The following is a 71928-nucleotide window of genomic DNA, read 5'->3' as shown; positions in this document are numbered from 1 at the left end:
GTCACGATTGAATGATAGAGTAGAGTGGGTCACTTACTTAGTGTACTCGCAGCGGACCGTGGTCAATCTTTCCTTTTGGACAAACACTAAGATAGTTATCCGATCACCCAAGTATGAGAATAGGACCTCAAGCCCTTCTAAATGTATTTTAACATATTTTTCAGTCATATTAATTTCGACATATTAAAAGATATTTTTAGTACTATCAAATGATGTTTACTATCTACATCAGACAACATAAAATAATTACAAAATATATTATTTTTAGAAAATAGAAAATATAGCCAATAAATTGAAACCAAACCCCCTCTTTTTTGTTTTTGGTATGGACAAAAAATACAAGGTATTATCGCTTTCATCGACTTCCCGAATTAGAACTAAACGTTACACATTTCCATTTTCATTCAATTTCAAGTTTATTATCATAATTTATATCGTAGGAATATAATAAAATTTTACCTTGGATTGGCTGTAAAATGAATGGTGGATATAATTACTATGTCTAATTTGTTTCATATCATGAGAAAGTTGATTCTAATTCAAAAAAAAATATATTAATTTAAAGTTAAAAGTTCTTTAAAAAATTAAAATTATTGGCTCAAAATAAATTATCTAGATAGATCAATATTTAGACATTAAATTAATTGAACACCCAATAACATGTGAATAAACTAAAGGTTCACTTAGAAAGATGGAATTGAAATCCGTGAATTTCAAGTTAAATCAAATCTGAAACTCACACGTTACTTATTTACAAATTAGTAATAGAAAGTAAAACGATATGACACCATTATTTGATCGATTTGAAATCTATTATAATTAACATGAATACTATATAAAATTTGTAAGAAGTAGATTTGAAGTTTATGATTTTACTTCTATAAACAACAAAAATACATTTGAAATGAATCAATCAATCTAAATATAACTTTAAGGAATAATTGTTTGTTGCTTAGTATTTATTTGACAATTGACTTGCTTTATAAAACAACAAGAAACTCACAAAATGTCTTTCCCAACTTATCATTGAATTGTGTTTGAATAATATGCTAAACCGCAATAGAAAAGTGACACATGTTCCGGTTTTCAACATAATTATCTGAGTATTAGTTTAAATGAAATGAACCAATTTCATTAGAAAGCTAATACATAGTACTACAATGTTCATGTTTTGAGCTTTGTCCAAATCCATGTGAAAATATAGGCAAAAACATTCCAAAGTATATCGTGTGCATTGAAGTTTCTGTATTGACACATTTTGGAAGAATGAGTATAACTTTCACGTCTGATATCCAAATTGAGTGAGGTTAGTGGCAAATGAAATCTAAGACATAGATCTACAACTTTCATGTTGACCACTTTTGCTAATTCGAAACCTAGCGTTCCGAACAAAACATGGCGCGCTAGAGCGTAACTTTATTTCTGCCCAAACGCGGCATTGTGGAAGCTTTTGGACAAAACGGGGCGCGCTAGGGCGATAATTCATTACCACCCCAGCGCGGCACGATAAAATTGTCGGGCAGAGCTCGACGAGCTAGGGCGCTATTTCTTTTTCGCCCCAGCGCGTACCTCCTCAGCTTCACATAATTTAAGGCTGATAAGGACGAATTTGTTTTACAAAATCTTTTGAAGCTCTGAAGGAAAAGTTGGAAATCGAATTCAATCATCCAAATCGACCTCGAAACTCGAAACAAATTATATATTCGGAATCCTCGCGTTGAGAGCGTTCTTTCGAGGTAAGTTTATTTTGGTTTTAGCACCTTTATTTATTGAATTGCTGAAATAACATGTATTTAAAATTAATTTCAATATATGCGATAGAATAACTGACGAAAAACTAATTTTCAAAGTCGGAATTGAATTATGTTACAATTTCAATTTGATATGAATTTTCAAAGTTTCAATAGACTTTGAAACCTTGAATTTTGATTGTAAATGAATGAACTTATTGAATGTAATGAATATTTTGATGATGTAGATTGATTATCTGTACTGAAATTTTAAAGCTACATTGAACTAGAAATGAAGAGTTGAGGTATGTTGCGACCGAGTAACATACAGCATGTATCTGTGTCATATGATATACTAGTTTTTCACCCGTGCGATGCACGGACAATTATTTTATCTAATTAATTATTAAAATTATTATGTATGATAATTTGTTTACTTTCTTTATAACGTGACGTTTATTATTTTCATATACATATAGATCTTAACAATGAAACACTGAATAAAATAGCCATTTTTGTATTTCGGCTGAAAATTAATATCACAATTGTATTAGACATTGAATAACATAATGTGTTTATAAATTATATTGTATTCACATTTAAATTTATGTATTATGTAGAAAACAATAACTGTAACAAAATAAAATGATAAACATGATACAAACTTTTAACGTGGTTTTAATTTCAATAAATAATTTAAATTAAAACAAATAAATTAAATGGATTATAAATCATACAATTAGAAAAAAAAAACAAATTACAAATTTTGAAAAACTTCCTTAAATACAACCGTTGTCGTTGAATTTTTCGGGTTGTTATCATTATCACATATCAAAATTTTTAGACCCTTAGAATTCGTAACTCTGGATACAACAACGTACAACTGACAATGACTAAAAACAGGGTTCTTCAAAAAAAGTCTTACATGAGACAATGATTGTCCCTAACTTTTGTTGATTGTCATTGCATGTGATACAATCAAAAAATTACTGTCTTCGTTGAAATTTAAAAGGAAGCCTTAGATCAAAAGGCGTCAATGACATTCTTGGAATAAGCACTTTATGACCTGAATTACTTCCAATAAGAATTTTTCCTTCCAAAACATGGTTTCCGAGTCCTGTCACGATCAATCTAATGTCATTGCATAATCTAAGAGAATGATCTATGTAGGAGATAAAGTACTTTATTTAATTAAAAGAAAGCATATCATTTGTAATATCACTTAACGTAGGTATTGATGTTGGAATCAGCATATTGACTGAACCATGAAAACTAAATTGTTGAGATACTCTGGCTCTCAAATCCATATTTTCTGTTTAAATATTTACAACAAAAAATAATTAAAATAAATAGAACTAATTCTAAAAGAAACATTTATAATGATAACTCACAAGATAAATGTATTAAAGTATTAAAAAAATAGTAATTGATATTTAATATAAATTTATTTAACAGATATTATTAACAATAGCCTACTATACAACTCCATAATCAATTTTGGCCTTGAAGTAATTTAACTAACAAAATTTGCCTGTTGAGCATGTCAAATTCCATACATATATTTTAATTCTAAATATGTTAATTAACAATTTTTCTTTGTTTATATTATTTTGCATGAATAAAAAAAATAAAAATGGTAGCTTATATTAAATTGACATACGATTATTTTTAAATCATCTATAATAATTCGGAAATTGTTAGTCTAAGATTAAAGTTAATATATTGAAGAGAAAAATGATTTTATACTATCATTGAAATAAATATATTAGATCTCAAAAATAAAATCAAATTAAAAATTAGTTCATCTAAAATATAGATGAAATTTTTTAATTATAATAACTTTACATATATATATATATGTGTGTGTGTCATTAATTTTAAATTAATAAAATGATTTCAACGGAGCACAATTTTTGAAACATGTTTCAAATTTTCAGAATTCATATTTAAATTTTGAATAATAATTTAAATTTAGTTTATAATTCTCAGAATGAAATTTAATTTCTGGATTTGAAATTTGAAATAATTTAATTTGGTTTGTAATTCCTAGGAGAAATTCAATTTTCAAGTAATTATACACACAGACATTAATATACTATTTTAATAATGAATTAAATATATTTAGACATTTATTATAATATATATTACCATATTTTTATTTTATTTCTTTTTTTACAATGTCATTTAGGCGGAAACTTACTAAATTTAGCAACAACTCTACTTTTATATATATATAGATGTTGGATTGATTTGATTGAAATTATGTGTCTATATGCCTTATTTGTTGAATTGATGTGGCATACATGACATTCATGATTGGATATCGATGTATAAAATAAGTATTTTGTTAATACACATAATTTATTCATACATTGATGCATGACATATATGCACGTTGAGCTATGATCTTTGGCTACCTTTATATCATTGGATTTGATTCTGGGATTTGTGAGCATGATACTATGTTTGACATTATGTGGCCCTTAAAACATAGTCATTTGTGACCCCTATGATTGATTGAGATTTGATGACGTTTTGCTGACGCTATCATACGATCATCCCTTATACTTGATTGATGCCTGTGTGTCAGCTCGAGCATTGCTTTGATAACAATTCGATTGGTTCTGATACATGCTCAGTGGATGAGCATTTGACCTGATATCTTCACGACATGCATGCATTACATATCATATATCATTGTGTAGATACATGTTGTATATATTATCGTTGTTCGATACAGAGCTTTTGCTCTCCCCCAAAGGGGGATGTTGTTGTCTTTGTGTTTGGACAATGGCAGGTACTCTAGGTTATCAAGAGACCGGAGAGGGTACTTTTGGAGTGATTCACAGCTGAGTTGAGGTTTAGTGGTATATCTCAGTGTATATATGTATCTATATACTGAGACATGTCCCGAGGATATGAGTCGTTGTATGTAGTTGATTTTGATTATGTGTGTGCATATTTTATGACGTGATATGTTTAAACGATACTTTGTTATATACTATTTTGAGTATTATAATTAAAGTTGACATATTTTTGGGTTCATTGTAAAGAAAATTTTCACTTGTTTTCAAATTAACAATGATCAAATTTCATTGTAATAACGATTCGGAGTTAAGGATCCCACAAGTATGATGATTGAAAAAATTCGTCTGCGGACACATTTAGCTATTCAGGATGATAACATGTGGTATATCGTCACTGATAGTCCAATCAAGATTTTGGAGGTATATACAGTCGTTGCTATAACCGAAGGTGCTTCACAGATGGTGGAAAAAGCACCGGTCGGAATGGACTGCAGATGACAAAAAGAAGGTCAACCTGAATAATGTGAACAAATATATCATTTATAACTTTATATAAAAATATGTAGCAAAATAAAAATTTGTTTTACAGCTAAAGAAATACGAGAGAAGCTAATTCAGCTATACAAGGACAATGATCAAACCAAGGAAAACAAGCTAACTGTTGTCATCCATAAATTTGACAATGTCAAGATGAAACTTGGGGAACATTTAAATGAGTTTGATGAACGGTTCAGTGGTATCATTATTGAGCTTATATCTCTTGGCAAGGAATATTCTAACCAATAAATTGTCTTGAAAGTCATAATAGCACTTCTCATAAAATGAGATGTAAATACAGCGACCATGAGAGAATATAAGGATTTGAACCAACTGTAATGAAATGATTTATTTGCTGATCTCGAGCCCTGTGAATTTGAGCTTGTGATTCGAACTGAAGAAAAAACATCCATCTCCCAACCAACCAATGCTTTGACTGCTACCGCTATTACTCTTCCAATTGAAGAGGTCGCAATTAAGAAGTTGGCTGAGCAATTAAACAATAAAGCTATTATCTATTTGTTAAAAAATTAGTAAATTCATGTGTAAAAATCAATCTAAATTTACTAAATTATATTATAAAAAGAACCATGCATAAGATAGTCAAACATCTTTTAATTGTAGCAATAATGACCACTTTATTGCAGAATGCAACATACCTAAGAAGGATGAAAAGAAACCGTTCGAGAAAAGAAGGTCGAAGGATGAAGTCAGTAAATTAATTTCATGCGGATGTTAGCAATGATAACTTTATATCATGGTTATGTAAGTGCGAGATGAATATTGCAGAGATGATGATGAAATATTAATTTTTATTTTGAAATATTAATTTTTTATTTCATTAAATATATGAGTATTTAAACACAAAATTCATATAGTTGAAAAAATTTAAAATTACACATAATTAAAATCTAAAAGCTTACACGTAATTTTTAAAACATAATTAATAAAATAACATAAATTTTAAATACACATAATTAAGTGGCGAGAAATTAAATGGGCTTCTAAGGCCCAATTGTATGATATTCCCTATCGCTTTTCAAGTAAACCTATTTTCTTTGGGGTTTTAAAGGCGTAGTGCATTCTCCGAGACGCTTACTCTGCCTCTGCGACCAGCTAGGGTTTTAGTTTCACGCTGTTTCTCTGCTCTACGAATCAAAATCGAAGATGAGGTATTTTTTTCTGGTTTCGCGTTATCTTACTTCCGATGAATTGTGGGAAAGTGGATACGCAATGAGGCTGAATTGGGAAATAAAATTGAGTTTTTTTTATTGGATTATTAGCTTTTTTTTTTTAGAAATTTTGATTCATGGATCGAAACTAATCGGAGGTGTATGAGCCTGAGTTAACGAGTAATAGTTACAATTTGTATAAATTTTAGTGTTTGTTACTGGCGCTGTAGGAATTTGCTGCCTGCTGGTGGTGTGTTTTGTGTACGAGCCTTGCCATGTGTAGAATCTGCATATACTTTGTTCTAGATATATTAAATTTATATTAACGGACGGGAACTGATTGCAGAATCAGGCTTGGTCTAGTTTAAAGAAACTCAAGAAGATCTAAAATATACAATCAGTTTATCACAACGAATGAACACGAGCATATTTATTTATGTATTTTTTTAAACTATTTTCTAGCTCCAGAATAGTTGTTGAATATTGAAGTGGTTTTGAGGTTGTTTCCCGCAATCATATAAAATTGGCTAGTAGTCTAAAAGACTCTAATACATGTATCTTGTAGCCGACATCCCGAAGTTAAGTGGGCTGAAAGGGAGGACAAGGTCTATCTGACAGTGCAGTTGGCGGATGCTAAAAATCCAAAGGTCAACCTTGACCCAGAAGGGGTTTTTACTTTTTCCGCATCTGCTGGGACTGACGATAATCTCTATGAACTCAAACTTGATCTTCTTGACAAAGTTAATGTAGAGGTGAGATAATATTTGCTCTTTGTATGTTGAGATCCTGATGGAACATATATGAATCAGTTCCACTTTTAACTGTTTTGCACTGATTGTACGTTGTATATTTTTTATGCATTTGAAGTATTTCTCTTGTATTGTACATTTTTACTATTGTTCTTGGCTTGCGAGCACTAAGACAAGAAAGAAGAACTCTTGTCCTTTGTCTGCAGTTAAATGCATTTTAGTAATTTTTAGTCAAGCACTCGGTTGTTCGAGTTGTAATCTACGGTTTCTTAAAAAAATATGTGTCATTTCCAAGGAAATACCAGCAAATTGGCATGATGTAACATTTATAATATTTTGTGAGATTCAAAACGTTCAGGAAACAATCTGTTAACAGACAGGTCTATAAATTGAATGCACTCATTAAAGTAGGTCTTAATTAGTCTCAAGTTGTAGCTTCATTTGTTTCTGTTTCTTGATAAATAGATCTCACCAAGGCCTTGAGCTTTTTTAATATTCCTCACCTGTTCCATTTTTCAGGAGAGCAAAATAAACATCGGGGTGAGAAGTATTTTCTGCGTTATAGAAAAAACAGAGGCAAAATGGTGGAATAAATTATTGCGTGGAGGTGAGAAGACGCCTCACTATGTGAAAGTAGATTGGGATAAATGGGTCGATGAAGATGATGATAGTGGTACGTTTCATGTTTTTTCGTATATTTTATTCATTTTTGACAACTTTCACTAGAGATTATTCAGACTCATAATTGATTAGGTGGGCCTGCGGATTTGGACATGGGTGGTATGGATTTCTCGGTAAGCTTTTCCCTGTTTTTTCTCCTGATTCTGGATATTTGCTGTTACGGTTGCATTTAACAATTCCTTTTCCTCAACATGTTATGCAGAAATTTGGAGACATGGGCGGCATGGGAGGCATGGGCAGCATGGGCGGCATGGGAGGCATGGGCGGCATGGGTGGCTTGGGCGGAATGGGTGGCATGGGCGGCTTGGGTGGCATGGGCGGCATCGGAGGCATGGGCGGCATGGGTGGCCTGGGAGACATGAGTGGCCTTGGAGATGATCCCGTTGGAGATGACTCTGAGGATAGCGATGACGAAGGTACTTTCGCATTTTCACTTGGTTCTATGCCTGAAAAAAGTGTTATGAAGTTCCTTTGCACCCTATTAAATTGGTTAGCCTTTAATTTGTAAATAGGTTCATCGCGGTGATACACGTGCCTGGTTTTTTTTGCATCCGCACACACAAGGCAGACGTTAACTATATCTAGTACGAGAATGTTGGTAAAGAAGATAAAATTACTCTCATCATTTTTCTGAATTACAAAAGATTTGGCTGCGAGTTCGCTTGACCGGTTAAAAATGTTACAGAGAGGGCTGGTTTCCAGCAGTGATGTTAAATTTGAGAGCACCATACCACAGGGCTCAATGGTTTTTGGAAACAGTAGTGTAGCTTTAAAATTTATGCACCTTTTGTCTTTATTATTTTATGTTTTTCTGGTTTTATAAACGCATGCACCCAAGATTCATTTGACAACCATGGGTCTATAATAGTTGGATTTATGTGTTTCAAGTGTAATAAATCTATTGTTATCATCCAATTTCTTGGCAGAGCAAATCAAAATGCCAGAAGGAAAGGCTCGTGACAAGACAGAGGGAGAAACAACCAAAGACAGCTGAATGTTTACCAGTCTAATGTCTGTAACGTAGAGAGCTTATGCCATCGGCTGGAGTTACTTTTTGGTGACAAAAGCGTGCTTTATATGGCGTAAAGTCTCTCTTTACTTGATTTTTTTATGCACCCTGACACTACATGTTTGTGCTTTGTACCATCTTGGCAGTACTATATTTATCCAATCATGGTGTTACAATTTCAGATAACTCAAGTTCATCCCCGAGTTCATATGTATTTGAAAATACAGAAGCATTGTCAATTCAAGAAACTGATTCTAATGAAAATGCATAAAACAGATTACATGGCTTGTAGTGCGAGCAAGAATGCAAGTGAAATGAATCCCATCTCCTAGCGAGTGAAATCATTACTTCCTTGTGCACCGTCTATGAGTACCTATTTTAACTGGTTGAAACGTAAAGGCGGCGGAGTTGCCCCTGATAAGTTTTCAGCTGTTAAACCATCCGATCCTACCGGTATTTCCCTATCCTTACGGTCGTGTGATGCTGTGTTGCGAAAAAAATTCCATTTTTCGGACCATGCTTTTAGACGTGGCGATTGAAATAGTATTTTAACGTCCAAAAATTTTGAGGATTTAATCAAAATTTAATAAATAAATAAAACTATGCAGTCTTAAAAAGAGTTGTACATAAATAATTTGCATACGTATTAATCTACTTAATTTTTAAAATATTTGTAATGAAATAAATAAAAATACTTTCAAATAATAATAATTTTAATAATTTAAATAAATAAATTTTATTCTCCTACAAATGAGGGACCTGGGAGAGCCGCCGACTCTCTCCTGTCATCAGGTCACCAACTTCCTTGACCTTCCGGCACTGGGCAGGCGTCAGCCTTCCTACATGGTCTTACGATTTTGCGGAGACCTGTGTTTTTGGTAAACAGTCGCCCGGGCATGGTCACTGCGACCTCTTTTGTGAGAAGGCACCCCTTCTCCCGAAGTTACGGGGCTATTTTGCCGAGTTTCTTAGAGAGAGTTGTCTCGCGCCCCTAGGTATTCTCTACCTACCCACATGTGTCGGTTTCGGGTACAGGTACCCTTTTGTTTAAATTTAAAAATTGAACACTACAAACTATAAAATATGTTTCTAAAATAATATAACTTAAATAAATAAGTAAATAAAACAATATATAATATAAAAATATTAAATAAAAATTAATAAATTCAAATTTGTCTATTAATTATAAAATTAAGGGAGAATATGTGTCACTAATTTAATAGAAATAAGTGTCGCAAAGTTAGGACTGTTGTGAAAAAGTAAAAGTTTACGGCAAAAAGTAAAAATCTCAAACTGTCAAAATTATCACACTACACACTTTATAATATTTTTCTCTCAACTCAATTGTAATTTTCTTCACAAATGAGAGATCTATTTATAGAAAATTTATACAAATAATCCAAAAATAAATTACATCCTTACCTTCATCATCACACACAAATTTCAATATTCAACACCTAATTTTACCTAATTTTCAACATTCAAATATTCAACATTCAATATTCAAATATTCAATATTAAAATATTAATTTTCAACACTCCCTCTTGTGATGATGATCATAATGATTGTTTTCATTACGTGTTTTTTATACTGCCTCGTTAAAAACCTTACTAGGAAAAACCCATTGGGATAAAAACCATAGTAAGGGAAAAAGAGTACAGTCACGTAAACTCCCCCTCTTGTTGACAGGAACAATTCTTCACAGATTTCGTAGATTGCGCATCCCAATATTATATATGTGCTTTCTAAATATTGTCGTAGGAAGTGCCTTTGTGAAGAGATCTGATGAGTTTTCACTTGATTGAATGTGACGAACATCAATACATTTATTCATCTCAAGCTCCTTGGTGAATGCGAAGAACTTAGGAGGAATATGTTTAGTTCTGTCGCTTTTTATGTATTCTTCTTTCATTTGAGCAACACATGCAACATTATCTTCATATAGTATCACAGGCTTCTCGTCGAATGATAATCCGCATGAGATTTGGATATGTTGGGTCATTGATTTTAACCACACACATTCACGGCTTGCTTCATGTAGTGCAATAATCTCGGCATGATTTGATGAAGTTGTTACAAGTGTTTGTTTCTGTGAACGCCAAGAAATTGCAGTGCCTCCACGAGTAAATACATATCCAGTTTGAGAACGTGCTTTGTGTGGATCAGATAAGTATCCAGCATCGGCATAACCAATTATACTTGGATTAGCATCTTTTGAATACAAAAGTCCCAAGTCTGTCGTTCCTCGTAGATAACGGAATATATGTTTAATTCCGTTCCAATGTCTCTTTGTTGGATATGTGCTAAATCTTGCCAATAAATTTACGGCAAAAGATATATCAGGCCTTGTACAATTTGTAAGATACTTAAGGGCACCAATAGCACTTAAATATGGTACTTCTGGACCAAGAATATCTTCATCATCTTCACATGGACGGAATGGATCTTTTTCTATGTTTAATGATCTAACAACTATTGGAGTACTTAGAGGATTTGATTTATCCATATTAAAACGTTTAAGGATCTTTTCTGTATAATTTGTCTGGTGAACAAATATTCCACATTCTTTTTGTTCTATTTGTAAACCCAGACAATATGTGATTTTTCCAAGATCCTTCATTTCAAATTCTTCCTTCAAGTATGAAACAACTTCTTGAATTTCCTTATTCGTTCCAATGATGTTTAAATTATCAACATATACAGAAATAATTACGCATCCGGATGTTATTTTCTTAATGAAAACACAAGAGCATATTGAATTATTTACATATCCCTTTTTCATTAAGTGATCACTTAGCCTATTATACCACATTCTGCCGGATTGCTTCAACCCATATAATGATCTTTGTAATTTCACAGAATAACATTCTCTGGGTTTTGAACTTTGTGCTTCATGAATCTTAAATTCTTCAGGGATTTTCATATATATATTACTATCGAGTGATCCATATAAGTAAGCTGTAACAACATCCATAAGACGCATTTCTAAATTTTCAGATATTGCCAAGCTAATCAAATACTGAAACGTAATTGCATCCATCACGGGAGAATACGTTTCTTCATAATCAATTCCAGGCCTTTGAGAAAAACCTTGTGCAACAAGTCGAGCTTTATATCTTACGATTTTATTTTTCTCATTTCGCTTTTGAATAAAAACCCCTTTGTATCCAACATGTTTTACACCTTCAGGTGTAAGGACTATAGGTCCAAAAACAACCTGGATGGCATCTTTCCATTTTATCCATTCCTGCCGATTTTTACATTCACCAAAAGATTTTGGTTCATGATCTTCATTATCATTTATTATGTCGATTGCCACATTATAAGAAAAAATATCATCAATTTCTTCTATATCTTTTCGGTTCCATATTTTTCCAGTATTAATATAATTGATAGAGATTTCATGATTCTCGCCAGTTTGTGGTTCTGACAGAATATTTTCATCATCATGTGTTTTTTCAGGAATAACATTCTCTATTTTGTGATCATTGTGTTTCTCTATGAATTTTGTTTTTCGAGGATTTTTATCCTTGGAACCGACTGGCCTTCCACGCTTCAGGCGTTTTACGGCATCATGACTTTGTTCAATTTGTTTCTTTGGAATTTCAATTCGAGCATGAGCATTTACAGCATATATATATGATTTAGTTACCCTTTTTGCATCTGTAAATGCATCTGGTATTTGATTTGCTATTCTTTGCAAGTGCACAATTTGCTGTACATCTTTTTCAAATTGTTGTGTTCTTGGATCCAGATGTAACAATGATGATACATACCATGTAATTTCTTTTTCGGTATGTTTCTTGTCTCCCCCTAACATTGGGAAGATTTCCTCATTAAAATGATAATCAGCAAAACGTGTTGTGAACACGTCGCCTGTCTGAGATTCAAGATATCGAATGATTGATGGACTATCATAACCGATATAAATTCCAATCTTTCTTTGAGGTCCCATTTTCTTTCGTTGCGGTGGTGCAATAGGCACATACACTATACATCCAAAAATTCTCAGATGAGAAATGTCTGGTTCTTTACCAAATGCAAGCTCCAATGGGGAGTATCAATGACATGCACTTGGTCTGATGCGAATTAATGCAGCAGCATGTAAATTTGCATGTCCCCATATAGAAATAGGGAGCTTTGTTTTCATAATCATTGTTCTAGCAATCATTTGCAGACGTTTAATCAATGATTAAGCCAATCCATTCTGTGTATGTACATGAGCAAAGTGATGATCAACAATGATTCCCATAAACATACAATAATCATTGAAGTCTGGGAAGTAAATTCATCAGCATTATCAAGTCTAATTTTCTTGATTGTATAATCGTGAAATTGATTCCTCAATTTTATTATTTGAGCAAGTAATCTTGCAAATGCAACATTTCGAGTTGACAATAAACATACATGTGACCATCTGCTGGAGGCATCAATCAATACCCTAAAGTATCTGAATGGTCCACATGGTGGAAGGATTGGTCCACAAATATCACCCTGAATACGTTCAAGAAACATTGATGATTCAGTTTGTATTTTGGCTGGTGATGGTCTTATAATAAGTTTTCCAAGAGAACATGCTTTACATTGAAACTTATTATTCTGAGAGATCTTCTGGTCTTTCAACGGATGACAATGTATATTTTTTATAATTCTTCGCATCATTGTTGAATCAGGATGTCCTAATCGATCATGCCAATTAGTTAATATTGAAGAATTATCAACTACCATGTTTGATTCAATGGAACTTATATGTGTATAATGCAATCCAGTAGGGAGCATTGGTAGTTTTTCAATCACATATTTCTTTCCTGATTTATATGTGGTAAGACACATATATTTCTCATTCCCTTCATTCATTGTTTGAGTATCATATCCATGGGAATATATATCATTAAAACTCAACAAATTTATTTTCGATTGTGGTGAATACAAAGCATCGTTGATAAAAAAATTTGTACCATTAGGTAACAAAAATTGTGCTTTACCACATCCTTTAATCAAGTCTACAGGACCTGATATTGTATTCACCATTGTTTTTGTTGGTTTTAGTTCCAAGAAGTATCTTTTATCTCGGAGGCTAGTGTGCGTTGTACCACTATCAGGTATGCAAACTTCAACTTGGTTCATTGCATTTTCCATATTTGAACTTCAAAAAAATATGCAATGAAATAAAATTACTAACAATACATTTATAAAAATAAAATACAATAAAATACATATTTAAAAATATAACACACTATAAAACATTATCATATGAATACAAGAAAAATAAATTATTGTACATTTATATTCCATCAGAATATTGTTCATTTTCAGAGAAATCATTAAGAAAATCTACAGCATCAATATTTTTCATTTCTATCCCATCAACATATTGATCATTTCCAGAGAAATCATTCAGAAAATCAGCAGCATCAAAATGAGTTGAATTACTCAAACGGTCACTGCGTTCAGTGAAGTTGGTCTCTTTTTCTTTCCCCTTCATCGATTCTTTATAGAGCTTGCAATGGTGCTCGGGGGCTCTACAAATACGAGACCAATGTCCTGGAGTGCCGCATCTGAAACAAGATCTTTCAAATCTTTTCGAGTGATTTTCATTAACATTCATGTTCTCTTGATGCCTTTTCAGTGGGTGGTTCGTGACGCCCTTTTGAGATGAGTTATAAAAATAACTATCTCGATTGTTTTCAAAACCACGGCCTCGACCACGACCATGACAAATTCCACGTCCACGTCCACGTCCACGACCACGACCACGACCTCGACCTCGACCAAAACCTTGTCTTTGAATTTGATTTTGGTTTCTAGGTTTAAATTCATTTTTACTTACAGCATTTACTTCTGGAAATGCTGTTGATCCAGTGGGTCGGGATTGATGATTTATCATTAATAGCTCGTTGTTCTTTTCCGCCACAAGAAGACAGGCGATGAGTTCAGAATATCTCGCAAATCCACGCACTCTATATTGTTGCTGTAGAGTTATATTTGATGTGTGAAACGTGGAAAATGTTTTTTCAAGCATTTCTGATTCTGTAACCTCATGTCCACAAAATTTTAATTGCGAGATTATTCGATACATCGCCGAATTGTAATAACTTACTTTCTTAAAATCTTGGAATCTCAACATATTACATTCATCACGGGCGGTCGGAAGTATAACTTTCCTTATATGTTCAAATCTTTCTTTTAATCCTTTCCACAAAGCCATGGGATCTTTTTCGATGAGATATTCACATTTCAAACCTTCATCAAGATGTCGGCGCAAAAATATTATAGCTTTTGCTTTTTCTTGTGATGAAGATATACCATTTTCTTTAATAGTCTCGCTTAGACCCAATGACTCAAGATGCATTTCTACATCGAGAGTCCATGGCATATAATTTTTCCCCGTAATGTCGAGTGCAATGAATTCGAGCTTTGCCAAGTTAGCCATGGTGGTACTAAAAAGAATTATGATGCATTTTATTAGTTAATGAATATTGCAATACAAAGTAATGGATAAATAACAAGTACAAGCATTCGTAAAAATAAAAAAATACACGAGGAGGATATTCTCCGATAAATACAAGACTCATGAGTATGATAACCAAAGTAATTAAAAATAACTTTGTGAAAGCCATCTTCTTTTTTCTTCAAAAATTTGATGAAGAATAATTTTAGAGAAGAATAGAAAGTTGGAGTGATTGAATGTGTTTNCTTTTAGAGCTTCGTGCTGATAACGTGTTGTGAAAAAGTAAAAATTTACGGTAAAAAGTAAAAACTCAAACTCTCAAAATTATCACACTACACACTTTATAATATTTTTCTCTCAACTCAATTGTAATTTTCTTCACAAATGAGAGATCTATTTATAGAAATTTTTTACAAATAATCCAAAAATAAATTACATCATTACCTTCATCATCACACACAAATTTCAATATTCAACACCTAATTTTACCTAATTTTCAACATTCAAATATTCAACATTCAATATTCAATATTAAAATATTAATTTTCGAGAATACTTGTCAAATTATGCTCAAATAAGTTTGACATGCATTAGTAATTAGTGACTTAGCTAAGTGTCAAGAAATGAGCCTTACATTTGTTGGGAAATAATGCCTCGTCCATTCCACTTCTTTGCTATACATAGGTTTCATTTCAAGCATATTATCAGATTAAATTGATCAAAATTCGTGAGTTATAGAAAAAATATATTGAGAAGAAAATAGTGAAAATATGAGAAAATAACAAACCATCTCCAAAAATTCCGAAAAATTTGCACAGCACTCCTCTTCCACACAGAAATCAAAGTGTATAAGTGGTATAACAAAATCATCCATCCAATTTGCCCAGAAAATCAAGATTCATGAAGAACAATTTTGGAAAAATTCCAGAAAATTTGTGCTTAGGTAACTACTTATAGTTTTAATTACTCTTTTTTCTTGAATGATATTCACTTCGGTATTTAAATAACAGGTGTTCAAATGTTTCCTAGTTCACAAATGTGCCGACCGATCATCCTGAAATAAGCCAAATAACAATCACCGTTTTTGAAAATCTGGGTAAAATCCATCATGAATTTCAAAATGTTTTCAATACATGAGTTTCACGTGCCACTTTGTTTGTCCGGATTTCGACAGCCGATCATTTCTAGGTTCATTCTCGGCTATTTTGGATAGTTTCATGATCTTACGACATTGTTTTAATTGTTATGAATTTTTAATGTTTTAACCAAAACTACATAGTACAAGTTTTGTACAAATTTTTTAAAAAAAATTCGAACACTTACTGTTTGTCCTAACCAATGTAAAATCATGCAAATTATATTTATGGGACATTATCTTGGATTAGGATTGAAACTGAGACGAAATTGTAATATACCAATGTGAGGTTTACTATTGATTTCTTCAATTATGACACTTTTCACATTCAACCTGAAATTTATCGTAAAGTTTTATAACAACTGATTTATATGTATATATTGCATCTTATCATGTATTTCTCATTTTATTGTCATATTGTACTTCATATTGAATCCATGGATTTATTGATGTCTGACTGGTTACTAATCAACTAATACTAATTAAATGACTGAATGAATAAATGACTAGAGTCAAGAACAAAGATCTATGTACTGGATTGCTAGTCCAATGGACAATAAGGCTTAGGGCCAAAAATGTGAATCCAATGAACAACGAGTCTAAAACTAGGTATATGGTTAATCTGAACAAAGTGACGGAATTGTGAATTCACCTTGGCTCGTGAATGATCGATTTTAAATAATCTTATTTGAATGAGTGGGAAAAAGTGTTATACTGAATGTTGGTGGGAACCACCTATTTAGCCCATGATATTCACTTCAGAGTCTTGAGCAGTCACTGCGTTTCAATTGGCAAATATTTCTATAACGATACGTTACTACCGATACATGTTATCTCATATTGAATTACTGCAATATTACAGTTTGGCTTGTTATAAATATATGAACTCAATTTTATTATCTCGATAACTCTCCAAAGACTTAACATATATATATTTTTATTTACTAGAAAAGTGCACGTGCGTTGCACGTGAGAACCTACACTGCTGAAAATATAGGTACGAAATTTTGATCATATTTAAATTAATNGCGAACGAGGTTTTTACCGAACCGAGCTGTGAGCAGCTCACGAGCGGCTTGGTTTGCTTACATCCCTATTTATGTACATATTTATCTAAACTAGAAAAGTGCACGTGCAACGCATTGCACGTGAGAACCTAAACTGCTGAAAATATAGGTACGAAATTTTGATCATATTTAAATTAATGAAACATGACTAATAGCATTTATCAATTGAAACAACCAATCCACAAAAAATAAAAAAATCATGACCATAGACGTTATATGAATCGGAGAAGTTATCTTATCCAGTTGACACACTTTTCAATATGCTTCTTGGTTGATTTTGACAACTCAACACCTCTTTGTCGTATTTTGTTATAATATGCATATAACCATTTTGGTATACTCAACAAGTATTTGATCGTTTTTAACATCTATTATGTTATTTACAATCCTCATCTGTGATCTGACATGCTCGTGGTTTGCTTTCTTATCACAACATTTTTTCGGTTTTCTACATTGTTTTTATCTGATAATCTTATTGTTTCGACTATTTGTTTTGTTGTTAAATGATTTTTCAGTTTTTGACAATCATCAACTATAACTCTTAAGAAAAAATGCTTTTAGTCGTGATAGAGTTTCACTTGTGACTAAAAGTATGCATAACCTATATATTCTTCAACAATATAATCAATTAATAGTGTTGCACCTTCTTCAAACATTGTGATATTTGTGATATCATTTTTATATATTTAGTATNAATAAATTATTAACAAATATGCATAACCTATATATTCTTCAACAACATAATCAATTAATAGTGTTGCACCTTCTTCAAACATTGTGATATTTGTGATATCATTTTTATATATTTAGTATCATTATTGTCAACATATAGCTATAAGGTTAATAAATTATTAACAAATATTTCTCAATCACAGTGATAAAAAATAATTGAAAATCTTTTCAAATGAATATATCTTAGAATTGTGTCATCGTTTAATTTGACACAATTTCGTCATTTTTTTTGAAAGCTTTAGAACAATGATTGCGTGCATCATGTCATGAGGATGATATAGTTTCAATCTANATTCCTCGTTTAATTTGAAACAATTCAAGAAAGTCATCTCGTTCGTCATTTTTTTGAAAGCTTTAGAACAATGATTGCGTGCATCATGTCATGAGGATGGCATAGTTTCAATCTAGTTTATTGAGTCTAGAACATAATATTATATTATTCATTTAAACTAAACAAATTTTCTTCTATTGAGTTTATATTTTGTTTTATAATATTTTATATCTTATGGAACGACATACAAAATTAATAATTGTATTTAAAAAATCTTGAGAAAAGACACAGATAACGTAATTAAGATATGCATATGAAATATCATTCAAATATATGTCAACATATTTGTCTTATTCAATATCTCATCTAATAATACAATTTTTTATATTTCATAAGCATTTTATGATAGTCAAAATTAATTTTATGAAATATTGTAGAATTCTATTTGAATTTCAATATTTGGCTAAGTGAATTTTTTGGCGAGGAGTTTTCTATGAGACACTTTGACTAAAAAAAGAGACAAAAAACAACTTTTTAGCCACCTCGAAATATATCGAGATAATATTGGAGTAAATAAAATGAAACTGACTCAATGTCTCAATAAAATGCATAAAATTGATCTATTGTGTCCACAACGCTTTAGAATTATTCTCATATCATTATAAATAGAATGAGAAATATGCACATTTTTTTCATGTATTTTTTTTCTGAATGAAGAATTTTTTTCTTTTTGAAAAACTATTTTATTTTTTAGAAATATTGACTTTTTATATGGCATCCATATATCGCAAATCATGAAGTAGCAACATAATCACTATATAACACTTAACGTACACATACAATTCTTCAATTTTTTCTTCATTGTGCTTCATTAAAATTTAAATCTGAATCATTCTTGATCTTAATATTTTGCTTTAAATACGATTTAATATCTATGTATATGTTTCATGTTGCTTAGTTAGACCTAATTTCAAATATCTTTAAAAAATGTGCTTGAATTATATCATACAGAAATTAGGACATAGCAATATGTAACATTATTTTTTATTTAACATGTCTTTTTTTCATCCACTATATTTGTCTTAACTTTTTTGTTCAAAATTTGACGCATTTCGTAGACTATATGTATGAAGAACCAATAAATTACATATTTCACACAAACCATCTTGTAAGAACGAGCGCTTGCCGCTTTACCAAAAGCTATAGCTGGTGGTGATGGTGCAACTCAAATCTTTTAAATTGCACTGCAGTTCAAGCACCACGGTTCGATCGATCTACCAAACATGGACAATTATTGCACCCAACACATCTATTATCCTATTCGTAGGACAGAAGACCCAAAATACGTGGCTTTGATTGATGTACTCTCATACTTATTTTCATATAAACAACAAGACACATCATATAATATCAGAAAAATCAATTATCGCCAACAATATTAATCAAAATGAATAAAAAAAATCACAACACAAACAACCTCGATAAGAGAAAAATGATAAGTTAAAGTTTAAAAATAATTTATTTAGTACAATAACACAGAAATGGAAGTGTATATGAGCAACAAAAAGCATAAATCACTCTCAAATTAAATTCTAACTCACATTATTCACAATTTGTATAATTTTTCCAATATTTTTTTCAAATAAAGAGAATACACCTTATTAACGTCATTATTTCATAGATATTCCACATATTTTTTAGGAAAATGAAAAACACACAAAGGAAAAAATGGTTCCTCGACATCATCATTAAAAAATCCTTTAATAAAACCATTAAGAAAAATAGTCGTAAAAATATAATATAAAGTCACACAATTTTTCTTAAACCAAAATAAAATATTAGACCATTGACAAAATATATCTAGCAACAACAAAGCATGCGTTAACTGGTGATATAATTAAAATTTAGAATCATGCATAATCATTGAATTAGAACAAAATCGCATGCCAAAAATCTATTGGATATTATATAGACACGAGTCTGGAAATATTGATTTATAGACACGAGTCTGGAAATACATTTGCCCGAATAAATAAAAAATATTATCTCTTGATATTCTGAGACATAAGGTAAACACAAAAAAAATATTTTGGCATTTTTAATATTTTCTAAGTCACTTCAAACTATATAATCTAAGCAAACAACGAACATGCATTATATGTTTAAAAATTAACAAAATATCTCAACAATAAAAAATTGAAAAATAACCAATTTTGTGGAATATGTGGTCTTTTTTTTATTTTCTTTCGGTGAACAAACAAATCACATATACAATCCAAACACAACATGATCAATACAAATGACATATAATAATAAAACATGTTAACTCTAGGCTAAAAAAACTCATCTCATTGCAAGAACACAAAATGATCAAATGGATAATATTATTTAGTAATATTTATTTCCCAGCACATATAACAAAAAATTGACTAAATAACTTAAAAACAGTGTTTGAAATCACTTACATACAAACATTTCTCTCAATCACGTATCTATATTTGACACATAAAGAGTCTTAAAATATCTCTATTCTAAATGGGAGAAAGAAGTTTTATATGACCTTAATATTTATTAATAATTTATTTTTATTCAATCCGACTCATTTCCCTTCGTCTTCCCATTATTACCCTAATGTTTGTAATATTAAAAAAAATTTTAATTTATAACATTAAGATAATGATTTTCTATTAATTTGATGTATAAATTAAAGCGATTAACTTTACTTTTAAAAGTAAAAACAAAAGTAAAATTAAAATAATAAATAACTTGATTGAGTTAAGTAATCTATCAATAATCTAATTAAAATAACGTAGAAGATAAATTAAAGAACCTTGTGACGATAAAATAGTAAATTTACATACAAAAGCCATATATTTATAATAGTAATAAATAAACTAACATAGAAAATAACTTAAAAAACCTCATGAACATGATAAATTATTAAAATTAAAATAGATGTTAATAATATTAGCAATTTTTTTAAATGTATAACATTATGGTAGGCATTTTTTATGAATTTGACGGAAATGTATAAAATTAAGTAATTAAATTAAATTTAAAAGTAAAATTAAAATAATAATTATCTTTATTGAGTTAAGTACACTATTAATGAACATATTAAACTAACAGAGAAAACGACTTAAAAACATCATGAACATAACAAATTGTAAAACAAATGCAATGATAAAATAGTAAGCTCACAAATGAAAGTCATATATTTATTTATGATAATAGGGATTTTCCATGAATTTGATGGAAATGTATAAAACATTTTCTCTCAATCACGTATTTCTTTTGATACATAAGTAGTCTAAAAATATCTATATTAAAATGGGAAAAAAATGTTTTACATGACCTTAATATTTATTAATAATTTAATTTTATTCAATCACATTCATCTCCATTTTTCTTCCCATTATTACCTCAATGTTTATAATATCAACAATTTATTTAAATTTATAACATTATGATAATGATTTTTTATGAATTTAATGTCAATGTAATTATTAAAGTGATTAATTTTAAATTTTAAATAAAAATAAAATTAATAAATAACTTGATTGAGTTAAGCTTATGATAGTGATTTTTTTATGATTTTGATGTCAATATATAAATTAAAGTAATTAAATTTAAAAGTAAAATTAAATTAAATTTGAAAGTAAAATCAAAATAATTATCTTGTTTGAGTTAAGTACATTATTAATGACTATATTAAACCAACATAGAAAATGACTTAAAAAAACTCATTAAAATGATAAATTGTAAAACAAATAAAAAGGTAAAATAGTAAGCTCACAATTCAAACTCATGTATTTATAATAGTATATATATTATGTCAATGTAAATATTAAAGTGATTAATTTTAAATTTTAAATAAAAATNAATTATAAATTTCAAATATAGGATTTCAGGACTTCAAATAGGATGAAAATTGAGAAAATTGAAATGTCAGATTAGAAAGACCGTGAACTTTCACTTGTATTTTATTCGAGTTCGTACTAATAGAATTTGGGTTTAAGTCGTAAAGTCGAGGATTGTACACGCTTCTGCTACTACAAGTAAGATATAATAATGATATTACGATTCAGGGGTTTACATGTGGTAATAGAACCTCTCATGTTTATCTTGGAATAATTGTGGACGATGTAATAAAATCTATAAGATATTATTTTTTGGGATTTTTATGGATATGACTTATAATGAAAGCCTCTAATATTTACCTTTATATCTACATCTTCTAGAAAATGAATAATAAGATAAGATAACTGATAGCCTTAGTTTTACCCCAAAATTAAGTATTGCGTGATCAACGAGTTTTGATTTAAGGCGAATATCAAACATCAAAAAGTGTTGGTACTACTATATGAAATCTCTTCTAAATTGATATTTGATTTATATCCTTTAAGAACTCATGTTTTAAAAGAAAAACAATTTAAATTTTTATTTCATAAGATGACATCGTGAAGAAATTGTTCACAAGCTAAGAACCAAGATGAATCATCGTCAATCACAAGACGAATTAACCCTTCCAACCGTGATGAAGACCATAGTTCGAAGGCAAGTGGAAACCAACAGATGAACAAAGTATTCCACCACATGAGCAAAATCAAAGAAATTTGTTTGGTGTATTTTCAGCAGTTCATGCAGTTTTATCGGCAACCAACAGTCAAGAACTTTGGCGAAAATAATCCAGGTCTTCAAAGATTTGAAGAAACAAGCGATCGAACTCTTGAAAGATTCCTTAGGTTCCACTCAATTTTATAGAAGATTTTCACTTGTTGATCTCGCTTAATAGATTTATTCCCAACCCATAACGTACAACAAGATGAAGAATGACTAATCAAAATTGAAAGAATTTCTCTGTCCTTGACTACTCGGAGGAAGAGAGGGTGAATTTTTTGGTATATCAATTCGAAGGGGAAGCACACAACTGGTGGAGAGTCGTTGATCACAATGGACTAAATTTATCCAGGATTTTTTGGGAAAATACATCATTCGGGTAATAGTCACACATGAGAATGCCAATTCATGGAATAGTTCAATGTTCTTTAATTGTAGTGCAATATGAAGCAGAATTTCATCGTTTAATTCGCTATGCTCCTCGTTACTCAGAAGATGAGGCAAGAAATACAAAGGAATTTTTCCAATGCCCCAACCTTGATATTCTTTGGGCAACCTTTATCTGTCGAACCCTCATATTATAGTTATGTTGTCAATCAAGCACTACGAGTGGAGGCGGAGATCAAACTGCTAGTCAGGAGAGAAGAAGGCAAAATAAACTACAAGATCCCTAACTCCGTTGAAACCAATAGTCGGAAAAGAAGTCATTAAAAATAAACCCAACTGGAATCGCATGAAGAACCCTCAAGAAAAAAGTTTCAAGAAAACAGAGACGTCAACTAACATGAGAAATACAGATATTGTGGTAACCCCAACCACAACGAGGAAAGATGCTGGATGAAGCATGAAAAATGTGTGATCTGTGGAAGTGATCACATTGGATTCAAGATTTTTCGATTAAGAAAGACAAAACACAATCTGCACCAAAACCCAAAATTCTAGCCAGAGCATACATATGTCAAATAAGCTTGACATATGTTAATAATTGGGGACTTAGCTAGATGTCAAGAAATGAATCTTACACTTGCTGAGAGATAATGACTTACTCACTTCACTTCTTTGCTATAAAAAGATCTCATTCAAAATATATTATTAGATTAAATTGATCAAAATTGATGAGTTTTAGAGAAAAAAAATATTGAGGAACAAAAATAGTGAAAATGGTGTGGAAACTGGAAAAAATAGCAAATCATCTCCAAAAAATTTGAGAAATTTACACAACACTCCTCTTGTACCCATAACAAACTATAAATGTGATGTAACAAAATCATCCATCGAATTTTATCAAAAATTCAAGATTCGTGAAGAACAATTTTGAAAAAATTTCAGAATGTTTGTTCTCAGATAGCTACTTTGAGCATAAATTACATCTTATTCTTGAACGATTTTCACTTCAATTTTTGCATAAATAGTGTTCAAAATATTTTTTAGTTTACAAATATGTCGGCCGATCATCTTCACAATCGTCAGAAAAATTGTTTTGTATGGCTGAACTAAGCCAATCCATCATGAATTTCAAAATGTTTTTAATACAAAATTTGTAGTGAAGGCCAAAAAAATTTCGACCACGCATGGTGGCTAAAGCTTCTCCACGTGCCGGCACGGTGTTGCGTGATTTTCACACGTCACTCCATCGTCTGGATTTCAACAACTCCGATCATTTCTACATTCCCAGAAATTTTGGAAAGTTTCATGATTTACGACATGTATTTTAATTATTATGAATTTTTTAAGTTTTAACCAAAACTACCCAGCATAAGTTTTGTACAAAAAAGATTTTTAAGATTCCAACACTTATACTTGTCGTAACCAGTGTCAAATCACTTAAATTATATTTATCGAAAATTATCTTAGATTGAGATTGAAATCGAAATGAAAAAGTAAGATATCAAGGAGAAGTGTACTACTGATTTCTTCAATTATGACTCTTTTGATATTCAACCTGAAATTCGACATGAATTTACCGTAAAGTTTCATAATTATCGATGTATTTATCATTTTATTGGTCATACTGTATTTCCTATTGAATTTCTGGATCTATTAATTTTTTATTGGTAACTGATCTACTATGAATGACTGAATAAACGAACGAACGAACGAACGAACGAATGACTACAACACTGAACAATCGTCTATATACCGAATTGCCAGTCCACTGGACAACGCGGCTTCGACCTGGAAATATGAATCCAATGAACAACATGCTTAAAACCTAGTATATGGTTCATATGAATTGACTTCGATTCGGAAACGTGAGTTCATCTTGACTCGTAAATGATCGATTTACGGAATCTTATTTGAATAAGTGGGGAAAAGTGCTACACCGAATGTTAGTGGGAGTCACCTCTTTAGCCCGTGATATTCACTTCACAGTCCTGAACAGTCACTGCATTTCATTTGAGAAGATATTTCTATAACGATACATTACTACTGATATATATCATCTAATATTAAATTATTGCAATGAGATATTACTGTCTGACTTATTATAAATATAAAAACCCAATTTTATTTTCCTACGAAGTCTCCAAAGATTTAATATGTATTTTCTTCTATTTATTGTAAATTCTAGATACATGATTTCATGACTTCAAATAGTATAGAAATTGAGAAAATGGATATGTCAGCTTAGCAAGACCGCAAATTTACGCTTGTGTTTTATTCGAGATCGTACTGACAGATTTGGGTTATAAGTTGTAAAGTCAAAGATTGTACACGCTTTCGCTAATGCAAATAAGATAACGATGATATTATGATTTGAGGTCCACAATATCAATAAGGCTTAACATATGATACCTTTTAGAAACACAGGAAGTTTATACAAAAGCACGTGATTTTAAGCGCAACACAATGTTGAAAACCCAAGCAAATTATACACATTAAAATCTCATTCAAACCAAATTATTTAGAAAAATCTTTCAATTATATGACCATTGTGTTGAAAGTAGATTATATGAAATGTACGATAAATTCAAATTTCAATTGATTTTTATTGTGTTTATTGCCATGATTAGTGAAGGGATCGGATTAACAATACTTATCACTTGTTCAATTCAAAATAAGCTTGTTTTATAACCTCATGACAAATGACCCAAAAAAAAAAAAACACAATTTTCATGAAACCTATAAACAATGGTAGATTATGGTAAACCTATAAACACCACAAAGCATGGTACCTATGAAGAAAGAGACTCGAAGGCCGGAACTTCGTCAATTCGTCTATTTACAGTTCTTAAGTCAACCAAGTGTCGCATTGTTGGTCTTCCATGCGGACAATTCCAAGGAGATCTGAGGTCTGCCAAATGTCTTAATATCTGTAATGATCAGAAAACGAAATGAAATTCGCCATCCAATGATTCCAACTCTTCATTGTTCAAAGATCACAGATCAAAAAATGGGTTTAAGACGGCAAAAGATAAAAGATTGATTTTCTTTATAACTCAGATACATCAACATTCTTAAGTACCTTCTGCATCTCACTCCTTCCAAGAGAATCTCCAATCATAACAGATGATCTGCACGCACGTGACGCTAGCATTGCACGTACTTTAGGTGGACAAACTGAATCGGTAGAGTCTTCTCTATAACTGCCAATCATGGAGTATTCTCCATGATTATCGGATAGAATAGATATAAGCTCCTTGACATCTGTGAAACTACCAAAGTACAGGTTATCTTGTTTTAACAGAATAAACCACCATGCTTGCTGCTCTCTGCATGCAAAAAAGAATTTTGGTGATATTATAAATTTACACGGCAAACTTTATTATATTACCTGCAACCCCAAAAGTTATGTTTTTACTGAAAGGAACTGCTTTTAGTTTAAAGCGGTTTCCCGGACGAGCGTGCATGTCCTCCTCCAATAAAAAGCCATTTTTCCTGAAAGTCAAGCACAACAAAACACACATCAATTTTTACTAAGTTGGAAGAAACTGTATCCAGCAAGAAAGTAAGGTTATCAGGAAAATAAATCATGAATGTGGGATGTGATTGATACTAGTTCACACGAAATGAATAAAACCAAACACATCTGTGTCATTATGTTTTGTTTTTTTGAAAAAAAATTCATCAATAGCTCAAAAAGAAATATTCTATGATCCAAATCACATAAACAATAATAATTATATCCATCATAATTCATAAGAATACAAAAAAAGGGTTAACATTGATTAGAGATCAACACCGATGACAAACAATATTAAACGAATATAGAAAATTTCAGTTCTGCACAAAGCCCTGGGTCAATTGCATAGCTGTCGAAAGCGCTCGCTTCGGTCGCTTAAGCGCAAATCAACTCGAGGCGAACTCCAAAGCACAGAAGGTCGGTGAAGCAATCACTTCTGTCACTTCACTTTGATGCGCAAGGTGCTTAGTTGTGCGCTTAATAGAAGTCGCACATGCCTTTTTTTAAGCTTTTGTTCCGTGATACGTGCGCTTCGCTTTGCGCTTTTAGCCCCAGACAATTTGTCCTTTTTTTGGTCCGCGCGCTTTTGACAACTATGGTCAATTGTCAATGAGGTTGCTTAATGAACCACAAACTCAAGCTAAAGGCAAAAATTTATGCAATAGCCACATGTTAAAAGCATTCAGATGCAGAAGAATACAAATGTTAAACAATGAAAGAGTAAGAGGATGCTCCAATAAAACTTGCACCTGAAAGTATCCATGTGCATGGAGATGACTATCTCTTCCTCTGGAGATAACTCCACGTGCAATGGCCTAAATAAAAGATAATCGTATTAGAAAAAATAATAACACCTTTTCTTTCTACTGCCAGGGTTAGAGAGTCTTATACATAGATAGACTATGCTTGCTACCAAGCCAAATGTCTTACCGAAGTAAAGGTTGCTGGTTCAATATGGTTGTTAGTGACAAACGCTCATAATTGTACTTCTCATCTGCAGCATGCTGATGAAAAATTTCTTAAGCACAGAATATGATTGTTTGAGAAAAGAACTAAATATGCAAGAAGTAAACCATACGATAACCACATTTATTTTAAATCCTTCGCTGAAAAGAGGTATATCACCTGGTCTACAATAAAGAGGTCCTGATCCAACTTGCCAATAATGAATCCAAGGTTAAATTGTCCAATGATCTGCGTGAAAGAAAAGGATGAGCAAGTGATGGAAGAACAAAAGTTTTCATAATGTGGCATGACATAATCATGAAGTACAGCTAGCGTGCCGTGATAATTGACTTTGCCTTGTAACAAGTAGCTTTGACATACTTTGCCCATGTTACGTTGTAAAAAGGTAGTACACCGCATTTTTAGTAATACATACACACCAAACTAAACGAAAAAACCCTACTTGTGCAGTTACTCATGAAATAAACTCTCTCGTTAATGTCTTCAAGACCCTAGCCAAAAACAAATTTGTTTCGAGACCAGTCCCTAAACTACTGTGAAGTAGTAGGTAACTTCGGAAGAATAAATGGAATTTACACAAGCATCAGAGGGGCTACAGCATTGAACAAGTTTTTTACAAAAACCTTATAAAAAAACAGGGCATTAGAACCTTCATATGATTAAAGTCTTCTTTCTTAAATAGTCTATCCAACTCCCTGGTAGCAGCAGCTAGAGCCTTAGCCTTCCCCTCCTCATTTGCAAATTGTGAAAGATCCAATGTTGCTGCAGCAAAACCCCTGTACATAACAAAGTTACCGATCATCAAATAATATAAGTACTAAAATTTCTTTCATTTCTTTTAACAGGATTGACTTGCTCGGTACCCTTTCAAATTCATTCTTCCAGATGAATGGTTTAAGGACCGCAGTCTTGACAGCCTTTGTTTACTCCTTGACATCAAATCTTTAACACTAAATTGCAAGGTAAAACCAATGTTTATACCAGAAGAAACCACTGGGGAGTCTTTACCCAAAGAATGTGATGGCAGATCAACATGTGTAAGTTGTGAATTAGTGCTTTTCAAAGCACCAGGAACACCGGCATCTGAGGACGCTCTCTCTTCAATTATTTGCTCCGGTAAGTCAATTGCCTAGACAAAAAATTTCATGTGATTTAGGTATATATATGTGCGCATGTGTGTCCAATAAATTTTGAACGATATATTTATCCTAGCCACGAACAACCAAATGCAAGGGCCTTTATCAGTAGCATACACAAAAATCTATACCTCTCTTGTTCCGCTTTGCTCTTTGTTTGATGAACATAATGAAACATTTGTCTCTGCATCAACAAAGAAACTACTGATTCTCGGAGTTTTTGCTGGTTGAGGTTCACTGCATGTATTATTTTTATAATCATCATACTTTGTGGAATTGACTGGAGTTCTCGGTGATGAAGAATGATTCACTGAGCTATTGTCCCTGAATCTATCAAGAGGTCCACTTCTAAGAAGCGGAACTTCAGACAATGCAGTACCCATGTTTTCTAGTTTTCTCTTATTTACTGTAACAAAATTACTGAGTGATTTCTGGGAGATGTTCGATTGCCGAAGTGAATTATCAGTGCCACCTTTAAGGATCGGCCTTGACTGGAGGGGAGCATCCATAAGTTGGCTTTTCCTATCCCCATGAACTCTGAGCACAAATTGTTTTTTCATTAAATGAACATCAGCAACGAGCTCCTCAGCAGAAGAATCTCTACGGTCCCCTTTAACTGTTGTGAAAGCCGCGCTGCCATTTGTGCATTGTTTATCATCATTTTCCTCTCGAACCACGTTATCATCTGGAAACAATTGCTTTATGGGCATCTCAGTGCTCTCATGTAGAGAATCAACCTTGGAGCCAAGATTCTCCTCATTAAGTTTCTCTACTGTGTTAACTGTATAAGTAACTTGATTTGATGAATAAATCTTCTCCAGAGTCTCCCTTAAGGACTGCAAAATTGTGCTTTCATTGGAGAAATATATTTTCCTTTTATCTGGCGTCACATTCACGTCATATGCCTTAGTTGGAATGGAAAAATCCAAGATTGCAACAGGATATTGTCGGGAATTTGCACCTCTATACAACTCATTCACAAGCTTGCCAACTTTGGGCACGTCAACTGGACGACCATTGGCAAAAAAGAATTGCCGATCTCCTATGTGACGTCCGCTTCCATATCCAGACTTTGAAACAAATCCTTCAACCATACAATCATCTGTGATGCTAACTCTCACAGGTTCTAAACAAGAAAAGGTGCTCATACCAAACACAGTGATGATATTGTCTTTAAGGGATCCACCGCCCTGTGTTTGCAGCACTACAGACCTAGCATTTTTACCAGTTGTGTTGGTGCAAATTAATCTTACTCCTTTTGCAACGAGCGCATAGGCCTAAAAATCAAAACAATCCATGAGAAGGTTTGTTAGGGAAAGTGGGAACATGCTTTCATGATAAAGCCACAAAATGAATGGAATATTGTCTTATCATTCCAAAAAAGAGTCAAGAGTGTCTTAATTATTGAAATTGCAAGTTCACCATTCCCTTTATGGAAGATTAGAACAAAAGTTAAATCAACCATATATGTTACAAAACTATATTCAATTTTTCCAATGATTCTTCTTGTTCATGAAGAAAAATGTGCACGGGTTTTATCGGCCAAAGTAAAAATTGGAAAGTTTGAAATACAGAATTCTTCGGCAAAAGTGAACTCCAAATGATTTGGTCTTTCTAAAATGAAACATTCAATACAGAAGAGACGAATAATGTATGGTGACCTTGAACTCCCTCTCATCCTAAACTCAACATTTTATCACGTCTTTAGTTACTACTGCAAGGCAAATCAATATCTGAAAGAACTCCAAAACACAATAAACCAAAAAGTATTCGAAATCAGAAACTCACATTCAATAAACCAATCAACTTTCCATATTCTTTACGAATATTTCGCTGGAATTCTTTGCTCCTGACTGGTAAATAGGAAAACAATTTCTTGACAGTGACAGTAGTTCCGACCTGACGAGCAGTCTTCCTCTCGGCGGTCAGAAGACCTGATCTATTGTAAGTCAAGTGCGTCGCCACGACCTCACCACTAGAACGTGTCTCTATAGTCAAGTCCCCCAACGCGCACAGCGAACTCAAAGCCTCCCCTCGAAACCCAAAAGTAGTCAGAGACTCAAGGTCTTGAAAACCATTTAGCTTTGACGTATGATGCTTCAAAGCCAATACCTATACAACAAAATCGAGAAACTCGATATCAAGCATTCAGATACAATAATATGCCAGCAAGAGATATTTTTTCAATACAAACACAAGAGAGGAAGCACGAATACTTGACACACATACTCAAATGGCAGTGTTGCAAAACAAGTAAGGAAGCGCGCGAACAACCCGAAGAATCAAATCACACTTCAAGTAAAATCAGATGAAATGAATTAAGGATGATCGGTAGGAAAAATATACCCTGAAATTCTTGGGAGAAATGCCGGAGCCATTGTCAATGACTTGGAAAGACTCCAGACCGTACTCCTTCAGAGCGACCTCGATACTCGTAGCACCGGCATCGAGGCTGTTTTCGACGAGCTCCTTCACCGCAGAAGAGAGGTCCAAAATCACCTGGCCCGCGCAGATTCGGTGAACAACGCCTTTGTTGAGCGGCCTGATGGACGGAGGCTCGGATGCTTCAGAACCTCCAACTTCCATCGGCATTATCGAAATAATTATACAGAGACAGAGGCGAGTATATTTCCTGCCCAACCGTTCCTGGAGCTCGGGAACAGGCCAAACCAAAACCTAGGCGGTGACTCTTGAATTCAGAACTGATAAACATTCTTTAGATATATATTAAAAGTCTCGCAGCTCCGTCGACGACGGTGTCGTGGTGTAGTTGGTTATCACGTCAGTCTAACACACTGAAGGTCTCCGGTTCAAGTCCGGGCAACGCCACTTTTTTTGGCAAATTTCGGATTTCCCTCAAATTTTTAGGAGAGCCGATTATAAAAAATGTAATCTAATCTAATTAAGATGTCAAAATCAGACCGATCCACTAACTCGACATAATTCAACTTGAAAAAATTAGGTTTGGGTTTAGAGTTTTCGTTTTCGGGTCAGATCGGGTTAGACCCTATAGCTGACCCAAAAAATTGATCGGGCTGGGTTGAGTTCGGTTTGATTAGAAAATTTTAATTTTTTTTTAAAAAAATATAATTAATAAATATTGCCTACATTTTTATATATTGTATGTATGAAAAAATATTTATTATATATTTATATCATAAATTTTCATAATTTAATATTTATTTTGAATATTTTTTATTTTCTAAACAATTGTTTATTTGATTTAACAAATATATTTTATTTTTCTACAATTAGACTTTCAAATTTAAATCATATATATGAAAGAGATATTGTTATCATGTGTTTAAATTAAAATATTAATTTTATTTAAAAAAATGTTTTAAAAAAATCGAAATAAAGTTAATCGGGTTGATCGAGTTGATTCGGGTTTGAGTTCGAGTCAAGTGTTTTCGGGTTGACTGGGGTTCGAGTTGAACAATTTTTGAATAGTATTTACTATTGCTCAACCCGACCCGACAGAATTGACACCCCTAAATCTAATTCCTAAAACGCAGTGGGATCTTCGTCAGTTCTAATCTCCTAGAATTTTGTTGTCAAACTTTAAATATTTTTTGGAACGTATGAAGCATAACAAAGAAGCGCACGAAACATAAAAAGTAGCACAAGAATTCTCAAAACTTCGTTTTAAGTCTTCAAAATTTAGACATTTACAAAAGCTACTAATTTTCCCAAAGGAAAAGAAAATGGTTGGCAATTAGATATACAAAGTCTTTCTCTACATAAAGTAGCTAAGTGATTGCTTCTTTCTTGATCCGCCTTCTCCATACTGGTCATTCCACTGTAGGAGCTCGTTCATGTTTTGTGACTCGGTCGAAACACTTGCATGTACCTGCATTTTGATGACAAAATACCAACGTAGTTTTCAGTTCCTCGTACGGGTTTATGAGATATACTACATTCTTGTTCAGAAGGACATGGATTTATTAATGATGACATCTAGTGTAGGTTGAACAACACCAATTGCATTTGGTAAAGCAGTGTGGTCCATAACGAGTAACTTTAGATGACGCCCCGACATTCCCTGGTTCTCGTGAATATACCTGATCATGTGCAACTTTAAAATCATCCATACTCAGAGGACGGATATCCGAGCTGCTACGCAATGCTGGCAATGGCCTGTTCTCTGCTTGAGCCAGCGCTTTCTCCTACGTTATTTCATATCATTTTGTCACATTAGATAGAACATGAAACCCAAATATTGGTATAGCCCTGAAAGCTTCATCAGGACAGAGCACAAACCTTCTTCTCCTTCTCCAAAATTTCTCTAATGGGGCGATGTGCAGTCATTACACAGAGATTCTGGGAAAAAAATACGAAAATTAAGGAAGTTGTTAAGTAATACATAGAATAGCAGTCGTCGATAAAATTGTAGGTTTAAATAAAATTCCCGAAGTTCGGTGATATACAGTGGTGCGCCAACCTTTAAATCACTTCCCGAATACCCTTCTGTCATTTTAGCAACTGCTTCCATATCAAATTTTGGTTCCAAATCTTCCTTGGCTAATATCACCTTTAAAATTTTTTCTCGGTTCCTAGAGTCTGGCAAGTTGACCATCAGCCTGCACAAGATGTAAACAAATTAAGTGAAAGTCGGTTTCCCTTTGCCTGAATACATCAAAAACTTATTTCTTTATGGTTTGGTAAATCACTAAAGAGATTTCAGTGGTCGAGCAGCAAAAGGACCTCCGAGGGAGCCTCCTAATTACAGCCTCGTCAAGATCGAAAGGTCTATTTGTGGCGGCAAGCACTAATACTCGTGCCTTGTCCTTCGTGCGTAAACCATCCCAGTTCACCATAAATTCGTTCTTCATCTTGCGCATCGCTTCATGCTCTCCAGAATTTTCGCGCCTGCCTAGCATGCTGTCAACCTATGGCAACATAATCAAGTAAGAAGTACGAAAAAGCTGAGGAGAAAAATAAAATAAACATCGGTGAATTATACCAACCTCATCCACAAAAATAACACTAGGGGAAATTTTGCTAGCTAACGTGAAGACTGCTTTCACATATTTCTCTGCTTCACCAAACCACTATTTACAAAAATAGAACATGTTGATCATCAAAACAAAAAAGAAAAACGGGCAAGAAAGATTACAACTCAAGAACAAACAATATTGTACTTTCGACGTGATGCTTGACATCGATATGTTGATGAAGTTTGCACCAGCTTCAGTTGCAACAGCTTTCGCTAGCATTGTTTTACCAGTGCCAGGTGGTCCAAATAGCAATATTCCCTTGCATGGCTGCGAAAGCAATAGTTGAGGATTGACTAAACTTCTAAAGATGCACTATAAGTACAATTCAATTACTTTTGTCAACTGTCCTTTGCTGAACAATTCTGGCCTTTGAAGTGGCAACATCACCAATTCCTTCAAAGTCTCTTTCACATTTTCTAACGCCCCGATGTCATCAAAAGTAACACCAATATCACCAGGTGGGATAACCTCACTGAGGATTCTCTTCTCAAATTCATTTTCAGTAACCACATCCTGAAAAAAAAGCAGTCATTCACCTTCCCAGGTTGTATGAAACAATTGGAAACCATCAAATTAATAATTTTATATGAGTAAGTTATAGAGGGGCAGCAATGTTCACCTTAAGAGATTTTTTCAAACTCTCGTTTTCATTTGGAAGACCCAGCAGAATGTTGAGTCCATAACTGATACTGCAATATAAAGCAAAAAAGCAAAATAAATAAGAGCCTAAACCCAAACCAGCTAGTCATTTTCCTTTCTTACAACTCCAGTTATTCTGATTTTCAGTTGTAATCAAGTGTGAAATTCTTGTAAAAAAATTCACCTCTCACTTGAAATGACAAGTTTTGACTCTTTGAGAGAAACCTTAGAATAATGCATTAAGTGATAACATAGAGCCCAGCCAATTATTTTCTCAACACCTATCAACACCAAGTCAATAGTGTTAAAAGAAGAATTTAAGTACATGGCGTCTCTAATTTGAAGTTATAAGTTGTGTGATATCAACTGACTTTCAATAGTCAAAGCTTGGTCTTTGATGCTCAAAGTTTCCAAATCAGGGCATAGGAGACCAACTCGACTTATAACCTGAATTCATACAAGAAAATGAATAAGAGACTCAATGTGTAATGTGAACATAGATAACAAGTTTAATCATAGCTTAAAATCATATGGTAAATAATTCGGTCATACAACATAAAACTGGAGTGAGAATTTACAATGTTTTATAATTAAAATTATCAATCCACATTTAACAAAAGAGTAGCGTTATCACCACCACCCAATTGTTGCGCTATAGATGACAAAATAGAATAACATAACATGCTAAAAAATTATAAAATTCACATCAAAGTGCAAACATATCACAGCAAATTGTTAATCAAACAAAATTATAAACTAATGTCATGTTGCTCTATACAAAAAATAAACACATGGATCACTCCATGGGTTCTTGCCGCATTTTAGACTCTTGTGTAAATGAAGTAACGGGAGTAGCCAAGAAAAAGGGGAAGTAGACAGAGGTGACTCACGGAGCGAATGCTAACAATATTTGACTGTGATTTCATTGTTTCAATGTCTCGATCCAACTGCATTTTCCAGTCTGATAGTACTGTTTCATCCTGTCAAAGTTTAACAACTTCCACAGCCTGCTTAGAATTTGAACAATAGACTCACATATTAAATAGAAACCAACATTTGATTACCTGAGGAATCTGTATGGTCACTTTGTTAGGGAAAAGACGGTTGAGCTGCTTCGCTGTTTTTGGAGTTTCTTTACTTCTATCGTTAAGTCTACCAAAATTATCCTTGAAAAATAAAATAAAATAAAATTTAAACTACATCAAGGACAACAACTCATTCAGTTTCATGTGCAATCTAGGATAAGTGAATCAGACGACGAAAACATGCATGGCCAAATATCATCTTCTCAACTTTGTATCTCTGATTGGTTGTTAAATAAACTTAAATACACATTTAAACAGGATGGAAGTAAACATTTTCTATTTGACTTACCCGAAAGGTAAAGTCGAGCAACGCAGTTTGGTTGCTTCCACATTTTGTGAATAGCAATCCACCAGGATGGGACTGGAGCACATGGTAGGTTGTTTAATGTTAATTCTACAGACGAATGGCTAATAAAAACGTCAAATAACACTTAACTTACATTCTCCTTTCTGTTGTCTGTCAGAGTATGAGAAGCTATTACCACAAGATTTTCTGGTAAATTTTCGAGTTTGGTTTTCAGCGATGCATAGGCTGCAGAACTTCCCACCACAGACTTTTCAATGTCTTTTACAAACAAAATTAACGGAGAACTTTTACTTTCCAGAGAAGCGACCTGTAAAATTTCAACAATTATTCGTATTTTTCCCTTCAACAGAGAAGTAGAGCCAAGAATGTCTTTTATAGAGTTGCAAAATAAAACTATAAGCAAAATGTTTACCTCGAAGAGTTCATTTATGGCAAACTTATCAAAATCCTCAATGGAGCTATCAAGGCATAATAGGTCGGCTGCATTGAAAAAAACCCCACAAAAACAGGATTGATGATATGTTCAAGGGTATAAAATGAAAGATCAGAAACAAAAAAGCAAACAATTACCGGCACAAAGATAACCGTGATCTTCTTCACAAAGGCCCCCAAGATTAGTACCATCTGGGATTGTTTTATCGAATCTAACCCCAATTTTCGAAGTATTTTCCGTAGAGGGAAGTACAACCTTGCCTCTGTAACCATAAATTGGACCCCTGCACAGAACATGTGTTATACCAGATGCACATAAGAACACAAGCGTGTCAATTAGTGCAATACCATATTCTGTTCAGGGCATCGAAAAAGTTGTGTAAGTATCAAATATCATGCTCATCAAATTACTAAAACTGCATGTTCTAAAAATCAAGAGGTATGACAAGTGAAACTGTAAGGTCCAAAATGCGATAACGAATCCAACTGCATGTAAATCTAGGAAAAATGGAAAATGACTAATTGAATTGTTTTAATTGCATTAATTAAATGCGATAGACATGTTTACATGTTTAAAATAAAGTTTTATATTAGAATGCATAAACTGTGTTTTAAGGGTTATTCGAGACGCGATCGAGGAACGGAGAATGAGGACCATAAAGGGAAAATATTTTTATTACACGATTATTTTTAATTATTTAATATATAATATATTTTAAATGAGAATTTTGAAAATAAGGCTTTTTGAGATGTTTTTACGCGCCGAGTCGTATTTTAAACCGGTAATCAATTTTTGACGAAAATAAGGACTTTTTGGGAACTCGGCTAATATTTTCGAAAACTTTTCTAAACGAAATATTTTACCTACACTATAATGGGCCTATTATAATAAGGTTATTAGACCTAGCTTTCTACCCAATTATTTATATCAAAAGATAGAGTTTCCTAAACCCAAAATACTTCAACCACATGTTTAAAACACTAGAAACCTAGGACTTTTCTCCTCCATCAGCACACCCACACACACACGTTTTTTTTAAAGGACCATTCACGAGAATTTGAAGGGAAACTTCAGCAAAGTCTTCTCTCCCTTCTCTCCGCCAACGTTCTTCGAGTCAAGGATTGTTTTTCGTGCGTGAAATACGCAAAGGCACGCCTTAATCTTCCTTCACTCATCGTTTGTACCATATTATGTGTATTTAATATGATTGCATGAAAAATATAATACACCTTTTATTTTCGTTTTTGAGACATATACATGATAAAACTTTGATTTTTATGCTTTTAAATTCATGTTTATGATGCACAAAAGGGCTGTCATGACAGGGTTATGGGAAGGGACGTTTTTCAACATGTTTAAGAATCCATCGAGGCTTGGCTAAGGGCTGGACAAGAAGGGTAAGAAGGTGAACGAAAATTGGGTTGTAGAGGAAACTAGGGTTTCGTTTTTGGTCCTTGAAAGGTGCGGCTACTAACGGCTGTTGGGTCACATCCAGAGGTCCCTAGGAGCTCGAGTCATGGTCCTAGATAGGTTCAGGGAAGGCTGGTGCGAAGGCTAGGGCTGAAGCGTGAGAGGGGGAGTCGCGCAAGCCATGTAGGGCTCGGGTTTGGGGGCTGTGGGTGCTAGGCTCTCTAAGCTCGGTCCAGCAGCTTGTTAGTGGCTCGGTCATGGCCCTAGGATGGCTGGTTAGGGGCTGGTCACGTTGGTTAAGGGCTTGAGTTGAGGGACATGTCGTTTAGTCGAGCTAGTGTTTGGTTCGATTTAGTGCAGAATTTTCCAGCAAGGTTCTAGGCATCTTTAAGCTAAATGGTTTGATTTGGGTTGCATAGGGTATGGTTAAGTGTTAATAAGCTATGGTTCAAGTTTGGTAAAGTTTGGTTAAGTTTCGAGTCAATTCGGGTTAAAATCAAGACGTAGGTTCAAGTTTTAAAAAGAATTGGGAAATTATTCGAGGAGCTTAAGTTTACGTCTAAGAAATTTTTATGGGTGTATTTCAAGATATTATATTAAATTTGGATGGATTTGGGTCGTCATTTTAAGGTCTTAGGGTAAATTGGGAAAGTTAGGATTTCAGGTGCAAAACGGTCATTTTACACCTCAAAAATGTTAGACGTCCTGGCAGTGTCCTGAATGTTGTAATGAATGTTAAAAAGGTTTATTTTGAAAGATTATGAAATTTTATGATGGAAAACGATAAATGCTAAAAGATGTGTTGTATGCTTGGTTTAAAAGAAATTGATATTATTGCNTGTACCATATTATGTGTATTTAATATGATTGCATGAAAAATATAATACACCTTTTATTTTCGTTTTTGAGACATATACATGATAAAACTTTGATTTTTATGCTTTTAAATTCATGTTTATGATGCACAAAAGGGCTGTCATGACAGGGTTATGGGAAGGGACGTTTTTCAACATGTTTAAGAATCCATCGAGGCTTGGCTAAGGGCTGGACAAGAAGGGTAAGAAGGTGAACGAAAATTGGGTTGTAGAGGAAACTAGGGTTTCGTTTTTGGTCCTTGAAAGGTGCGGCTACTAACGGCTGTTGGGTCACATCCAGAGGTCCCTAGGAGCTCGAGTCATGGTCCTAGATAGGTTCAGGGAAGGCTGGTGCGAAGGCTAGGGCTGAAGCGTGAGAGGGGGAGTCGCGCAAGCCATGTAGGGCTCGGGTTTGGGGGCTGTGGGTGCTAGGCTCTCTAAGCTCGGTCCAGCAGCTTGTTAGTGGCTCGGTCATGGCCCTAGGATGGCTGGTTAGGGGCTGGTCACGTTGGTTAAGGGCTTGAGTTGAGGGACATGTCGTTTAGTCGAGCTAGTGTTTGGTTCGATTTAGTGCAGAATTTTCCAGCAAGGTTCTAGGCATCTTTAAGCTAAATGGTTTGATTTGGGTTGCATAGGGTATGGTTAAGTGTTAATAAGCTATGGTTCAAGTTTGGTAAAGTTTGGTTAAGTTTCGAGTCAATTCGGGTTAAAATCAAGACGTAGGTTCAAGTTTTAAAAAGAATTGGGAAATTATTCGAGGAGCTTAAGTTTACGTCTAAGAAATTTTTATGGGTGTATTTCAAGATATTATATTAAATTTGGATGGATTTGGGTCGTCATTTTAAGGTCTTAGGGTAAATTGGGAAAGTTAGGATTTCAGGTGCAAAACGGTCATTTTACACCTCAAAAATGTTAGACGTCCTGGCAGTGTCCTGAATGTTGTAATGAATGTTAAAAAGGTTTATTTTGAAAGATTATGAAATTTTATGATGGAAAACGATAAATGCTAAAAGATGTGTTGTATGCTTGGTTTAAAAGAAATTGATATTATTGCATGTATTTTTATAAAGTGATGGAAACGAGGAAAAATGTTTGGAAGGAAGTGATTTAATTGTGACGGTAAGGAAATGGGGATTCGTGAGAGACGAAGCCTCACGAAGCACCAGTGGAACCCATTTATGGGACAAAGCCCCGTAGGAACCCAACGACCGAATTTTCATCGAAATGATATGATGATATGTAAGATCGAGGGTCAGTTGACGGGTGAGAGTGTCGCTGATATCTCCGTCAACTATAGGCCAAGGCACATAACGGAAAAGTGGTTAATGTTGTCTCGCCGCCTGGTACCATGGTTACATCTGAGATTGATCAATTGACCGAATGATAAAGGGATGGTCACATTTAATGACCGGAATTCACCTTAAAGAGAATGTATATGTATATGTTTATGATGAAAGGAAAAAAAGTTTTAATGTTATGCATATTCATGAAAAGCTATTTTATTAAATATATTTTCACTGTTGTTTGTGAATGTATATGTATTACTTGTTATTATGGTTAAGGTTTGCTGAGTCAATAGAGTTACTAGGTGTGAATGATGCAGGTGAGAATAATCTTGATGAGGATGGAGGACTCGATGGTTGAACTAGCTGAACTGATAGTGCACATAACCTGAAGACCTTTGCTAGTTTTCCGCATTTGTATGCTTTTAAAGATTTTATGACATTTATGACTTTTGATGTTTTTGAGAGGTTTTGAGAGGATTTAAGAGTTTCTGCTATTTTGAAAAATGCTAGTTTTAGGTTTCGTTTGACGGTTTACGATTTTATGTTTTGCATTGCGTTCTTTTGGATTTTCAAATAATATGTTGGTTGGGTTATTTTAAATGATGCAAAGGATTTATATATATGTAAGTATATTCGGCAAAAGTATTTTAGAAAAGAAAGGAAAAAAATTTCTAGTACATATTAAAGAAAAAAGAGAAGTAACGTTTCAGAAACACTGAGAAGAAACATCAAATAACCTCCACCTTTTCACCAGCACTCATCACAGACAGGTGCAACTGATAATGAGATCACCTGGAGGGTTTTAATGAAGAAAATTCCGGATCACGCACACACATTGCAGAAAATGAGAATTTTCAACTTCTAGAATTCAGAAAGCCAATGTCCATTGATATTTATGGCCAATTTTGTCAGTGAACATAACATAAACTTAAAAATAGAGATGATATCACTTCAAATTTGTCACATTATGGCTTAGTTTTAGAATGTAGCTTATTTACCTCACTGAAGACCCTGACAATAACGAACCCACATATTTCACCCGATCACCTGCAAACAAAATAAAGCAATTGATCAAACAGAATATGGTTTCCAACTCACACTCTAACAAACCAACAATAAAGGCTTTGAACGAGATACCTTTCTTAAAAACATAGTTTTTCGATGAAGCCGTATATGCTGCTTGCTTAGGTGGAGCCTGGGAGCTTATAATAGAACCACCAGTATTATCTCTCTCTACACTTGATGCTGGTTTCTTTAACCGTAGTGATGTCCGTCTGGCATATACACGTGCTCTCTCAGGCTTTGAACTTTCCTTTATATAATCAGTCACCCCTGTAGTTGGTACCTGAATAAAATTTATTGTTGTAAATGAATATAAACAGAAAAATTTTACAACAAAAAATGATGAACTGCTTGATCAAGGAAACAGACAGATATACACATTTGCGAATAAGAATGGTGGAGGCTTACCCCAGGCAGTATAATGGAATCAACTACTAGGAGCTTCGCACCAAAATATTGAGCAAGAGCCTTAATCAAGGTTTCCTGATATATTTCAGAACCTGAAAGAAAATCAGACACAATCAAGAAGGAAAAAGAAAATATCAATAATATAACAGAAAATGCAGGGCTATACCTGCAGGACCAGATAATAAAATTCTTGGACACACTGTCGGAAGATCGGCAGCAAATTTTGCAAATTCGCTACACTTTAAATGTATGTATGTCGATCCAATGAGGGCATTCTTCGTGGCTTCACTGTCAAAAGTTATACAAATTGCTAAAACTCACACAACAAAGAAGTAAAAACCAAATACGGTAAAAGGAATAATGATAGTCCACGAGGGGGCACTAACCACACATTCAAATTACAGTAACAGTAAGTCAGAAATTTTCACGTTCAAACCTTTGAGTCAATAGACCGTTTCGTATATAGAATTAAACAATTCATGTTACACATAGCCATAAATATTGAATATAAACTCTTCTCAATCAAACAACTGGTCTCACTTAGACTTTACAAGCCATTTTTGAAGAAGAAAGCAAGGTTTATATAAATAGATGCATTTGTTCACATACTTCAACAGCCAGCACGTTAACAGAAGCCTCAGCCTTTCAACGAGTATTGAAGTTAATATCACGTATTTAATATGCCTCCATAACTATAAATTTGATTGGTTCCATCGGTAAGGGGAAGTGCAGAGATGAAGGACGGGATAAAGATAACAAGACATTGACAAATAATTTGATTGATTTACCTCAGGTAATATGGAAAGTTTTCAAATGAAATGCCACATTTTTTGCAATCAAGTAGTCCTTGTTGTAAGCCATCTTTAAATGCTTGGCGCCTTGATGATATTGAAATAGGAGGGTCAGTACCCTTCTGTCGATCTATAAATTTCCTATGCTCATTGAGGATTTTAGATATGCTGCTACTTATGTCATACTTAGAAACTGTTGAACCAGCGAGAACCTGCATAATTGGTCTAAAGTCATTGTTTTCAATAGCAATCTCCCCACTCCGTGTGTCACGATTTAAACTTCCATTGACAACATCAGGAGATGGAACACTTGTCCTCTCACGAACTGATAGCAAAGGACCATATTTTCGGTCAGAGGTGTCCTTCATTAGGGTATCCTCTAAACAATTATCCTCCTTCATTACGGTATCCTCCAAACGATTCTCCGACACCTCGCAAGCCAAAGGCAATGTTGGCGATTCAGAATCTTGTTGTACACCTTCGCTGTTATGGAATGGAGGAACAAGAGAAAGTTCTTCCCGAAGATTAGACAGTGATGCAAGTGTTGACGCAAAAACCACTGCAGAAGCATCTTTTGATCTTGCCTCAGTTTGTAATCCTTTTATTGGCTTGCCATGGGATTCTAGCATGCTTACTGAAGGCAGCAGACTCGTTGCAGAACTAGTGTCATTGGAAAGTTGCTGAAAAATCTGATACTAAGTCAAGGAAAACTGTTGCTGATACAAGTTGAGGAAGCAGTGACCGGTGTAAGGTTAAAAAAATACACAAAAAATTCTATCTATTAAGAAATACTGCAACTCGGAAATTATATCTTGGCAAAAGGATACATAAGAATGCTCCCCAGTCGAGCTAAAAACCACCTCATCACCTCCATTGAGGTAAATGGTGGAATCCTTAGAATAATTTTTTCCATTGACTTTGACAGAACCACTCTTTCCAGTAATTTCAAGTAAAGTAACTGATATTCCTCCCTAGGGATCAACAATAATTGATGTCGCAATAGGCATCAAATCAATAAAAATCTGAACAGGGACAAATATTTTCAAATACAAAAACCAAGGTAACCAGGGAAGCAGGTATTCAATGACCTGATGACAAAACTTGCACTTTTAAAAATTAACACAAAATTTTGGGGTTGTTTTTTTTACTGAGGGATGACTGCCAAATCTTCCTATTGTCACACCCCTGAAGGTAACTACAAGAAAATAAATAACGCTTACCTCTGTCTCAATTTGTTTCAGACAACACAAGGATTTACAAACTTCTGCATCACGCACCCACAAGTCAAATTGATTACCTTGGCCAACAGTGAAAGTGGGCCTCTGCATAACAACATGCGGAATCTGGATTGTATTTTGCAGTAAAAGGTCAGTATGAAATTTTATCAAAATAAAGAATGAGAAATATCATGAAATTGATTGAATAAGCATAAGCCTACCTGTGAGCACTGTGAAATAAGTTTTCCCCATGCAACTCCAGCATTAGATTTCATTTGACTTTTCTTCCTCCCATTCTCTACCGGCACAATGGAATTTACTTTCTCTACATCAATCACAGAATTACCTACATTCACAGCACACAATTCGCAACTGAAAAATTCAATAATTCACCAAAAAATCATCGAGTAAACTCGAGAATTAGGAAAACTTCATGAAAGAACTCAATAATTTACCAAAAAAAAACATCAAGAACACCCAAGGATTTGAGTCATAAAAAACAGAACAAGAAAAAATGAATCCACATGCAACTCAAAGATCACACCTAAGCAAAGAAACTAAAGTCTCACTTTCAACTGCCACTTCCGGAGGTTTCTCCACCCCCACAGCTTCTAATTTCTCTAGGCAGCCACCTCCGGAAAGCTCATCCAATCCACCATCATTTCTAACAAATTCATTTCCCGCCGCCGCCAGACCCACCGCTTCCTCCGCAGACACCGAATCATTCTTAGATAAAGAAGACGCATCGGACAACTGTGCGCACAAAAACCCGACAGAAATTTAAAACCACAGAAACCCGAAACGCGAAAAAAAAAGAAGCCGATTGAAAAAAATCAAACCTTGGGTCGTTTCCCGACAGGCAAAGAAGATGGCGGAGAAGAAAGTGAAAGATGGCGCTTAGAAGAAGAGCTCCGCCTCGTTTCCACCATTGCTGATCTAATCTTCAGAAAAACACCTAAAGATTTAATTTTTTCTGAGACAAAATAATCATAAACAAACTGTATATGTAGATACGAATGGTTATCTGTTTGGTTTTTGTGTGTATATGTACATTATGCTGATGTAATGGGATTCAGAAAGAGAAGTAGAAACAGAGAACAGCTATATATATATATATACACATATATATATATATATATATAATGAAATAACACAAAGCTTTGACCTCTTGGTTTGAAGAGCTTTTTTTAATAAAAAAATCATTTTCGATGGCTTGAATTATATAATACATAAATTCCGTCAAATATATATAAATATATTTATTTATTTATTTATTTAAAATTTCATTGGTCTCAAAAAAAAATTTTATTATGCATAACATATATATGGAAAAATAATATAATATTTAAAAAAATAAAATCGGACGTGAATAAACCTTTTTTGGGCTTAGTTTGGAAGTTGAGAGAAAAATAATGGAAAGAGAAAAGGAAAAAAGAAATTGATAAAAGAAATTTTGTAATTTTTCCTTCCTTTTATACCCACATTTGGAAGGAAATTTGTTTCTTCTAAATCCATAATAAATTTTCCTTTCTTTTTCTTCTATTTGAATCTCCCAAACGTAAAATTTCAAATTTCATTTCCTTTCCCTTCTTTTACTTCCAAACTAAGTCATAGATTTTTTTAAATACTCAATTGAGAGAGACATTTGTCATGATTGAATATCAAACTCGAGGTCAATGTATGATCTCAAAGTGTTAGAAAAGAAACTATTTCACATATAATGTTGTCGAAATATGTTCTTATAAATGGAATTTGTTCTTTGTGCAGATTGAGTTATGCTACTACTATTTGCGATTTGGATGTGGATGTGTGTGATTCGATAGGGTAAAGAACCAGTGCAGTGTTGGGGTCGTGGTTCTTGATTCTCAGGGGTTCGTCTTAGGGGATAAAGTCGATTTGATTAGATATTCAGGCTCGGTAAAAAGAGCGGAATTAGCAACGGTTCAGTTTGGGATGGATATTTGCATGCGATTTGATTTCAAAAATGTGTGTATCTTCATATCTATTTTTCTATAGATTGAATTTCCATTTCTAATTTTTTTTTTTTCAATTTGATTTAGTTTAAATTATTTGGTAATTGGATTATAATTTCGGATTCATAAACTGGAAATCTCATTTAAAAAAACAAAATAAGGTTATTGTATAGTCAGAGCGAAGGAGGAAACTTTGTTACACATTCGGGACACTATGGTTTCCTCCTTGAAAATATGATGTTAAAATTAAAAAAAAAACCTCGCATTAACATAATACTTTCCAAATTAGACATTTTAGATCTGACATTTATATATGATTTTTTTAGTACTAACACATGTATAACAAATTTTGATATTAATGACACGTCTTTTCGGATGAAAATTTGGTACACAACCTTGAAAATATGATATTTGAGTACTAAATACTTCAAATCTGATAGTAATATATGATTTCAGGATGCCCAAACATGTATAAAAATTTTTGATATTAATGATATATGTTTTTTCGAATAAAAAATTGTACAAAATATTACAAATGTGGTACTAACATATGACATTTGGTATAAACTCATTACAACTGATTACTTGTTTTGAAATAGCTGCATTCATTATGATCAAAGTCTAAGCCTGATCTATCACTAGCTTGCTTTTTTACTTTCATGCATCTCTCTAAGTGAAACAGAAGAGATGTTGACCAAATTAGTTAACCTTTAATTTTCAATCATTATTACTTGGAATTCAGATCACATGTTATCATTTTCAGTCGCAAGCATAATAACTTTTCTTAATATTGTCTAGCTCATAGAGCTATTCACATATTGAGATGCTAGACTAATCTTTCACACATTTTTTTCTGCTTTGACTTCCTCAAATGTTTGCAAAAGTCTTTTGTAATTCATTACTAGCTCATCCAGTACAGAGAGTCAGAGATTATATCAGCTCGTGTAAATTCACTAGAGGTAAAATCAAATACATCATCAAAGTTGGATTCCAGATATTTATCAACCATCAGACACTTGACTGGCTCTTCATCACTATCATTGGATGCATCATCTGAGCTGGTGGTCTTTGAGTTTGTATCAATCCGCTTGCTCTTGCTTTTTTTATGCTATCAGCACATTCTGTTTTTTCTTCCTTCTGAATGATTTCTTCTCATATTTGGTTCTTCTCTTGTCAGATGTTTTCTTCTCGTCCTTCTTTGGTCTAGTGCAATCAGCAATGAAGTGGCATGTTCTGCCACAATTAAAACAACCTTGATCAGAAAAGTTTGACTCTTTTTGGTAATTGTTCTTTTTATGAAAAGTTTGAATGTTAGAGTGATTCTTCCTCATGAATTTCCCAAACTTTTTTACAAATAATTACATGATGTCATTGCTCAAATGTTCTGCTGACTTGGGTGGAAATTCTTCTGTTGTAACAAGGATTTTTGTAACTAGTGGAACATATGATTCTTCTTCATTTCTAGTTCCAGCTCGAACTCATGGGCTTTCAGGTCAGTGAATATATCATGCAACTCGAGCTTGTTCAAGTACTTGGACTCCCCTCAAGGATATGACCTTGATGTCTCATTCTCTTAGTAAGAATCTTCTTACTTTAAGTGCAATCTCCCTGTTACTGTATTCTTTTCCAAGGCCTGTTTGCTTGATCACTATGTTGGTGAACCTTTCATCGAACCAATTCATTGGCTCACTCGGTTTCATATTGATGTTATCGAACTTTTGAATGACTATCATCAATTTGTTCTCTTTCGTCTGATCATTTTCTTCACAAAGTTGGGTAAGTTTTTCCCAAATTCTTCAGCAAATGAACATGTTTTAATTTTACCGAACATATTTATATCTAAAATCTTATAAATGATATCTTTTACAATGTTGTCCAGATTTACTTTCTTCTTGTCATTGGCAGTCCGTTCCATCCTTGGTTTCCCTATCATTTGAGGACAATTGTCTGTTACAACCATGATTGTGTTTGTTTTCATAATCTTCATCGGTCCATCCGAGATGAGATAACACATGTCATCATCTTGGGCTGATAAATGTGTTTGCTGCATTCGAATCTTCCAACCATCATATTCTTCTTCGGAAAATATATGAAATTTGTTAAAAAAATCATCAATATATCAGATACTAAGAGATCATAATAAACTGCTCTGATATCACTTGTTAGGATCAAAGATAACAGTTTAGAGGGGATGAATTAACTGTTATACAAAGTGTGTCAAATAATGCTAAACTTAAGTTGTGTTAACAACTCAAGTCAATAGTCCAATCAGACTTAGTAATTTAAGTTACTAAAATTAATTTCTAAGTGCTGAAACAATTCAAATTACTTGGTGAATATGAAATATATAAATGCAATAACTCAGTTTACGCTAGTTCACTTACCAGCACATATAATAGGGGTGTCAAAATTCAACACGACCCAACACGAAAAAAATCAGGTTCGGGTTGGGGTTTTTTGGGTTCGGGTTAGTGCCAGGTTAGACGAGTTTCGGGTTGGGTTAGGTCATGGGCTGACCCGAAAACTTTTTTTTTGAAAATATTACCTATATTTTTATCATTTAATATTTATTTTGTATATTTTTTATATTAACTATACGATAAATTTTCATCATTTAATATTTATTTTGTATATTTTTTATTTTTTAACAATTGTTTATTTGATTTATTAAATATACTTTTAATTTTCTATAATTAAACTTTCAAATTTAAATCGAAAATTTTGTTATTATGTGTTTAAATTAAATTATTATTATTATTTTTTCGAATTTTTTTTATTAATTTTTTTGAAAAAATAAATAAAATTCGGGTTAGGCGGGATAGACGGGTTGAGTCGGGTTAGACGAGTTCGTGTTCGGGTTGAGGGTTTTCAGGTTCGGGTTGGAAAAAAAAAGATTCGCGGGTTGACCTGAAACCCAACCCACCCGAACCGATTGACACCCATAACATATAACAATCTCAACAGTACAAGTAAGTAAGTTAGGAGAAAATATTTTTTTATGGAAGTTCGAAAGCTAAGCTTCTACGTTTCAAGAAGGATTTCACTAGAAGATTTGATCAGTTCAACAACTTGTACAATCTCACTTCAGTTTGGTTCAACAACCTTAATGATCTGAAAGCCTGAAACCCCTATCACTCTTTACTTCTGCTTGATCTGTTCAAAAACATGCATCTGACAAATATTTATAATTGATTCTCACAACATAACAAGACTTGTGTATAAAAGATAAGTGAGAGTCCAAAGTTCACAATATTGATCCTTAATCGATCAAATGAAAATTTTTAACACGTGTGCAAAAATAACTTAAAGATGAATATTTTGATAGATGTTGTATGATTTCAATGTTTGACAAATATTGATAAAATAGCAGCGGTTGCGAGAGAGGTCTTCAATCTTGATGCATTCTTTATTTATAGTTGTCGGTCCTCAACGTTAATAAATATATATGATACTCAAATGTATTGGGTAGCCGATAATTATGCAGATATTGCCACATGTCCTTATCGTATTTCTGAATATAGTAATGATCAATTCAAATTTCTTGGACACTAGCTGAAAGGTTTAATACACAGATCTCTTCTATTTTGTCCTTGCTAACAACTTTATTATAAACTCGGATATAATATATTTTCTTCAGATAATGTTGAAATATTGGTCTTTGAGTTGATCTATTCTGCTCGAACAACTTGGTTCAAGTAATGCTAATGAAGAAACTCTATCAAAACGAAATAGTTAAGTAGCTCCATTTTTCTATTCAATAAATCAACGTAGGTTGATCTGCACGCTTGTAGTCTTGATCAGTTTAGTTTAATGATCTTGATTAATATAAGCTTATGTTAGATCAGTTTAGTTTACGATCACCAAAACTTACATATAATTTTATCTTAACAAATACTTATTACACTTTTTTGTGCGCTCAAATTTTATATACTAGTATCCGATCTAAAAGAGTTTATACTAAAATATCATATATTAGTATCATATATTTAATGTTTTGTGCCAATTTTCATCCGAAAAAATGTGTCATTAATATCAAAATTTGTTATACATCTTTGAATACTCAAAATCATTTATTAGTATCATATCAGAAACATTTAATATTCAAATATCATATATTAATACCATATTTTTATGGTTTTGTACAAAATTTTCACATGAATGTCATTAATATCAAATTTTTTTATACATGTTTAGGTACTCAAAAATCATTTATTAATATAATAACTAAAATATTTAATTATGAGAAATCATATATTTGTTTCAGATTTTCAATGTTTTGTATCGAATTTCATCTAAAAACAAACGTGGGCTCAAGAAATGCTGAAAACCTTTTTCCTTTAGTCAGGAACTGCGGAAAAAAAAATCTGTCTGACCGAAACTGAACGCAAATTTGACTATTGTGATTGAGAATTTATTTATCATTTGTTATTTTTATTACACGAAAAAATAGAAAATATATATATATATATATATATATATATTTTTTTTTAAAAAAAATGACAGAAAAACAATCTCAAACAATACGCAGCGCCTGTGTGAGGCAGCCAAACTCTGTTTTGCCCTCTCAAAAACCCAAAAACACCAAAACCTTATCACAACTCAATTCTTTGCTTCACAGCTCCTCTCCTCTTTTTTATCCGTATATCCTTCAAAATTCTTATCTTTTAATCCACCCACCTTTCAAATTCTTCGTTTTTTTTGTTGTTTTTTCGGCACTCCATGGACTCGAAAGAAGGAAATTCGAATCCCACCTCGGAGGTTGCATCAGGTTCTTCTGTGTCTCCATCTCCTTATAGTACTCAAAATGAGAATTTACAGAAAACGAATGATGCTAACGATGATAATTATGTTAAAAGTAAGAATATTGGTGGTAGTAGCGTTTTTTATGACGAGGAAGAGGGGGGTTATGTGAGTGGGAAAGAGGAGTTTGAAGCGGGGTTGGAGAATCCGGGTTTGGATGGTCCAGATGGGGCAGCGAATGAGGGAGAGCTTATTGGGGAGGGGAATTTTGATGGCCCCCCCTTTGTGGATGCTTCGGGGGTATCTGATGAAAAGGTTGAAACTTTACCTGTTTCGGGGGTTTTGGTGGGTGCAGATGATGTCGAAAATGTTAATAAGGCTGCGGAGGGGAAGGATGTAGCTTTGGTTCAAGATTCTGGATCTGTTTCTGCTGCAGCTGATATCGTTAATGGCGCTGAGCTTAAGGGGGTTGTGGGTTCTGCAGGGATGGGTGAAATAAAGAGCGGGGGTGTGGTTCAGGATGACAATTCAGTGGAGGAGTCTGAAGAGAGAGGCAAGATAGGGAATTTGAGTACTAAAGATGCAGTTATTTTACCAGAGAATGAGGAGGTTGCTGTTGGTCTGATGGATGAATCGAATGTGGCTGGTCCTGGTGATGTGAAATTCACATCAGTAGGGGATTCTGTTGTTGATACAATTCAGGTTGATGCTGCAGGTCCCGGAGTCGCTGTAGTTGGAGAGACGGAAGAAAATGGAGATGCAAAAACCAAAGAAATTGAAGCTGGGGCATGTGTTGGTCCAACTGAAGAATCAAAAGTGGTTGGTCATGGTGATGTGAAACTGACATCTGACGGGGATTCTGTTGGTGATACAATTCAGGTTGATGCTGCAGATCCCGGAGTCGCTGTAGTTGGAGAGATGAAAGAAAATGGAGATGTAAAAACCGAGGAAATGGATGCCCCTGCTGTTGGTCCAACAGAAGAATCAAAAGTGGTTGGTCCTGGTGATGTGAAACTCACATCTGAAGGGGATTCCATTGTTGATACAATTCAGGTCGATGCTGCAGGTCCTGGAGTTGCTGTAGTTGGAGAGACAGAAGAAAATGGAGATGTAAAAACTGAGGAAATGGATGCCCCGGTTGTGAGTGGTTATGGTGGTAAGGAAACAGTCAGCACTAGGGAAGTTGGTAATGCTGATCCTGAAGAGCGAGTCGACCCTGATAGAGAGGTCATACCTACTAATGAATCTGTGCAGACAAATGGTGAGCATAATTCTGGTGTTAATAAACTAGCTGATGGAGTATCCAATGAATCAAAACTGACCGATTCTGTTGAATCTAAAGCTGTACATTCCCAGGAAATTACCGAATTGGAAGGTGAAGTAGTTGAGCCTGTTGATTCAATAACAGAAGGAGATACTGATGGTATGATCTTTGGGAGCTCTGAAGCTGCCAGAAAGTTCATTGAAGAATTGGAACAAGAATCCGGTGTGGGTTCTCGTGCAGGTGCTGACAGTTCATTTGAGCAATCTCAAAGGGTTGATGGCCAAATTGTTACAGATTCAGAAGAAGACGCTGATACTGATGATGAAGGGGATGGTAAAGGATTATTTGATTCAGCTGCATTGGCTGCACTATTGAAGGCTGCAACTGGTGCTGCTGACACAGATGGTGGTAGTATTACAATCACATCTCAAGATGGGTCTAGGCTTTTCTCTGTTGAGCGTCCTGCTGGTCTGGGATCTTCACTTCGGTCTTTGAGACCTGCCCCTGCTCCCGCTACAAGACCAAACCAACCCAATCTTTTCAGTCCATCAACGTTTACAGGTGGAGGAGAATCTGAGGCCAACTTGAGTGAAGAAGAGAAAAAGAAACTGGAAAACTTGCAGAAAATCCGGGTAAAGTTTTTGAGGCTTGTTCATAGATTAGGCGTTTCTCCTGAGGAATCTGTGGCTGCACAGGTTTTATATCGACTTGCTATTCTTGGGGGAAGGCAAAACAACCAAATCTTTAGCCTGGATACTGCCAAGAGGATGGCGTTGCAGCTAGAAGAAGATGAAAGAGATAGCTTGGATTTCTCCATTAATATTCTGGTTCTTGGAAAATCTGGACTGGGGAAAAGTGCTACCATAAATTCAATATTTGGACAGGATATGTCTCCAATTGATGCGTTTGAAGTGGGAACAGCATCTGTGAAAGAGATCTCTGGATTTGTTGATGGAGTTAAGGTTTGTGTTGTTGACACGCCTGGTCTAAAGTCTTCGGCAATGGAACAGGCTTTCAACCGAAATGTATTGACTTCTGCAAAGAAGTTCACAAAGAAATGTCCCCCGGATGTCATGCTTTATGTGGATCGGTTAGATGCACAAACTAGGGATCTTAATGACCTTCCACTCCTGAGGACTATCACAAGTGCTCTTGGCCCTTCTATCTGGCGAAGTGCCATTGTGACCCTCACTCATGCTGCTTCGGCACCACCGGATGGACCCTCTGGTACGCCTCTAAGCTATGAGGTTTTTGTCACTCAAAGATCTCATATTCTTCAGCAGTCGATCGGGCATGCAGTAGGTGATCTACGGATGATGAGTCCGAGTCTGATGAATCCGGTTTCTCTTGTGGAAAACCATACGTCTTGTCGGAAAAACAGGGAGGGCCAGAAAATACTTCCTAATGGTCAGAGTTGGAGACCTCAGTTACTGTTGTTATGCTATGCGATGAAAATTTTATCAGAAGCAAGCTCACTCTCAAAACCTCAAGACCCATTTGACCATCGCAAGATTTTTGGTCTTCGGGCTCGCTCACCACCTCTTCCATACATGCTGTCATCAATGTTGCAGTCTCGTGCACACCCAAAACTTCCATCCGATCAGGGTGGAGATAGTGTTGATTCTGACGTGGACTTGGATGAGTTATCGGATTCTGATAATGAAGAAGAAGATGAGTATGATCAGCTTCCACCATTTAGGCCTCTCAAGAAAGCTCAGTTGGCCAAGCTCAGCAAGGAACAGCGGAAAGCATACTTTGAAGAGTATGATTACCGAGTAAAACTTCTCCAAAAAAAGCAGTGGAAAGAGGAGTTGAAAAGATTGAGAGAGATTAAAAAGAAAGGTACGAATGCTACAACTGGCTTTGGTGCCGAGGATGATACTGATCCAGGAGCCGCAGCTCCTATAACAGTTCCTCTACCAGACATGGCTCTGCCACCTTCATTTGATGGTGATAATCCATCTCACCGATATCGTTTCTTAGAGCCAACTTCACAGTTTCGTGCACGGCCTGTTCTTGATACTCATGGTTGGGACCATGACTGTGGCTATGATGGTGTCAACCTTGAACACAGCTTAGCTATTGCTAATCGTTTCCCAGCGGTATACACCATTCAAATCACCAAAGACAAGAAAGATTTCAGTGTCAGCTTAGATTCCTCTATTGCAGCCAAGCATGGAGATAATAGCATGTCAACCATGGCTGGCTTTGACATTCAGAGTATGGGAAAGCAACTCGCTTATATCATACGGAGCGAAACAAAATTTAATAAGTTGAAGAAGAATAAAGCTGCTGCCGGGATATCTGTGACATTTCTTGGTGATAATGTTGTCCCTGGTATCAAGGTTGAAGATCAGATTACACTAGGAAAACAATATGTTTTAGTAGGCGGAGCTGGTGCTGTCAGGTCTCAGAATGACACGGCATATGGTGCCAATTTTGAGCTGCAACGCAGGGAGAATGATTATCCAATAGGCCAGGTTCAGTCCACGTTTAGCATGTCTATCATTAAATGGAAAGGCGATTTAGCACTCGGGTTCAACACACTGGCTCAGTTTTCTGTGGGTCGGAACTCGAAGGTGGCGGTTCGAGCTGGAATCAATAACAAGCTCAGTGGTCAGGTCACCGTGAGGACAAGCAGTTCGGAGCATATTTCTCTTGCACTAGCAGCCATAATTCCTACTGCCATTTCCATCTACAAAAAACTCTGGGCTGGTGCCAATGAGAAGTACTCAATCTATTAGTTGATCATGATATTTTGTTTATTTGTTTTGATTACAAGCACCAAGCAAGACTATGACTGCTACTGTGTCTTCTTTTTGAATACTCAGGGTATAATTTCATCTTTGATTCTACTTGTTTGCATGTTCTCACAAGATCAATATTTTGCTATCTAGTCATCTCTGAGAGAACAAGTGTGTGTGTTTTAGAAGAGAAGCTTTCACATTTTAACATGGGACGTTGGCTGTGCTAATCACTCTATTGGATATATACCTATTCGCCCCGGCATGCAATGTAGATTAGTAGTGATCCAGTTCAAGACGGAACTCTATCTTCTTCGCTGTTTTCATATTCTTTTAGTTAGCTTGTTAAGGATCATTTAAATCCGTTTGGTGCCTTCTGTAAGAAACCTTTATTTGATAATTCTTCTTGTTGCAAAAGAGTGTTATTCACGGGGTGATAGGTGCTTTGTCTTGTAGAGCTTGACTTCATGTCTTTGCTGCATGCCTCATGCATTCACTGTTTTTCAACTTTAGTTAGCGTGTTATCGCACAGCTCTGCATATTTCAACTTTGAACTTGTGCACAGAAACTCTTTAAAACAAACCCCCTACAGTACATTCACTCACCCATGATTCATATCGACCATCCCTGTTCCTAAACGCTCGGTTCTATCGAGATTTGTCTCGCTATGCAATCGAGATTTGCCTCATACTTGATCCATCAAGACGCATTCAGGAACGTACTCTGAATTTTGTGCTGGGAGGAGTTGAAACTTCTCTATGTATTAGATCATTTTTATTTATGTAAAATATTAATTTTTTTACTTCTGAAGGGGTTATGTTGCTAGGAAGACACCACTATGTTAATCATAGCTTGCGAACCAGACGAAATCTTGCATCATTTTCGGACACAAACACAAATGACAAATTCCCTTAACAAAATTCTTTCATCATTTTCAGACACAATGTTCAATAAAACACAGGTACAAGATCGAACTAAGAAAATGAAAGTGACACTTTCTTTTTATTCCCAGCATCCACTTTACGATTGAATCTGCGTATGATAATTATCTCTATGCTCCAATACAACATTTCGTGTTACTTAATACATAAATCAATAAAACTCAACAAAAGACACAGTAATTATGTCTATGTTTCAATGCAACCTGCCATGTTATAAAACTCAACAAAAGACGAACATTTCTCACTCCATCATCACCATTGGTACACAAGCCTAACATTTACAACAGCCAGAAGCATCCCCCAAAGCAGGCACGGCTTAAACAAATCACCCGCGATGGGGTTCACATTCTTGAAGATCCGAGAGCACGCAATCAGCGACCCGAACAATGCGGCACACAAGACCAACCCAACCCGTATAGCCCCAGCCCCGAACACAATCGGGTACCATCCCAGGCTGAGCGAAAGCTGGCCCAAGTACAGGAACAACGCTCTTGGTTGGTGGTGGAACCCGCCGTCCACCCAAACAAGCCAAGCAGAGAGGCCGGAAAGAAATGCCGCGACCAACAAAGCGGAGTGTAAAGCCCACATGGGAGGAAAGTAGGGATGCCTTTGCATGGAGCGAAAGCGGTTTCCGGACCCGAAAAGGATGATGTCGAGGACGGTGAGGGACAGTGGCAAGATGATGGCTATGGCCAACGAGCGGAGGCCGCGCGCGGCCATGCCGGTTCTCTTCTGTTTTCTGTATTGCATATCTGGTTTTGGTGTGTGTTGGAAGCCATGGCTGCTTTTTGTGGTGTTGGGAGATTGAGAGTATGTGGGCGAAAGAGGTGGAGAAGAAGGTACGTGGGCTGTGGCCTCTTGCTCCCATGACCAATACAAACTTCATTTTCATATTCAAAAAACATATTGTCTCAAAATCTAATTATTATTATTTTTAATTTTCATGTTTGTGTTTCACAAAAATAATTCACAATAAAAAATATTTTCTTATAGAGGATGTTGAGTTGATTAATTATTTTTAGTGGGATTCAATTTCAATGTTTTTAACAAAAAGATAAGATTTACGTGAAGATTATAGTATCTTAATTACAAAAACTCATATTAAACGGTCTCAATGATTAATTTTGTAAAATATATATCCGATTGTGAAGATTATAATATCTTAATCACAAAAACTCTTATTAAACAGTCTCACATATCAGTTTTGTGAAATAGATCTCTGGTCCGAGCCAAATAATGAAATAACATTATTTTTTTATGTCAAAATTATTACTTTTCATTATATATATGAATTCGGTCATCTGTATCATGGCCTGTATCATGGCTATAACTTTATGAGTTTGTCTCTTAAAAAAGACTTACTCTTAATAATGCGGAGCGAAACACCTTCTCTTTCACAAATTTAAACAGGATCGGAATACTTTGTTTGCAATCGGTTCTTATTCATATTCAATTTCCACAGTTATAATATTTTATTTATAGAGTCAGTCTTCATAGTTAATGGATCATAAACTAAAACTTAGGACAATTTCAAAATTAATGACAATTGGAAATGTTGCAACAACTCTTTTTATATTTATTTCAATAGTAGGTTTCTTGTGAGACGATCTCACATATTTTATCCGTGAGACGAGTTAATCTTACTCATATTTACAATAAAACATAATACTTTTAACATAAAATGTCATAATTTTTCATTGATAACTCAAATAGAAAATACGTATAACAAAATGAACTTGTGAGACCGTCTCACAAGAGTTTTTATGTTATTTCAAAACAAATCAAAACGTCAAGGGAGAAGTAAAAAAAAAATCTAACATACATATAAATATACCACTTTCATTTGTGAATTTCCTTATTTGTCCTTGTTCATTTATTTAATTTAATTTAAGTTAGCAAACAAATTAATAGGTTATCTTAAAAGTTTTTTTGCAATTCATTATCCATCTTAAATGAATTTGGACATCAATACAAATTCTTCTTTCTTTCCTAACTTTTATGCCAAAAAAATTATTTAATTAAATTTTCTTGTTAATTTAAATTAGCAAATTAAATTAATATGTTTTTTTAGGAGTTTTTTTGTAATTCATTGTCCATATTAAATGGATTTGGACATTAATAAACATTCCTATTTCTTTTTTAAATTTTAGGCCAGAAAAATTATTTATTTACATTTCTTAGTAAAATCTAACATACATATAAATATATCACTTCTAATTGTGAATGTTTTAATATACCTTTATTTATTTAATTTAGCAAATTAAATCAATAATTTTTAATGGATTCTTTTATAATTTATTGTCTATCTTAAATACCTTTGGATATTAATGCATGTTGAATTTATCAATTTACCCATGATTTTTTTTTGTTGCTGCTAAAATTTGTTACTAAAATTAGTGTATTTCTTCATAATTGCTAATGAATATTTCATATTTATATATTATATTTTCTTTTATTTTACATATAAATAAGTCACTTTTATAACAAATTGATTTTAAAATAATAATTTTTTAATGGATTCTTTTATAATTTATTGTCTATCTTAAATGCTTTTGGATATTAATGTATATTGAATTTATCAATTTACCCATTATTTTTCTTTGTTGACACTAAAATTTGTTACTAAAATTAGTGTATTTCTTCATGGTTGCTAATGAATATTTAATATTTATATCTTATCTTTTCTTTTATTTTATATATAAATAAGTCACTTTTATAACAAATTGATTTTAAAATATGAACTAAGAAGTATCGTATATTTTGTAGATATTGAAATATGTTAAAGATTATTTGTAAGAATATTTTTTTAACGTAAAATTATTCTGTGATTGCAATTTTGCAATACTTTTCTCAAATTATTTTTTTAATGAATTATTTTTTAATTGTGGTTTTACTACTTGTACATCTCATTGCGAGGTAGAAAATCTTGTACCATATATGGGTGTAACTCGCTTTAATTTTTAAAATATAACTAATAAAATTTGTGAGTTCTTCAACTATATTTTTCAATTTTTTCATAATATTATAAACACGTTATATTATTTTTTATAAATTTTATATATTTAATTTAAGTTATTTTTACTAATTAATGTCTATAAATTTGTGAAACTCTTGATATTTTTATATAGCTGATAAGAAAAAAACTTCTAATAAAATGTTTAATATTTCAGATATAACTATAAAATAATTTTTTTAGGAACTTAAGAATTTTTTTATGTATTTAAATTAAATTTTTTAATTAATATCAATGAATTTATGAAGCTCTTGATATTTTTATGTAGATGATAAGAAATGCTAAATTTTTGACAAATTTCAATAAATTGATTTAAGTAATAATTAAATAAATAGTTACTCAACAATTTAGTGATTTCACTTATGATTCATTATGTATTATGATAATATTTTAGATAAAAAAATGTTTTTAAAATTAAAGTTTCTATTATTATATATTTTGTTATCAATTTTCAATTGCGTTCTAAACATAATACAAAATATGATTATATTAACATTATTCTATTACGAAATCATCATATATAATATATTATTTGTTATACTGTTTGTTCTTTTCAACCTATTAATTAATTTCTAATTGTATATGATGAAATTACATACATAAAAAACAATTTTTTCTCTTTTCTACATATTAATTAATTTAGCATTATATATGATGAGTTTATATATATATAAGCTATTTTTCACATTTCAAAATAACAAAATTGTTATTTAATATTACTCACTTAATAAATTAATTAAGTTATGTTTACCAATTCATTGTGCATTATTATTATGATTGCAATTTAATGAAACATAGGTGAGGACATATAGTGGTCACCCTAACAATTAATATTTGTGTTTAAATTATTATTAGTAATTAAAACTACTTTGTGTTCGATGAAATTATTTGATTAGTTAGAATAAATTTTATTTAGAAAAATGATTTCTAGAATGTAAAATAACAACTATATCATATTTGTTAGGTGCAATAATTGTTTATGTAAGGTATAACAATCGAAATGTGACGTTTGAATTGTTTTACGATTTTAAAAGATTTTAGTTAATGTTGCATCGTTACCCTGGTTATAATATTTGGTAAAACGGCAAATGCATGATCCTACAATTGGTATATATAAGAGTCAAAGTCATGAGATCAATTCTCATATATTGCAATTAGTGTAATTATTGATATTGTTGGAGTGCAATAATTGTCCTTGTTGGATACATCGATCAAATCATGATGATTGAGCTACTATACAGTTTAAAATATTTGAGTTGATGTGTAATATCTATTCTAAAAAAGGAAAAAGTTAAACAAAATTAGCAAGGAGTTAAAAGTTAGCAAAAACACAATTGATATTTAACTTAATAACAAGTTTAGGGGTTTTATTTTAACATCATTATGATAATTTAGTTAATTAAGAGAATTTTATTTGACAGTCACTATATGCACTCCATTTAAATACATTGTGATTTTGATTTTAGAAAAATTTACTATTCTCTTAATTTTATTTTTATTGTTTTCCATTGTGAATGATATTTGGATGAAAATTATCTTTGTTAATTTGAGAGAGCTGTCATTATGTTATAATCATGCAAATTGAAAACGATCATATAAATAAGTGAATATATTTGATTTATCATTATGATGTATTTTTATTTATTGTGTTTTGATATATTTAGATCAATAAATACTCATAAACAAGATGTTATTTAAACGATTTTAAAAATTATTTAAATCTTGTTAGTATATATTTCATTATTAATCACCAACGTGCATAGCACGTGCTCATTCCTAGTTTAAATAAATATAGAGGAGTTGGGCATTCAATATTATATATCTATAAATAGGGAGTGCTTACAATGAAAAATTATGATTCAACAATGACTAGCACATATGTTTGTCTGCTCTCTATTTTTATTTTATCTGCAAATCATTTAACTTTGATGCTACCGTTTGATCACTGTAAGCTAGTTCTACAGTCGACCAACTCGTTTTGTCGATTCAGTTCATGCCAGTAGCCTGTACTAAATAAGTTCACTATCCACAGTTTGTGGCCGGACAATTACTCAGGGCCATTGACCTACTGAAGCCCTCCGGCGAATTTGTCCAGCCGCAAATCGAGAATAGGACCGTTGACATGGATTGAATCGACAAAATGAGTCGGGCCACTGCAGAACTAGCTTATATAAGATCCCTCCAGAAGCCATGGCCTATATCTTCTCCACCTAGTCTAGTCTGTAAACAAAATCTAGGACAAAGAGATAGAGATAGGGATGCCATACGCAACATAGATTGGTTAAAAGAAGTGGGTAAATTTTGGGAAGAACAAATTAAAACCAAAGATTTGTCGCACTCTTACCTAGTCGACCATCGTTCCTGCTCGGTTGTTAAAGGAAGATACGAAGAGATGGAAGAGAAATACGAATGCAATTAATTGCTCGCTAGCTTTATGCTTTTATAGAACTGAGGTTGGCCAATGCGCATGTCACTATTTTCATGCAAAATACGTGAGATGACACGCAAATCTCTTGCATTCAATTTACTTTCAATGAGATGCTAGTATATATAAAAGTTGTACCGTCATACTATATCTAATGATCTGCTTTTAATTTGATTATGTGAGATCTATATACTTTTATGGGCATCACATGTCCAAAAATTCATAATTTTTTTCATGCGAGTTGCGACACATAGCACGATGTGTTTTTCTATCTCATAAGTCTAGTTTTTTTTAAAAAATTATGCACAGATGTGTTCTTGCAAATCATCCAACAGTATAACAAGTATAATTACATTGAGAATAACAAGATTAAACATGTATAAGTCATCGAATTAACACACGAAACTTGGAACAAACAAAACTTGGAACAAACAACAGTTCCAGCTGAAGGTCTGCTGCCCAATATCCTTTTTGAGATTTTTTACAGAATCGAACAAATTAATTGGGCTTCAACGCTTTCCTACATACGATGACACCAAAAAGGATAGAAACAAAAGCCACAATAGCTCCATCTCTAGAAAGTGCAAATTCAGTCCATGTTAAAGGTTTCTTCACCTGCATCAACACTTCCCTGAAATTGTCATTCAGTTGCTCTATACTTCCCGTGTTGTCGATCACAATATCAGCCTTGGTCTTTTTCAAATCTAGACACATCTGAGAACCAATCCTACTGCTGGCCTCTTCGACTGTTGTCCCATCTCTTCCCATAAGTCGTCGAAGCTGAGTCTCTGGATCAACCCAAACCACAATGATGGGGTTAGTCCACTTGTCCATCTTTGCTTCAAACAAGAGAGGCACGTCGAGAACGATAATCTTGAAACCCCTCAACCATAGCTTGAACACTTCTAGAAAAATCCCAGATGAAATGTAAGGTGCCAGTAACCTGTTAAAGAATTCAGAACATCAGTTGAAGTTTCACATAACACAAAAATAGGCAGGAAAGGACAAGCAGCTTCATATGAGTTTGTTGAAAATAATTAAGGAACGGTGATATCCAATTAGCTCAGTGTGTTCTGGTGGTAGATTAACAAGGACCGAGATATTGGTTTCATTTCAGGGTAATAAAGAAACAGTTGCTGAGAAGTGATTTTCAGAGGCAACGATAATAGCTTTCAGAAATAACAACAATTGAAACATGTGGCCAACATGCTCAATCAACACAATGAGAAGCATACAATATAAGGAATTAGCTACGAGCATGAGCATGAGCATTTCCACCAAATGGTTTTGAAAAAAAGGAGTCCGACATGTGCTTCAAAACTCCTTGTCGAGTCCCCTTCTTTTGAGCGAATCTAAGATCATCGTAGTTGCACTTGATAGATACAATTGAATATTGACACGAGTAGCATAGCATTTGACAATTAATTCAGTAAAGCACGATTATTTTTCACCAAATGCTAAACAAGGAGTGAGGACAACATTTACAAGAAGCCCTGACCATTTTGCTTGCTTTTAGAGTGTCTTCAAGCTTCTGCATTTTTTTCCACACCTCCACTTATGTTTAACACTTTATACAACATAATACCACAATAACTGCCTTCTAAAACAAACCATTCAGTAAAAGGCTTAATGGAATGTGATTTTTAGTTAGTCATAAAACATCCCAATTTTCGCCTCTAAAAAAAACCCAAATTTCCTCATCATATACTCACCAAATCGAGAGTTGACCAATGGAATAAACGGGTAGAAAGAAATTTCAAGTGCAACAAGTCCTTAGGCCTTAAATATAAATTTTTAGTAAATACTGGTTCCGCCATCGTGTCATAAGCATATCCTTCATAAACAATACCTATTAAGAACTTGTCGCATATCAGAGTTGCTGAATACAATTTGTCCAAGCTTTGGGCGATCCACCTCTCCATCAGGCAGTAAAATATCGTCCCCAAATGCTGCCACCACTTTTCTGCAGCCACCCGTGCCTTTCTTCAATACATTCTGTAATATATAGGAAATTATTACCAATTAAAAATGTTCATATCCAATGATTGGGAATGGTCAATACTAGTACGTCTGAAAAGAGGGATCTGGAAAGATGGACTTAGATAAGATGAGGTAGTCACAGTAGTAAAATTTCATAAACATTAGATAATTCGAGCTAAAATTTCAATAAACTTTAAGAAAATCAGGGCATAAGCATACACGGGCAACTGCGTCAGCATCAACGATGGGAATACCATGAGCTTTGAAAAGATTGGAGACTGTACTCTTTCCGGAACCGATTCCTCCAGTCAACCCCACTATCCTCATGCCTGTAAGTATCCCTGGAGAACTTGAATGCCCACTGAACCTTCAATCTTCACGTTGGAATCTTCAAGTTCTGTGACTTAATTAACAAATAACAATGAATTTTGCTGATAGATTGGAGAAGAACTAGAAATCTGTGAGATAAATTTCAAGAATTATGATCAAATAGAATGAAAATATTACATGAACAAGTGTATAAATCAGTTAAAAAAGAACAAGGTTTTTGTGGTGCAATATGATATGTTTTAATTCATTATTTTTCATACAATGATTTTTTCCATAAAAAACTATAATCTATATTTATTTTAGCCCACCCTCGTTAGGTATCCTAGTTACATTCCTGCTCCCAGTGATATTACTATTCCACATATCTAGTGTTGCTCCACCTATTGTATGATTATAGGAAACATATATAATAGTCCTGAAGGGTGAGCACAAGCTCGATATGTAATGGTCTTAATAAAAAAGACAAATAAAATACAACGTGAAATTATCAGATACAATTGCAAAGCATGATGCCGACAATGTCGATGAAATATGAAATGGGAATCTCAAATCCACAGTCCTAGCGTCCCTCCCAATCCTTGCAAATGCCACTCAACTAATCATTCAATAAACGAATATGGGCTCAACATATATGACTGGCATGATTCACAGATGTAGCAAGATGTGTGTTCCACAATAAATTCTCATAATCAAATTCATTTCCTTTGGTCCTCAATGCATCACTAAATCACTACATAATGATCTCAAATAATTGATTTCACTTGAAATCAATCAGTTTCAGATATTCACATTCCATTATGTATTTCTAACCTCTCGCATGTTACCTAGTTGCAGCATACTTTATTTCGTCATATAACGCCTGGATTAAGTTACTGTGGCGTAAAGATTTGCCGTGAAATCAAATAATAGAAAAGACTTGTCAAAATCCAGAATTTGTTGTTCATAAGTAGCTTAATTCAAGGGCTATGCTAAATTACACTAGTTTAGATCCCAACTTTCTCAGTTCAGTTTACATAACGGATCATCATAAAATTTAACAACTAATAACCCAGTTAAACAAACCTCATTGAATCCGAAACAGGCAACAACACAAGAAACCACAACCGATTCAAGAACGCAGTCCAGTAAAATGAAAAATATAGGAAGCTGAAGAATCCCAGAAAAAATCCAAACTACCCAGCATAAATTAAGAGAAGTTAATCCAACGAAACACCACGTGGAAGATAGAAATTCAGAATTACGCTATTAATCACCATAATCAGACATAATTAGAGAAACAGCAAGAAAAGAGTAACTGAGAAATACTTACAGTAGAGCAAAGTTTCCCAAATCCCAACACAAGGGACACATATAGGGTCTGATCTGATTAAGTTTCAGTTGTAGGAAATGAAGAGAATTAGAAGAATTTTTTCCAGAAATTTTGGGCCACTCCACCAACAAAATCATTACCTGTTCAAAACTTACCAGTCCACTCCACTCCACCAACGTGAAACTAAACAAGGAACGGGAAAAATAAAAAATAAATCATTAAGCAATTAACTATATATTATATTAACACAAAAATGGATTGGCCTTGAGTAAGGTTAAAAAAAGACATACATTATACCATGTAGCCAGCAATCCGTTCAATAAGATTTGAGTATCTACGTGGATAGAACATCTTTCCACCAGGAATCAAAACAATACAAAAATGGAGTAAACAATTATAGCACAACAAACATTCTGCTTGAGCTGGAAATAATAAATTTGATAAACTTCTTTTTCAAAAACTGAAAATTACATACCGCACATCGTCGATCACTAATATATATATAACAATTGGGGCAAAGGTGGTGTTTCCTACGGATCTTGAACATTAAACATCCTCATGTGAAGGTGGAGGGAAAGGAAGAAGAGGAAAAACGAGGCGGACAAGGCTGTCGAACCCGAACAAATTTGAAGACTCTGTAAACGAAGTATTTGTATGTACGGATTGAACTTCAATGTCGAGATAAATTCTTCCATTATCTTAGTTCCACAACCAATCGAATCGAACCTAATGTTAAGTAAAATTTTAAAGTTTGAATTCTGTTCTTAAGTATATTCGAGCCCTCTCGATTTGAAGATCGAGTAAATCGAAGCTCGAGTTTTTTCAAATTTTTCGGCTCGACTTGGACTCGAAATCTTCAGATCTATTAATGAGATATTCGAGCCATTGTATGGATATTAAAGTTCCAGAATGCTAATTTGAAAACTCGAAACGTCCGAAAGCTCGAAATGTATATATAATTAATATTATATAAATAAAATATTAATGTTCGTGAGCAGCTTACGAACTATCGAACAAAATAATTTGGGCTCGAGTTCGGCTAAAAAAAATTAGAACATTTTTGAATTTGACTTGAGTTTGTTAAATTCGAAACAAATCAATTATTTATTAAATTGATTATAAAAACTTGCGAACCAACTCGAATCGTTTACTACTGTAATCACATAATGTCTCGGAAACTTTGGGTCTCAATCGAATCCAACTTTCGCAATAATTTTATATTAGAAAGCCGAATAAATGCGATTTTTGTGATATGGTATATTTTCCAAGAATTCGTATATTATGCAATCAAATCACAAAAATAAAAAAATTGCAGCAGCTTGCTTTATTATAAAAATATATAAAGTTTTATCGATCAAACAAAAAGCGCATCTAGTGTAGTGGTATCATAGTACCCTCCCACGGTACTGACCGGGGTTCGATTCCCCGGATGCGCAATTTCTTCATTTCTAACCGTTTTGGTCTTGACATAATATATTCAAGGATTTAATCTAACATCGATCAACTATAATATTAATAAATTTGTGCACAAAATTAAATTTTGAATATTTTTCATTTTATATAAAAAAATTTTTTAATATGAAATATAATGAGGTTAAAAGTATTTTTTTTAATTAATATTTGAGTTTTTATTTTATTGAATTGTACATTTTGCTTCATTCATAAAATAATAGTGCAATGGAAAAGGTATTTTGGGTAAAAAATTTGGTACATCATGAGAGATCAATTAAGGTGTTTTTGCTTTATATANTTTTTTTGTATTTTAATACCTGACAAAAGATGAACTTAGTTTTTACCTTATGTTTTATGCATTTTTACCTTTTTACCCTTTTTAATTAATAAAAAATTATATAAATCCCTATTTTTGTTGGTCTTTCTCTTTCCACTCATCATTCCCGATACATTTAGATTACATGTACATTGAATTAAAATATTTTTTTTATTTAAAAAAAAAAAACAAATTCACAACTAAACATTGAACTTTTTGAAATACTTTGTTTTACTTGGAAATACTTAATTTCAATTTAAAAATACTTGATTTAGTAAATGACATACTCAGAATTGGTATTAAAATGCTGGATATTCGAATATGCAACGCAAGTTCACCAATTGCTCGTATTTCCATCCAAGATCCATTTGGATGACATGTTCATTTCATTTAATTATTTTTTTACTTTTAAAAAAATAAATTCGCAACTAAGCATTGAACTTTTTCAAGTACTTAGTTTTACTTGCGAAATACCAAATTTCAGTTTCAAAATACTTGATTTAGTAAATGAGATACTCCGAATAGGTATTAAAATACTGGATATTCGAATATGCAATGTAAGTTCACCAAATGCCCGTATTTCCATCCAATATCCATTTGGATGACATGTTCATTTCATTTAATTATTTTTTTACTTTTAAAAAAACACATTCGCAATTAAGCATTGAACTTTTTCAAGTACTTAGTTTTATTTGCGACAATATCTAATTTCATTTTTAAAATACTTGATTTGGTAATTGAGATACTCATAAAAGTTAATAAAATACTAGATATTCTAGTAGGCAATGTAAGTTCACCAAATGCTCGTATTTCCATTAAATATGCATTTGGATGACATGTATATTTTATTTAAATATTTTTTTATTTTTAAAAGAAAAACAAATTCACAACTAAGTATTGAATTTTTTGAAGTACTTAGTTTTACTTGCGAAATACCTAATTTCAATTTTAAAATACTTGATTTGGTAAATGATATACTCATAATGGGTATTAAAATACTGGATATTCGAATATGCAACGTAAGTTCACCAAGTGTTGGTCTTTCCTTAGAAGATGCATTTGGACGACATATCCTTCTCATGTGATATCTATTTTGTAAAAAAAAAAAAATCAAATTCCCAACTAAGCATGAAACTTTTAAAGTACTTAGTTTACTTGATAAGTACCTAATTTCAGTTTCAAAATACTTGATTTCATAAATAAGATACTCAGAATAGGTAATAAAATATAGGATGTTTCTAATATGCATTATGATGAAATTTCAATGCAATTGAAATTTTAACAAATACATTGTTCATCACTCCTCATGAAATAAAAATAACAATTTATTTCGGTATACAAAAAAAGAACTTACTTTTACTCCGTGACAAGTATGCTACTATATTTTTGTTAAAAGTAAGTGCTTATTTTGATCTACAAACAACTTACTCTTACTCCACGATCAGTAATGAATTGTGTTCATTTCTTTAAATGGCATGAATATGTATTCTAATAAATCTCAGTTGGAAAAACCAAGCATGACTGAATTTACGTTGCATATTCGAATATCCAGTATTATATCACATATTTTGAGTATCTCATTTACCAAATCCAGTATTTTAAAATTAAAATTAGGTATTTCGCAAGTAAAAATAAGTACTTCAAAATGTTCTATACTTAGTGATTGAGCAAAACTTTCATTATAAAATTCTTAGTAAAAATTAATAATATTCAAGCTCAAAATAATCGCAAGTGCATGATGTCAAGTAATAATATAGTGTACAAGAGTACGAGTATCGTTCTTCTAAGGACTGTATTTCTCAATTATTATTCTCAGTTATTCAATTTTTAGCAGCGATACTTCAGATGATTGTTTACTACTACAATTATTAAATAAAAACTCAATGAAATGGTTCAAAGATTAAATGATGAAATAAATAAGCTAGAATGATTGATTAAAGTTCAACGAGAAATGAATTTGTTGAGAATCTCGGCTCACCTACCCCTCGCTAATCTACTTAATTCGTTCGACAATGATCTATGCTTTCGACGAGATTTTCTATCCAATTGAACATGCCTTCTCAAGCTATGTCAAACTAATTCAACTCAGGAAAGTAATTAAATGTCTTTAATTATTTATCAAAGGTGAATTGTATGTCGTTTTATTTCAACCTACTAGACTATGACTATTGACGGGTATCCGACTTCATATTTCTATGTAAATTGTAAATCCACGGATTATGTTACTCGTTCCTATCACGAGCTATTCTCTCGAAGAACATTGTTTGGAAATCTTCAAATCTTCGCTCCAAGCATTTTTTTCTCTTTCAAAGCTTTGTAGCTGCTGAAAAGTCCTTGAACATGTCATCCAAATGCATCTTAGAAGGAAACCCGATCACTTGGTGAACTTACGTTGTATATTCGAATATCCAGTATTTTAATACTCATTATGAGTATCTCATTTACCAAATCAAGTATTTTAAAACTGAAATTAGGTATTTCGCAAGTAAAACTAAGTACTTGAAAAATTTCAATGCTTAGTTGCAATTTTTTTTAACAATAAAAAAACAATTAAATTAAATGAACATGTCATCCAAATGTATCTTGGATAGAAATGCGAGCACTTGGTGAACTTACGTTCCATATTCGAATATCCAGTATTTTAATACTCATTCTAAGTATCTCATTTACCAAATCAAGTAATTTAAAATTAAAATTAGGTATTTCGCAAATAAAAGTAAGTACTTCAAGATGTTCTATATTTAGTTGCGATTTTTTTTTTAAATAAAAAAAATATTTAAATGAAATGAACATATCATCTAAATGTATCTTGAATGAAAATGCGAGCACTTAGTGAACTTACATTGCATATTCGAATATCCAGTATTTTAATACCTATTATGAGTATCTCGTTTACCAAATCAAGTATTTTAAAATTGAAATTAGGTATTTCGCAAGTAAAACTAAGTACTTGAAAAAGTTCAATGCTTAGTTACAAATTTGTTTTTTTTTTAACAATAAAAAAATAATTAAATGAAATGAAAATATTATCCAAATGCATATTGGATGGAAATGCGAGCATTTGGTGAACTTACGTTGCATATTTTAATATCCAGTATTTTAATGTTCATTCTGAGTATTTCATTTACCAAATCAAGTATTTTAAAATTGAAATTAGGTATTTTGCAAGTAAAACTAAGTACTTCATAAAGTTCAATGCTTAGTTGCGAATTTGTTTTTCTTTTAAAATAAAAAAATATTTAAATGAAATGTACATGTCATCCAAATACATCTTGGATAGAAATGCAAGCACTTGGTAAACTTACATTGCCTACTAAAATATCCAGTATTTTATTAACTTTTATGAGTATCTCAATTACCAAATCAAGTATTTTAAAATTGAAATTATGTATTTCACAAATAAAAGTAAATACTTCAAAATGTTCAATGCTTAGTTGCGAATTTGTTTTTTTTAAATAAATAAAATAATTAAATGAAATGAACATGTCATCCAAATGAATATTGGATGGAAATGCGAGCATTTGGTGAACTTACGTTGCATATTCGAATATCAAGTATTTTAATACACATTCTGAGTATCTCATTTACCAAATCAAGTATTTTAAAACTGAAATTAGATATTGTCGCAAATAAAACTAAGTACTTGAAAAAATTCAATGCTTAGTTTCGAATTTGTTTTTTAACAAAAAAAATTAAATGAAATGAACGTCTCATTCAAATGCATCTTGGATGGAAATGAGAGCATTTGGTGAACTTGCATTGCATATTCGAATATCACAATTTTAATACACATTCTGATTATTTCATTTACTAAATCAAGTATTTTAAAATTGAAACTAAGTATTTCAAAAAGTTCAATCTTTAGTTGCGAATTTATTTTTTTTAAAATAAAAAATATTTAAATTAAATATACATGTCATCCAAATGCATCGGGAATGATGAGTGGAAAGAGAAAATAACCAACAAAAATAGGTATTTATATAATTTTTTTATTAATTACAAGGGTAAAAAAGTAAAAATGCATGAAACATGTAGTAAAAACTAAGTTGAATTTTTGTCATGTATTAAAATACAAAAAAAAAATGATAGGTACTGAATCTTAAATAAATCATAGGCAGATGTATTTTTCTCCAAATTGCCCTTATATTATACTAAGTAAAATTATCCTGTGGATAATATGTTTTTTTTTAAAATAGAAATAATGATGTGATTTGTTTGTGGGAGGTCAAGTATTAATTAAAAGTTTTTAAAAGTGAAAAAACAGTTTACAATTTTTATTGTAATTTTAATCATTTTGTTGGGATAAAATCAAAGTCCCACATTGGAAGATCTAGAGAAAGATCACGAGTTAATAAAGATGGAATGATATCTCCATTGGTATGAGGCCTTTTGAGTGGTTCCAAAAACAAAACCATGAGGGTTAAAACCCAAAGTGGACAATATCATATCAGTGTGGAGATATCCGAATTCCATTGTTCCTAACAAGTGGTATCAGAGCCATGGTCTAGATTGAGCCGTGTGGGCAGAATCCTCGATACCTAAACGAAGGAGGTGAGGGCTCCCTGTAAAAATCATTGATTAAAACTCTCGAGGTGATTTATGCTCCCAGTATTCATGTAAGGCGTGTGCTCCAACGCAGTGAAGTGGAGTAACCTCGATTGGAGGACGAATAAGGCTTGAGGGGAAGCTCGGACCATGAGAATGATAGTGGAACTTCGTTTGAGAGGAGGATTGTTGGGATACAACCAAAGTCCCACATTGGAAGATCTAGAGAAAGATCATAGGTTAATAAAGATGGAATGATATCTCCATTGGTATGAGGCCTTTTGGGTGGTTCCAAAAGCAAAACCATGAGGGTCAAAACCCAAAGTGGACAATATCATACCAGTGTGAAGATATCCGAATTCCATTGTTCCTAACACATTTTACGTCAAACTGTTGTGACATCGTATTCTCGCACCCAAGACGCAGCGGAAGTATAAAAATTTTGTTCTTGGGCGTCGTGTGTTTAAAAACATCCATAGGGTGTTTAGAATTATACCTTTGCGTTTTAAACGCTGGACTCCAAACTATTCCGGTTTTTACGCGGAGATAGTCCTTCTTGTAAATCCCTACGAACGGCTCTTCTCCTTTTGTCGTCTAATTGGGTCCACGATCAGAAACTGAATTCCTCGTTTGGTTTGCACTAGAAAATCCAAACGATTTATGCGTTGAGACTATAGCCTCCGAATTTCCAAAATCCGGAGACGAAGCGGCACGGCGGTGGAAGAACAAGGAAGAAGCTTGCGGCCAAATTTTTCTCCCAAAAGATGAAGTGGCCGAGAGATGGTTTTCATTAGAATCTTAATTGAATGTTAATCAATTATTTAGAAAACTAATGAAGTCAATAATCCCAAAATTATATGACTTGATTTTGCTTCCAATTCAATTCCTTTTGGCCGTGAGATTACCTTTCAATTGGGAAGGAATTCTTGTGAATTTTATGGAAAAAAAATCTCTCTTGAATTATGCCCTATCATGGTATATTTATAGAGTGAGACTCATAATCTAATTAGGAGTCATTCTCCCACAAGAACTCTATATTTTCATTATAATTAAATTCTCATATAATTAATATATAATGTATTTATTAACCTTTAATAATACATGATATAATAATATCATATACACATATTTTATATCACCATATAAAATATATATATACATGTATATGCATATTAAATTAAATAACAATTATTTAATTCATAAATGAACTCTTTAGTTAATTTAATTCTAGACTATTCTAGAATATTTATGAGAATTTGTACATGTTAGTAGTCACCACTACTAGCACCACTTATTTAATTAGTAAATTCAAAATTCACTAAATAAATGATTTCGAACTCATTATAACTCCGATCGACGATCCGAGAACGCCGACTTATCAAGGATACAAATCTTGTTCATATAATGAAAATCGAAAATTTTGAAGATCAAAATTTTCA

General features: G+C 33.1%; 6 protein-coding genes and 2 non-coding genes across 23 annotated transcripts; 4 read left to right on the top strand and 4 right to left on the bottom strand.

Annotated features, from left to right (window-relative positions):
* Positions 1 to 6088: 6088 nt before the first annotated feature.
* LOC140979858 (uncharacterized protein OsI_027940) lies at positions 6089 to 8871 on the top strand. The gene is made up of 6 exons (XM_073445464.1): positions 6089 to 6246; positions 6812 to 6998; positions 7515 to 7668; positions 7749 to 7789; positions 7879 to 8092; positions 8603 to 8871. The coding sequence occupies exons 1-6, from the start codon at positions 6242 to 6244 to the stop codon at positions 8668 to 8670; spliced, it is 669 nt and encodes a 222-aa protein (XP_073301565.1). The 5' UTR covers positions 6089 to 6241; the 3' UTR covers positions 8671 to 8871.
* A 17105-nt stretch (positions 8872 to 25976) lies between these two features.
* LOC140978964 (DNA mismatch repair protein PMS1) lies at positions 25977 to 31659 on the bottom strand. 6 transcript variants are annotated; one of them, XM_073444255.1, is made up of 12 exons: positions 31315 to 31659; positions 30757 to 31080; positions 29236 to 30245; positions 29086 to 29152; positions 28696 to 28961; positions 28482 to 28608; positions 27992 to 28060; positions 27797 to 27870; positions 27616 to 27681; positions 26738 to 26841; positions 26429 to 26610; positions 25977 to 26276 (listed from the first exon to the last, which is right to left on the bottom strand). In XM_073444255.1, the coding sequence occupies exons 1-12, from the start codon at positions 31558 to 31560 to the stop codon at positions 26139 to 26141; spliced, it is 2673 nt and encodes an 890-aa protein (XP_073300356.1). In that variant the 5' UTR covers positions 31561 to 31659; the 3' UTR covers positions 25977 to 26138. The 6 variants fall into 6 exon arrangements, 4 of the variants coding, with proteins under 4 accessions (XP_073300356.1, XP_073300355.1, XP_073300357.1 ...); XR_012175688.1 differs by having other exon boundaries at positions 26429 to 26618; positions 29100 to 30245; XM_073444254.1 differs by having other exon boundaries at positions 29100 to 30245.
* Positions 31660 to 31723: 64 nt separating this feature from the next.
* TRNAV-AAC (transfer RNA valine (anticodon AAC)) lies at positions 31724 to 31797 on the top strand. Its single transcript has one exon. It is a non-coding gene; the product is annotated as a tRNA-Val (tRNA).
* A 784-nt stretch (positions 31798 to 32581) lies between these two features.
* LOC140978963 (uncharacterized) lies at positions 32582 to 44529 on the bottom strand. Of its 3 annotated transcripts, XM_073444250.1 has the most exons (27): positions 44297 to 44528; positions 44027 to 44210; positions 43679 to 43803; positions 43461 to 43583; positions 43068 to 43211; positions 42238 to 42929; positions 41616 to 41737; positions 41450 to 41541; positions 41117 to 41324; positions 40978 to 41026; positions 36567 to 36712; positions 36409 to 36476; positions 36130 to 36303; positions 35979 to 36050; positions 35669 to 35770; positions 35495 to 35584; positions 34976 to 35051; positions 34789 to 34885; positions 34585 to 34654; positions 34299 to 34478; positions 34110 to 34232; positions 33936 to 34019; positions 33673 to 33857; positions 33410 to 33548; positions 33229 to 33288; positions 33030 to 33134; positions 32582 to 32818 (listed from the first exon to the last, which is right to left on the bottom strand). In XM_073444250.1, the coding sequence occupies exons 1-27, from the start codon at positions 44384 to 44386 to the stop codon at positions 32705 to 32707; spliced, it is 3714 nt and encodes a 1237-aa protein (XP_073300351.1). In that variant the 5' UTR covers positions 44387 to 44528; the 3' UTR covers positions 32582 to 32704. The 3 variants fall into 3 exon arrangements, with proteins under 3 accessions (XP_073300351.1, XP_073300353.1, XP_073300352.1); XM_073444252.1 differs by lacking the exon at positions 44297 to 44528 and having other exon boundaries at positions 44002 to 44194; XM_073444251.1 differs by lacking the exons at positions 34789 to 34885; positions 34976 to 35051 and having other exon boundaries at positions 35520 to 35584; positions 44297 to 44529.
* A 5416-nt stretch (positions 44530 to 49945) lies between these two features.
* LOC140978953 (translocase of chloroplast 159, chloroplastic) lies at positions 49946 to 54289 on the top strand. The gene has a single exon (XM_073444223.1). It carries the CDS (start codon positions 50150 to 50152, stop codon positions 54176 to 54178), a length of 4029 nt encoding a protein of 1342 aa, XP_073300324.1. The 5' UTR covers positions 49946 to 50149; the 3' UTR covers positions 54179 to 54289.
* A 1011-nt stretch (positions 54290 to 55300) lies between these two features.
* On the bottom strand, positions 55301 to 55949 carry LOC140979698 (translocator protein homolog). The gene has a single exon (XM_073445229.1). It carries the CDS (start codon positions 55867 to 55869, stop codon positions 55372 to 55374), a length of 498 nt encoding a protein of 165 aa, XP_073301330.1. The 5' UTR covers positions 55870 to 55949; the 3' UTR covers positions 55301 to 55371.
* A 5005-nt stretch (positions 55950 to 60954) lies between these two features.
* On the bottom strand, positions 60955 to 64866 carry LOC140978954 (dephospho-CoA kinase-like). 9 transcript variants are annotated; one of them, XM_073444232.1, is made up of 7 exons: positions 64652 to 64862; positions 64467 to 64527; positions 64317 to 64359; positions 64177 to 64229; positions 62757 to 62940; positions 62407 to 62552; positions 60957 to 61500 (listed from the first exon to the last, which is right to left on the bottom strand). In XM_073444232.1, exons 5-7 carry the CDS (start codon positions 62862 to 62864, stop codon positions 61056 to 61058), a joined length of 699 nt encoding a protein of 232 aa, XP_073300333.1. In that variant the 5' UTR covers positions 62865 to 62940; positions 64177 to 64229; positions 64317 to 64359; positions 64467 to 64527; positions 64652 to 64862; the 3' UTR covers positions 60957 to 61055. The 9 variants fall into 9 exon arrangements, with proteins under 9 accessions (XP_073300334.1, XP_073300330.1, XP_073300332.1 ...); XM_073444233.1 differs by having other exon boundaries at positions 60955 to 61500; positions 62792 to 62995; positions 64177 to 64359; positions 64467 to 64866; XM_073444229.1 differs by having other exon boundaries at positions 60956 to 61500; positions 64173 to 64359; positions 64467 to 64862.
* Positions 64867 to 65541: 675 nt separating this feature from the next.
* On the top strand, positions 65542 to 65612 carry TRNAG-CCC (transfer RNA glycine (anticodon CCC)). The gene has a single exon. It is a non-coding gene; the product is annotated as a tRNA-Gly (tRNA).
* The last annotated feature ends 6316 nt before the right edge of the window (positions 65613 to 71928 follow it).

The sequence above is a fragment of the Primulina huaijiensis genome, chromosome 6 (assembly GCF_012295235.1).
Source record: "Primulina huaijiensis isolate GDHJ02 chromosome 6, ASM1229523v2, whole genome shotgun sequence".
NCBI lineage: Eukaryota > Viridiplantae > Streptophyta > Magnoliopsida > Lamiales > Gesneriaceae > Primulina > Primulina huaijiensis.
The sequence above is the reverse complement of the archived record's forward strand: the minus strand, read 5'-3'. Positions and strand labels throughout refer to the sequence as shown.

Coding starts and splice junctions, on each gene's coding strand:
- LOC140979698 (XM_073445229.1), bottom strand. CDS start 55,869: ATGCAATACAGAAAACAGAAGAGAACCGGCATGGCCGCGCGCGGCCTC.
- LOC140978963 (XM_073444250.1), bottom strand. CDS start 44,386: ATGGTGGAAACGAGGCGGAGCTCTTCTTCTAAGCGCCATCTTTCACTT. Junction 41,542..41,615: donor TTTATTATCTGGTCCTGCAG/GTATAGCCCTGC, acceptor ATTTTCTTTCAG/GTTCTGAAATATATCAGGAA. Junction 34,020..34,109: donor TGTCAAGCATCACGTCGAAA/GTACAATATTGT, acceptor TTTTGTAAATAG/TGGTTTGGTGAAGCAGAGAA.
- LOC140978953 (XM_073444223.1), top strand. CDS start 50,150: ATGGACTCGAAAGAAGGAAATTCGAATCCCACCTCGGAGGTTGCATCA.
- LOC140979858 (XM_073445464.1), top strand. Junction 6,999..7,514: donor TTGACAAAGTTAATGTAGAG/GTGAGATAATAT, acceptor TCCATTTTTCAG/GAGAGCAAAATAAACATCGG. Junction 7,669..7,748: donor CGATGAAGATGATGATAGTG/GTACGTTTCATG, acceptor ATAATTGATTAG/GTGGGCCTGCGGATTTGGAC.
- LOC140978954 (XM_073444229.1), bottom strand. CDS start 62,864: ATGAGGATAGTGGGGTTGACTGGAGGAATCGGTTCCGGAAAGAGTACA. Junction 62,553..62,756: donor ATGCTGACGCAGTTGCCCGT/GTATGCTTATGC, acceptor TATATATTACAG/AATGTATTGAAGAAAGGCAC. Junction 61,501..62,406: donor ATGCGACAAGTTCTTAATAG/GTATTGTTTATG, acceptor ATTCTTTAACAG/GTTACTGGCACCTTACATTT.
- LOC140978964 (XM_073444254.1), bottom strand. CDS start 31,560: ATGCCGATGGAAGTTGGAGGTTCTGAAGCATCCGAGCCTCCGTCCATC. Junction 28,609..28,695: donor GGAAGAATGAATTTGAAAGG/GTACCGAGCAAG, acceptor TGTTATGTACAG/GGGTTTTGCTGCAGCAACAT. Junction 27,871..27,991: donor ACCTCTTTATTGTAGACCAG/GTGATATACCTC, acceptor ATTTTTCATCAG/CATGCTGCAGATGAGAAGTA.